Source organism: Xenopus laevis, chromosome 1L (genome assembly GCF_017654675.1).
Source record: "Xenopus laevis strain J_2021 chromosome 1L, Xenopus_laevis_v10.1, whole genome shotgun sequence".
In the NCBI taxonomy this organism is placed as follows: Eukaryota; Metazoa; Chordata; class Amphibia; order Anura; family Pipidae; genus Xenopus; species Xenopus laevis.
In genome coordinates, this window is record NC_054371.1 from 158,199,681 (window position 1) to 158,271,065 (window position 71,385).

A 71,385-nucleotide genomic window follows, 5' to 3' on the forward strand; every position below is an offset into this window, starting at 1 on the left:
GTGTTCAGCTTTTCTTCAGGGGACCAAAAGTTGGAATATTGGCTTCTTGACTCCAAAATTGGTTTATGAACCTTTTTATTAGTTTTTTTATTTTTATTGTAAGAGGAAACTGTATTCCGGTATAATCATGGTGACCCACCCTAAATAGAATTTATTTCTGTGATTTATGTCTATTAATTGCAGTACATAACCGTGGAAGCAAATAAATGTAAAAGGGCAGGTAAGTGGATTTGCTAATCCTTATGTTTTCCCAGTTCTGACTTGTGTTATAGCATCATTATATCACAGTATCATTTTTTTTTTCTTGGAAAAATGCATTCCAACATAGAGAAATGATATATTGTGTGTAAAGTGGTGCCAGGAGGAGCCTCCTAAACACTTGGCTTTGTTTTTCAGGACACCTGACGCAGTTCTTGGGACATTCCTGTGTGTTTGTCTCCTGGCCAAGAAAACACCTGGCCATGTTTTTGTGCACCAGCTCATACATAGTATCACTTTCACCTTTTAATGCAGTTTCTCATTTTATTCCCCACATGGGAGATCCCTTATTCAGCTTACTGTCTTGCTTCTAAATAGAAGTTTGACTCCTCTCCACCCCCCTACAACATGTTTACCAGGCAGCTATTTTTCCAGTAACCAGTTTGACCAGCTTCAGCCGGTCTTTGGAGAATCTTCACATACAACATGGGAGGATCTCCTCCAGGAGGGGGTCCTTTGTCCTATATATAGTCCCTATTTCCTTTAGCTGCCTATACCCTCCCACCGCTTCCCCAGACTGAACCCTTTTGGTATTGTCTCCAGATGCATCGCTGTCAGATGTAGGTTAGGCTGGGGGTGTGTGGGGGGTGTGCAGGGGTGTGTATGACACCCTCCTGTCTGATTGGCTACTGAACATGCTCCTGATCCTATAAGACTTGTGGATTTAACAGCAGAAAAGCAGGAACAGAAGAGGCAATTGGAAATTATCCTATACCTGTCGTACATCAGGCATTGAATCCAGATAAAAAAAAGGTGAGTGTGCCCTGTACAGAACTGGCTTTTTATTTTTAAAACTCTAACATATTATGTATGCTTTCTAAGGGAGGTTAATATAATAAAAGGGGCAATGTTTGCTACTGGTCTAGTAGCTTTTCCACTGCTATGATAAAAATGAGCGCGTGGCATCCATGCCCAATGTGCACACAGCAAATTAATGAATTGATAAAAAAGGGACCAAAGATCAGCATTTAAGCATGGGGTTTGAGATGTCATCTGAAGCATAATCCACATAGATTTTCTATTTGTAATATGATGAGTGATGTCAGTTATATATATAAGCAAAGTGCTTATACTAGGTAAATAAAGTATTCTCAGCATGTCCTTTCATTCATTGCACTACAGCTCCCAGCATTCTTGGCTCGAGTCATTTTACAACGTAATAATCTTCAATTTTTTTGAACAAAGTTATTTTTTTCTAAATGAAATGATATGCAAGCATCTGTTTATGTTTTTAATTATTATAAACCAGTCTTTTAGAAATTAGCATGAGCATATACAAATTCCACATAAGACAGCTAATCAGTTTAAGTAATAAACAAAATCACCATAAACTGTAAGGCCTTCCTTCTCACCCCATGTAACCTTCTCTGGCTCATGCTTTTCCATGTACAAAAATGCCCTCTGGCCATGTTTTAGGATCTGTAGCCCTGAAGTGACATGTATCTGACAAGCAAGAGCTGCCGGAAGGGAATTATATTGGTAGAGAAGGGAATGGTTACAATGTGGGAATTTTTTTTTTTACTATGTTTAGCAAATTAGTAATATTCATTGGTTACAATAAGTTGTTCCACTGGTATAATTTAGTAGCTCTGCTGTTAGTAAATTAGCCCCTATGTTTTTTGAACAGACATGTTACCAAACTTGTTTGTGTAATGGGACATTCAGGGCAGGATAATAGATTTTCAAATGATAAAAAAGATGATTCCATTTGCATGTATATGAGGTCATTAGCCAACATTTTTTATTTTTTTATTTTCTATAGTTTTTGAATTATTTGCCTTCTTCTTCTGACTCTTTCCAGCTTTCAAATGGGGGTCACTGACCCCTCCTACAAACCAGATGCTCTGCAGGGCTACAATTGTACTGTTATTACTACTTTCTATTACTCGTCTTCATGTTTCAGCTCTCTTCTATTCATATTCCAGTCTCTTAATTAAATCAATGCATGGTTGAGTAGGGACCCTAGCAACCAGATTGCTGAAATTGCAAACTGGAGAGCTGCTGAACAAAAAAGCTAAATAACTCAAAAACCACAAATAATAAGAAATAAAAGCCAATAGCAAATAGTTTTAGAATATCACTCTCTACATAATTTATAAGGTGCAAAACAAAAAACAAACAATGAAGCGAGTCTGCATAGGATTCTTTAGCTCTATAAAAAGTTATTTCATTTTTAGACGCTTGTTCATATTCTCACATTTCCCTTTGTGTTCCATAGGTGAAGATGCCAGAACGCAAGTGCCTGCATCTCGACACACCTCTCAGAGATAGTGTCCCTTTGTCCAAAATGGCCGGAATGGCAGTTTACTTGAAGCTTGATAATGCACAGCCAACAGGGTCCTTCAAAATTCGGGGCATTGGTCATCTGTGCAAGACGGTGAGTGGCCATAAAAAACAAAATCATGACATTAGATTATAAAAATACTGGGACATTTTTTCATGCCAGCAATCAGATCATAAGCAAATAAATGAACACTTGACAAAGGTCAATTTGGCTCGAAACATGTAGTGTCAAATAAAAGGCATTTTTTGCAGCAGATTACTGCGTCTACCTAGTCTGTTCCACTAATATAATTGATAAGCAAATGAATTACATAGGGGGCCTGTGCAGAGTCACTGGCTACAGACCACATCCTTGGCTGACCATATTTACTTCACAGCCCAATCAATATCTTAGTGCCAATCAGATATCAGTTGGGCAGGTAATTGTTTTTGGGTCCACACATGATGAAACAGGCTACTAACTCAAGAATGAGAGGTAGCTGGAGCTTCCTGAATTGTAATCATCATATGATAGAATAATGATAAACAATAATCATGTTGAATTAAGCAGTTTCTTACATTATAGAAGGACTGCATAGGGCATGGTCATAGTCCTCTTCCCCGCAGGCTTCCTGGTTCTTAATGCTAATGTCATACCAGCCAGTTTCTCCACCAGTAGAAGAACATCAGCAGAGAAACTGCCAATGCTGACAAAAGAATTGTGTGTGTCGATTGGACAGGTTTGATTTTCCCATCAGATCGCAGACTGCATCAGCTAGTTGATGGAGTCCTTCCTGCTGTTTTAAAGCGTTAGTTTGGCCCTAGGGCCATTGATCAGATTAGCCCAATATTTCTCCACCTTAGGTGGACACATTGAGGGAAAGATCAGCACATTTGGCGAGGTCTTATAGCCAGCGCTAGGGATCATAACACCGGTCAGAAAGTATCTACATCCTATGCAGTCCTTACCTGATGTGAGTCCCATTCTTTCCAACTGAGATCTGAATAAACACAGATCAAATAATGGGCTAGATTCAATATATCTCCTAATTTATTTGTAATTTCCGGTTTTCATAAACCAGGAAATACATTTTTCTTTCCAAACTGACCGATTGATAAGGAATCATAATTTTGTCTCTTGACATTATAGTTTACATCAGAATACAATGGACAAAGATCGGCACATTCTAATCATGTTTATGTTTCTCCTGCAGTGGGCAGAACGGGGCTGTAAACATTTTGTCTGCTCATCAGGTGAGTTTAGAATGAATGTCTAATTCACCTATCACTTCTGACCTCTGTTGCAGTTTCACATATTGATAACATGGTTAATAATTCCACAGAGAGCTGCTTTCCTTTAGGGTAAGGGCACACGCTAAGATTCGGGGAGATTTAGTCACCCAGTGACAAATCGCCTCTTCTTCAGGAGACGAATCTCCCCGAAAAGCCGATGGCACTCGGATCTCTTTGTTTTCCAAAGTCACCCGAAGTTGCTTTCCTTGTACACAGAGTATGTTCAGTGACTTTCTTCAAATTTAATCCCTTTAAAAAAGGCAATCAGTCTACATCCAGCTGAATTTGAACTTCAGGTACCCTAAAATAGCATTTAACCAGCTGTCAGCTATGAGAGAAAATCTTGCATCAGCCTATGGCCTAACACAGCCACTATACTGAAAACTATAAAATGGTGCTAACAAAAATGCCTATATAGACTATAAGCCATTATATATAATTATAATATAAAGTAGTCTTAGGTTTCCTGATTAAAACTGATTAAAATTAAGATGAGTCACGGGGCAATACAAGAAGGCTTTGCCCTTAGGGCAATAGCCACTACTTGTAGTTGCACTTAGAAATCATATGTAGAAATCAGAATTGGCCAAACCTATGGCTCTCCAGCTGTTGCAGGCTTAACAGTCTGCCACCTTTTCATTACATTTAGGTTAATTACATTTGGTTCATCTGAAACATGTGCACTTATTAGATCAATTTTCATCATGCCAGTAGTAAATAACTAATCACCCCTGTACCCTGAAGCTCACGCTTATTAGCCTTCAAGATGGGCCATCTTTTCAGTACTTTGGGCAGCCCCACAATTTGGTAACCACTGCATTAAAGAGACACTATACTGAACAGTTATAGGTTTGTAAATTGAGAGAAACAAAACTTGGCTACTATTGCTGAGTGTTTTTAATTGTATCTTTAACAAAGGTAGCTGTATAGCAGCACCCACTCCCATGTGCAGCTCTACTGAATATTTTTAGAAAGATTATGTGAAAATAACTGGCTACTTTGTTGATTGATGTGCTTATTTGCAGTTTTAACAGCATATACACAGTATGGGGGGTATTTATCAAGGGTCGAATTTCGAGGGGTTAAAACCATCGAAATTCGACCATCGAATTGAAATCCCTCGACTTTGAATATCGAAGTCGAGGGATTTTTAGCGTATTCGAACGATTGAATAGAAATCGAACGATTAGAACGATTTTTAGCGATCGATCGAAGGATTTCTATTCGACCAAAAAAAACTTAGAAAAGTACTCTGGAAGGTCCCCATAAGCTAACATTGCACTTCGGTAGCTTTAATTTGGCGAAGTATGAAGTCGAAGTTTTTTTTAAAGAGACAGTACTTCGATTATCGAATGGTCGATTAGTCGAACGATTTTTACTTCGAATAGTTTGAATCGAAGTCGAATGGTCGAATATAGCCTATTCGATTGTCGAAGAACCCAAAAATTTACTTCGAAATTCAAACTTTTTGGAATTCCAACCATTCACTCGAGCTTAGTAAATCTGCCCCCAAGTGTGTAAATATTTATATTCCTGACCTTCTCCTTGTATAAAGCAGTGTAATTGAATGCCAGTAGCATCTGAGAACAACCCTACCCTTCACTAAGTTCTTCTGCCTTATTTGTATTATCTTTTCAAAATAGTTGATGCCACTTTTATCTTTCCAGGAGGAAATGCCGGTCTGGCAGCTGCTTACAGTGCCCGGATGCTCTCCATACCCGCTACCATTGTCGTGCCCATCACTACACCCACCTTTACAATCCAAAGAATGAAAGATGAAGGGGCCACAGTCTGTGTTGTGGGAGAGGTTAGTACAGAATACACAGGTTTCACTTGTACAAAAGTTTTTATAATGAAGTGAAGTTCAGCTGCAGGCAGTACATCTGCTATATGACTGCAACTGTTTGCATTTCTAGATGCTGGGTGCTAAATGTGGTTATAATAGGCATGCATAGCACCCAGTTTGCAGCACCCAATATTGGGTTCAGTAAACACATGCAAATAGCAGTCAATTACCATGGTCTTGTAGATTAAAAACACTTGGGAGTGCCCTGCCTTTGACTACTGGTTTGCCATTTTACTTGTTTTCATTTGTATCTACATGGCCCTTTTGGGCCCTCTGGAGTTATAGGTCTTGGGTTGCTGTCCTTACAAGTGCAACTGATTGTAGTTTAACACAATAAAATTCAAATAAACAACACTTGCAGAAGTTAAACGATAGTTTAATCTAAGCATCATCCATGACCCCAAGATTACCTGTGGCATGCTTAAATTGCTTCCCAACCCACAGACTGCACAACACTGCTACAGAGGATTAAAATGGCAATGCTGGGAGATTAAAAAGCCTGTTTGCTCTCTTTTGGAAACTGAGACAGATTTTAAACAAAGTGCCTTTTGCAGTGACCCTTATGAATTCCTAAAACTCGGTTATCAAATGAATGAGCAAGTCAGAATGTTTAAAATCTTACAACAGGTTTAAATGATTGCATGCTACTGTATTTCAGAGAGACTCTTCACTAACTATTTGTTATGGATGAGTACACTTAACTTTGTTTGCCATCGTGGAAATTGCCGAGTAATCTGAAATATCTACCATTTGCAAGTACTAATGGCAGGTTTCCCCTGCTATTTTTTTTTCAATAAAAGCTACTTTTTTCTTCACCAAATTATTCCAGCAGTTCCTATAAGGATGGATAGTAATACATGGTTTTATATATATATATATTTTTTTTTTGTTATGATCGGCCAACATGGTAGGCATGAAAAGGCAGGTAGAGGTCAAGTCTCCTTTCTCTTTAAACCATGTGTAATGTCTCCGTAGATGCTGGATGAGGCCATTGAACATGGCAAAGAGCTGGTGCGGAATAACCCAGGATGGGTGTACATCCCCCCATTTGATGACCCACTGATATGGTAAGTAGAAATGCTAAGAGTATTAGCTTTTCCACTTGATGGACTTTTGGTTGCCTTTACATCATAGTGACATCTAGTGTCTGTAACTGGCAAATGCCATTGTGCAATATGCCACACGTTTTATACTGTAGATGTTCCCCTGATTTTTAAGATGATTTGATAACATTACCATGTCAAAAAAAACTGAAGGAGTTCTGACATATGTAACCACTAGGTACCAGTTAACTTCCGTGTAGTGGGGTGCTATAATGAGAATAGAGAGTTTGATTTTCAAATATTAGCAATAACAAGTATTGGTTAACTGAAGCATACCAACATGTTTGCTGGTGCTCCAGTAAAGATACGTACAATATCAGTAATAACAATACAGCTCATACCTCACCGACAATGAATAAGTCACAGTTCGGAACTACTCAGTCTCAGTTAGTACTACACAATTATTCTTATTGTTAAGAGTAGATAAATATTGCTATTTACTTTGTTTTAGTTAACATAACTCTCGCTTTCTGCAGGGAGGGTCACACCTCATTGGTAAGAGAAATTAAAGCCAGTCTCCCTTCCAAACCTGGTGCCATTGCCTTGTCCGTAGGAGGTGGAGGCATGCTTTGTGGCGTGGTCCAGGGGCTCAGAGAAGAAGGATGGGATGATGTTCCTATCATTGCTATGGAAACCAAAGGAGCTCACAGTCTTAATGCTGCCCTTCAAGCTGGGAAATTGGTCACCTTACCTGAAATCACCAGGTAAGGATGTTTCCTTCCATCTGTTCTTTCTTTGCCTGGACGCCTTCAGAACCTGTAAAATATGCTAGAAAGTGATACTTCTTTTGGTTATTGTCACTTATTACCCAATACACCTCGTTGTTTCAGTTAAAGAAGTACCAGCATGACCAGTAAGCTTGTGCCTCACTCTTTGTTTCCACAGTGTAGCTAAAACACTAGGAGCCAAAACTGTAGGAGCTCAGACCCTAAAAGTGGCTCAGGAGCATCCAGTGTTTTCAGAGGTCATTTCTGACCAAGAGGCTGTGGTGGCTATTGAGAAGTTTGCAGGTAAGAGTCAAAGTGAAATATCAGTTTGTCTGTTAAATAAGTGAGAAGTTCTTCTATGTTCATAACAGAAGATAAGTGTACAAACTACAGTAGAAAACACAGGAGTACTTACAGCTACGGCAATACAACAAGCATAAGGGCCATCCAGTTAGATGTTATTTCACTAAACTGGCCAACCATTGCTCCATGAATGGGACCCTCTGCTGACCATTCTGTGATCTGACCTAACTGATTCTGTTGGGTCTGTGTGCAGGGAAATAGACGTGTATCTAGAAATAAGTACAGGTGTGGTCAAACTGCTGCGATCATTTGTATCATCGAGGGACAGTAATACCAGGAAATGAAAGTGTTCTAAATTAATTTATACTTATATTGATGTCTAATACATCTGTACTATTTTCAGAATGCATGATATATTTTATTACACAATATATATATATATATATATATATATATATATATATATATATATATGTATATATGTATATGTGTAGATTTTTTGGGCAGTGCTTGTGGGAGGGGGGCAGTTCATCAACTAAATTGCTCATGGCCCAATAGACTTTTCTGTGTGTGTGAATAACATAACATAATTTTCATAGTCATCAATTAAACTCCGGTATCATTTTGTCCCCAAAACTAGATGATGAGAAGATGTTAGTGGAGCCTGCTTGTGGTGCTGCTCTAGCTGCTGTTTATAGCAATGTGGCGGAAAGACTGAAAAAAGAAGGAAAATTGAGCCCAGATCTCTCTTCTCTGGTCATTATTGTTTGTGGAGGAAACAACATTACCCTAGCACAGCTCTTCCAGCTAAAGAAACAACTGGGCATGCTCTCTGATAGCTCTGCCTAGATCCACAACATCTTACTTAATGGACTGCTACTACATTCTTCATAGGGATATCTCGTATGCACAAGGATTCCTAGGTCATTTGTCTCCTCTTGTAGTAGGCAGGGGAAGATCAATGACAGTCCACTCCTACTTCGTTTCGGTAATATAAAAACATTTCCATATGTTGTGTGCCTGGAAGCCTTGGATTTCAGACTAACAGAATGCTGTCGGTCACATGGCTGGACCAGTGGTCCACCTTATTTCTAGAAGGCAAATTGCGCTGAAATGTCAGGAACTGTAAATATACACATTTATTTATATCAGCAGATGTAATCCATGGAAAACTGTGGTGAGGAAGTTTATATGTTTATGTAGATGTTTATGTAGTGAAACGATATATAAAGCATTGTTATACATAGCAAAACTTACTAGGGACTAATCTGCATCCATGTCCAAACCAATGGGTACCTAATGGCCTTCTGGCCACAAAGGGGTTTGCACAATATGTGAACCTCCTATTTCCGATATGTACACCAAATGTACAAAAATAATTCCTTTGCATTGGGCACAAAACCATTTCCACTATCTTGATACAACCAAAACACATCAGTAATATTTCTGTTTAGCGATGGTTATTTAGTTGAAGGTAAACTATTATGAGCCTTCATCTAATAGGAATAAAACGGTTTTTGAATATTTTTCACTATCACCCTCTCAACAGTCTGTTCCTCTACATGCAGCTATGGGTTGGAGTTGGTTATTTTCCATTAGCACAAATACATTGTCTTGGGAAGAGCCTAACTATCATCAAAATCTGACTCCTGCATGAGGAAAGACTGACTGCAGAGAAGGAAATCGTGACGACTAACTTGTTTATTTCAGGAGCAACAGTGAATATTTAATTGTTTTTTTTTTTTTTTTTTTTTTTTTTTTAAGTGCCTCACTTCCATGAGATAAAGCTCATATAAAATTACACTTTTTGTTATAGTTCCCATTTACTATAATTTAACTCACTGGCATGAGCAGGGAACTCATTTAAAAACAAAGACCAAGAAATCAGCTGCAGGTTTAAGATACAGCAATCTGATAATTTCTTCAATTTTTACAATGTCTTGTTGTGTTTTTTTTTTGTATAAAAAAAGTGTGTTGTAATGATTTAAAATACAACTGGGTTTTAATACATCTATTTAAGTAGAAAATTCAGAATACTGGTGATTTTTTTTTTTTAAACTAAGGTATGTGATGCTGCTCTTTAGTTCTCAATGAAAATTCTTGGCACCGCTGTCTTTCAGTATTATAGCCTGCAATGTCAAGAGAAGGTGGTATGGCTCTTACAGAGCACAGGTTAAATTGTATGGCTTAACACAGACTATAGCTGGCCACACACAAACCAAATTTCTGTTAAAGGTCAATTGGTAGGATACGAGGCAATATGGTTACACACATGCGTGCCTTGCACTGATAGAAGCCACTGACCTTTGATCGCAATGCAGCCCACATACTGTTCCAAAATTATAGTAGTACCTTTCAATCAATCAACACGGTCTTGACCATTTAGGGGTCAGCAGGGACAACTTCAGAGGACTCATGGCTGAGAGGGCCCCCTCAAAGATGGAAAAGCACAATTTGTAGGTCGCAAAAGGGAAGGGAGTGAGTGTCCTTTGACCAGGGTGGATCAGGGGTGTGAATGTGCATAATGGGGCTTTTTTTTTTCATGGTCCTCACATGGCAGGTTATGTGAGGACAGGAAGTAGCAAGCTATTTATAAAACTCCCTCTCACCACATCTTTTTTATCCTGTTCCTGTTAAGGATGAGGAAGCTTGCGTGTACTGAGGAGGCTTATTGGTGATGTCCCTGCGGATGGTATTTTTTTGCGCATTTCCACTAGCAATGGCAACTTCTCCCTTTAGTAAATCTGCCCTATTGAGTTCTGGCGCCATAGGTCAAGCAATTATAGTTTGGAAATGTTCATGTTTACAGTGAAAACTGCCAGATATGCAGGGTCCACGCTATTACATTTAAGCCGGTAGAGAGGCAATTGCGATCCATTTGCTGCCCTACCTTACAGCCTGGAAACTGCGCAGGCAGCAAACCTGAGAATATTTGTGTAGATATTATGCCACTAATAGTACGTTTCAATCTGAGCTCACCCCTAGTTCTTAAATATGTCAAAAGTGCAGTACCACATGACAATTCCTCAGAGGGCACCATGTTTCAATGTATCTGTAACTTTGCCTCAGCTATACCTCCTTATGTTTCACTCTCACCAGCAGCTTTACAACGCAATAAAAGAGTTAATGTGCTTTTCAAATAGAGTTTTTGATCCTCTCTGTCCAGTAGGACACAGGCTATGTTCCTGAGAGGGGGGCCATTAAAGAATAAAACCATGAAAAGTCGCCAGAAAAATAACAAGTAAAAGCTGGTGAGGTTGTACAGAAAAGCCAATGGGACTGTTCTCTGAAAACTTTATTTATTTTCCCAGTTTATTAAAAAATTCAAGATTTTCAGCCTCATTGAAAACGCATGAGACAATGAGATTCTCGCTGGCATGTGACTCTTTTTGCCGCAAACATTTTGTCACAGTTTTCTCTTGCACGAATTTTGCCTGTGTTTTTTTTCCTCATCTGCATTTTTTTTCCATGAATTCAGATTTTGATAAATCTGCCCCTTATTCTATTATATATAAAAGCAAGACAGGGATTCTCAAGTTCGCAGGAAAAAAATTTAAAAAGAGCTACAAATACCTGTATCTAGAAATGGATTTCTACATGCAGGCAAAAATATGCCAGCAGTAAAGTAAACTACATTACACAATATTATACAGTACAGTTTTCAAGAGAAGGTTAACGTTTTGTATTCTGTTTTACCCTCATTCGGTCAAATTAGTGTACAATCTTTAAAGGGACAGATGAACAAGCGATCGCTTTTGAGCGGTGGGCGCAGGCAAGAAGGACAGTAGTTGATGTGCCGTATCACACTGTTACAATCAAATTTTATTAATACAATCACATATATAGCAACATTTCGTAAAAACTGGTGCATAATAAAATAATTAACTTTTCATTGAAAAAAATTATTGCTCTGTAATCAGCTTTACAAAGAACACAATTGCATATGAAGAGCGCTTGCTGCAGATGTGGATTCTTACATCTCTTTGGTTAAGTGCTGTTTGTTCATTTTGTACAAATATTCTCACTGCATTCATCACAAGAGGCTTCAGTAGTACAAAATGTGATAAAGATCAGAGCACTTAACAAGTAAACCTGCAAGGCTCCACTATCTAGTACCTACTTCAGGGTTTTTCAGCCTCTGTTCTTCAGCGGGTTTAAAGAACAACTCCCATCATCCCAAGCAAAAAGGTTGACGATTCTGAGTGAGTTTGTTCTTAAGAGCTGAAAGGCCCAGAAATATGCATTTAAATGCCAAGTGCAGCAAAAATGAAGTGTGTGCCATTTCAAGTCTTTCATTATAAGCAAGAAAAGTCAGACTAATATGAACACAGATAAAAGACAGACAGAAAACCACAGAAGCTGCATAATAGCAGAAAACCTTCAAACCAAAGAGCAAATCCCTTTATTCCAGAGATATGATGTGCTACAGAAATGGCTCTAAACGAGTCCTTCAGTGCACTCCTTCCTTCTACTGACTTTATCAAGTAGGCACAACAACCCCTAAACTCAAAAGCCACTCTAGGCATTACCTATGGGACACAAACGAGTCACTTATGGTCTGCCGAATTACCACACAAAAGCCTGCAAACTTCAGTATTAAGAAGGAGCCCAATTGTCTAAACTACAGTAAAGTACAGCGTCATACCTACATGTACTGCAATGCTTGAATTCATAGCACAATATTAAGTTTATAGCTTGCTTGTCTTTACCAAATAACAATTCCTTTGCTAAAAGAAAGGGTAGAATGCATGTTTCTGTCCTGTCCCTAAAGCATCATGATGGCTAACAAGGAGTTATGATGCCTTGCTCCACAAAGCTAACATTCTGTAGACTCACAAAAGCATCAAAAATAAGCCATTTCCCTGTCCACAGCTCAGCAAACGATTTGTATTTCTAAATGTTGCAGGGGAGAGCAGATCCATTATAAATAAACCATTTTTCAGTCTGAAATGTTGCATCTCTGGCAACCAAGCAAACTGTTATGTCTTGATCATGCTTTGGATGAATATCCTGTGAAAAGCCAGCAGTTTCGGCTTATAAGTAGCGGTAAGGAAGAAGAAATTAGCGGTGGCTGGGTACTTTGCTTCAGTTCCAGCTGATCGTTATTGGAGAGAACTTCCAGAGGTCTGGATGCCCCATGTGCATAAGGCCGCTGAAAGGTGAAGTGCTCCACTTAAAGGGTGGAACCTGATTCCATGTAGGCCCATTCACTGCCATCATCTGATACTTCTTGGCCATTTCATATGACGTGAGCTGTAAAATATGCAAATTATTGAATCCAGTGCAACTGAACAGAAAAGTCCTAGGGAAAAATATCTATTTATCTAGATTTTTACTTAGAGTACATTATGTGTAATGTCTACTTTCAGCACATCTGGCACTGAGCTAGCATTTCTTACCTGTAATATGTAAAACCCTCCCACACTTTTTATTTACAGTAGGAGATCTGGGCATGTGTGAAACTACCAAACTGTACATTTACCCCTTGTTTCAGATTTTACAAACCTTCATATCCGTGCCCCCATGCTGCCGCTGGCTCATAGCTCCAAATGGGTAAGTGCCATTGGCTGTATTAAGATCAGAACGGGCAGAGATAGCATTCTCTCCATTTTGTGGAGGGTCACAACTACTACACCGTGACAGGGGATCATGAAGAAAATCATTGTACCTGAAAAGAATAAAACCGCTATAATATTCTGGCATATGACAAATACATACTTTAATAGTACTTAACTGAAAGGACACGCAAATTATGAAACAGAGTCAGAGATAATCCTCCTTGCATTACTTCATGTGGAGAGCTGCCATATTGTTTGTATTAGTAGGGAAAAACTTTTCAATTCCCCACACCCATAGTTGTAAAAAAAAAATATAACAGAGATTTAAGTTCCTATTATTGCTTTCTGAGTATTTTCTAGCTAACAGACATTCACTGTGGCGCTTTCCAGTCATACAAGAATAAACGGTGATACCAGGCTGTGGATGCGGGCATAATCGATAACCAATTGAAAGATTTTCTCATTAAAACTAACCCAGTAACTTATGTATTTTACACCCTTCCAAAAATCCGCAAAAAAATGAAAAAAAAAACCTTGACGTCTGATAGTCACAGGTACAGATTCTGTACTTAGCCCACTAGCTATATATGTGGACAAAATGTTACAACCCCTGGTGCACAATACCACCTCTTATGTAAAAGACACCAATCATTTACTTAAAATTTTGGAATTACCAACATATGATGTATTTTTGGTTAGTCTTGATGTCTCCAGTCTATATACCTCCATCAAGCACAGTTCAGGACTTACAGCTGTAAAATATTTTTTAGACAATACCGATTACACCATAGCCCAAAGAACATTTATTATTGATCTTTTGGAAATTATCCTACATCAAAATTATTTTTTTCTTTGGGGACTCTTAACTACTTACAACAGCAAAGGACCGCAATGGGGAGTAATGTGGCACCGAGTTATGCCAATCTCTTTATGGCATACCTGGAAAAATAAAAGGTATATGTACACTCCCTTTATAATACCCACTGCCGACTATACGCAAGTTATATAGATGACCTACTTATGGTATGGGAAGGTACCTCTGAAACATTGACATCTTTCATAGACTTTCTAAATAATATGGAGTCCTCGATTAAATTCACATATACATATGATACAAATTGTATCAGTTTCCTGGATGTCAATATCACCAGAAATGGATCAAAATTGGAAACTGATCTCTTTAGAAAAATGACTGACAAGTATAGTCTTACATTTTGACAGCGTACACCTGTACTCCCTCAAATGTTCCCTTCCATACAAACAATTCTCGAGAGTTAAAAGAATCGTATCCAGTACACAGAAATATTAAGAAAATATTAAGAAAGGATTGAAGAAATGACAGATCGTTTTAAAGAGAGGGTACCCTGATGATGTTCTGAACAAGGGTCTGTCTCTGATTGGAAATGACAGATGGTTTTAAAGAGAGGGTACCCTGATGATGTTCTGAACAAGGGTCTGTCTCTGATTGAAAATAAGAGCAGGAGGGAGTTACTGTATCCCTCCTGTCAGGGAGCCGGGAGCCCCCTCTGGGGAGAAGTCCGGATCTAGGAGGAAGCCCCTCACGAGGAATCAGGGTCGTGGTATCCAGGGGTAAGGCAAGAGAATAATCAAAGTCCAGGCACAGGTCAAAAGACAGGCAGAATACAAACAAAGTCCAAGGCCAGGCAGGGGGTCAATGGCAGGCAGAGAATCAGCGAAGTCCAGGTCCAGGCAAGGGGTCACAACAAGGAATCAGGCAGATAAGCAGAGGAAACAGCAAGGGAACCCAGGAATACTCAGGGAACAGAATCCTATTTTCGGGCGCCATCTTGGCGCCTCAGGCGTCCTTTTACATTCGAATTTGGCGCCCTTGCGCCAGCGTCAGCGCGCCCGCGACCGTCGCGCCGACGTCACGGTGCCGGCGTCGGAACCCACGTGGGTTGCCTGGGCGCCGCCATTTTGGATTCTTCGCCGCCGGGAGCGGACGCGACTCCTCGCGCTCCCGGCGGTCTTGACAGTACCCCCCCCCTCACGGGGGGCCTCAGGACCACCGGGACTTGGTTTCTGGGGAAACTTGGAGTGGAAGTCTCTTACCAAACGAGGAGCATGCACATCACGGTGTCCCTCCCAAGAGCATTCTTCGGGGCCAAAGCCCTTCCAATGGATGAGGTACTGAAGGAACCCTCTGGAGATTCTGGAATCAAGGATTCTCTCCACCTCGAATTCTTGTTGACCCTCCACAGAGACGGCAGGAGGAGGAGATTGGACATCAGAGAAGCGGTTAGAGATGGTGGGCTTCACCAGGGAAACGTGGAACACGTTGGGGATTCTCATCTCTGGTGGGAGTTGAAGTCTGATGGCTACGGGGTTAATTATCTCCAAGATGGGGAACGGACCCAGGAACTTCAGACCCAACTTGGGAGATGGCACCTTCAAGCGAATATTCCTGGAAGAGAGCCAGACACTATCACCCACCTTGTAGGGAGGAGAGGGCCTTCTACGGCGATCCGCGAAAGTCTTGTGGACTAGAGCACTCTTCTCCAGATTAGACTTGGTTGCAGCCCAAATAGCAAGCATATGGGCTGCCAGATCATCTGCAGCCGGGACGTCCGACAACACGAAGTCCTGAGGAAAGGCTTGAGGGTGCTGTCCATACACCACCATAAACGGAGACCTTCCTGTGGAGGAATGACATGCATTATTATGAGCAAACTCCGCCCACGGGAGGAGGTCAGACCAATCGTCCTGGCAAAGAGACACGTGGCTCCTCAGGAACTGTTCTAAGGCTTGGTTCACACGTTCAGCTGCCCCATTCGTCTGCGGGTGTAGGCAGACGAAAATTGAAGTGTTATTCCCAAATCTTTACATAGGAACGCCAGAACTTGGCGGTAAACTGGGTGCCTCTGTCGGAGACGATCTCCACCGGGAAACCATGCAGGCGGAAGATGTACTTAATAAAGAGTTGGGATAATTCCACCGCAGAGGGTAACTTCTTCAAAGGAATGATATGGGCCATTTTGCTGAAGCGGTCAATAACAACCCAGATCACAGTATTCCCACCGGAGGGAGGAAGTTCGACAATAAAGTCCATAGAGAGGTGCGTCCATGGACGAGAGGGAACCGGCAAAGGCTGTAACAACCCGCTGGGGCGGGAATGGCTAGGCTTAGAAGTGGCGCAGACATTACAAGCAGCCACAAAGTCCTTTACATCCTTGCTGATATCAGGCCACCAGACTAGGCGCCTCAAGAGTTCAAGGGTTTTGGCCGGACCAGGATGTCCAGCTTGCCTGGAGCAGTGGGTTTGTTGTAGGATGGCCAGGCGAAGTTCTGGAGGGACGAAGGCCATGCTAATCGGAGTATCTTGAGGAGCCAAGGACTGCCCAGCCAGAATCTGGTCGGCAAATTGGGGATACAGAGAGGCAATGATCTTGACTGGTGGAATGATTGGTTCTTGCCTCTCAGGGTCACGGTCCACCGGAGTGAAGCTACGAGACAAGGCGTCGGCCTTCAGATTCTTGGAAACCTGGGCGATAGGTCAAAACAAAGTTAAATCGGGAAAAGAAAAGGGCCCACCTGGCTTGCCTGGGATTTAGCCTCTTGAGGGACTGTATAAACTCCAGATTCTTGTGATCTGTGAAAATCTGGACAGGAATTTCAGAGCCCTCCAGGAGGTGACGCCATTCTTCAAGGGCAAGCTTGACTGCCAAGAGTTCCCGATTCCCGACATCATAGTTCTGCTCTGCGGATGAGAACTTCTTGGAGAAAAACGCACAGGGGTGCAATTTCCCATCAGTGGAGTGTCTCTGAGACAGGATAGCTCCGGCTCCGACTTCAGAAGCATCAACTTCGATGCAGAAGGGTAATGCAGGATTGGGATGTCGAGAACAGGAGCGGAAGTGAAGGCCTCTTTCAAGGACTGAAAAGCTTCTATGGCAGATGGAGGCCACAGGCCGGGTTTACCCCCTTTCCGGATGAGGGCCAGAATAGGTGCAATGCGGGAAGAGAACCCCCGGATGAACTGTCGATAATAATTAGCAAATCCGATGAATCTCTGGATTGCCTTGGTACTCAAAGGGAGAGGCCACTCCTGGATGGCCGACACTTTCACGGGGTCCATCTCAAATCCCTCTGGAGAGATAATGTATCCTAGGAAGGGGATCTTGGATACCTCGAAGACACACTTCTCCAACTTGGCGAAGAGAGAGTTCTTCCTCAGACGAGAGAGTACCTCCTTCACCTGGGAGCGATGACTTTCAAGGTCCTTGGAAAAGATCAGGATGTCGTCCAAGTATACGACTACGAACCTTCCTAGGAGATCTCGGAACACATCATTAACAAACTCCTGGAAGACGGCAGGGGCATTGCATAGGCCGAAGGGCATAACGAGATATTCATAGTGCCCATCCCGAGTGTTGAATGCCGTCTTCCATTCGTCACCCTCCCGGATGCGAATGAGGTTGTAGGCCCCCCGGAGATCCAACTTGGAGAAAATCTTTGCCCCTTTCAGCTGGTCAAAGAGCTCAGCAATCAGGGGCAGGGGGTACCTGTTCTTCACGGTGATCTTATTCAGACCCCGATAGTCTATACAAGGCCGAAGGCCTCCGTCCTTCTTCTCCACAAAGAAGAACCCAGCCCCTGCAGGAGAGGTAGAAGGGCGGATAAACCCCCGCTGGAGATTTTCTTGGATGTACTCCTTCATAGCGGTAGTCTCTGCAGGAGAGAGAGGGTAGGTGCGCCCACTGGGGGGCATAGCTCCTGGCAGGAGTTCAACCGGACAGTCGTAGGAGCGATGTGGGGGAAGGAACTCTGCAGACTTTTTACAAAACACATCGGAAAATCCCTTGTAAGTGGAGGGCAAAGTCTTTAATTCCGCAGAGGAGACATTCACCTTCTCGAGGGGTTTTGGCGGAAGGCAATGTTGCAGGCAAAATAAACTCCAACGAGAGATCTGCCCAGTGGACCAGTCTATGGTGGGGTTATGCAGACGTAACCACGGAAGACCCAATATTACTGGAGTAGAAGGACAGGGGATGATGAAGAATGAAAGTTTTTCTTGATGCAGCGCCCCAACTTGTACAGATAGTTCCGCCGTGAACTTTGTGACGAATTCAAACTCCAGGGGTTTGTCATCTATGGCGGTAATTCGCAGGGGTGAAGACAATGGAAGCAGGGGAATCTTCATGCGTTCGGCAAAAAAGGCATCCATGAAATTGCCATCCGCTCCGGAGTCGAGGAAGGCCCTTTCGAAGATAGACTTACTTGCCAGGTGAATCTGCAAAGGAAGGAGAAGTCTGCGTGAATCTTCTTGATACTTCTCCTGAGGACCTCGAGTGATGCCCCCTACATGAGAAACCTGAGACATACCTCGGGGTACAAAACTCTTGGCTTTGGCAGGACAGGCGTTGGCAAAAATGGGAATGCCCACCACAGTATAAACAGAGACCTGCCATACGTCTTCGGAGTCTTTCCTGCTCGGAGAGGCGAGTCTTTCCTACTTGCATAGGTTCCTCCAAGGGAGACGTCGACACATGAGTCACAGGAACAGCGGGTGTTTTCAGAATCGGCCTTTGAAAGCGAGGGGCCAACATGGGAGAAAATCGTCTGCTGCGCTCTCTCTCCACCTGGTGCTCTCTGAGACGAGTGTCCACCTTAATGGATAGAGCGATCAGCCCTTCCAGGGTGTCAGGAGTCTCTCTGGAGACGAGATCATCTTTGATGCGGATGGATAGGCCTTGGTAGTATACAGCCTTGTAAGCGTCATCACACCAGGAAGTCTCCGCCATCAGTGTTCGGAAGTCTATAGCGTACTCATTGACACTGCGGCTTCCCTGCCGGAGCTGCAAGAGACGGGCAGGGGCGTTCGTAACCCGACCTGGAGCATCAAAGACTGTGCGAAAAGCTTGGAGAAAGTCTTTAACATCATAAGTCACCGGGGAATTCTTCTCCCAAAGAGACGTTGCCCACTCCAGTGGCTTGCCTTCCAATCGAGACATCACATAACCCACCTTGGAACGCTCACTTGGAAACTGTGTGGGTTGGAACTCAAATTGAATTTGGCATTGTGTGGCAAATCCCCTGCAGGCTTGTGGGTCCCCACTGAAGCGAGGGGGAGGTGGAATGCGAGGCTCACCTGTCGGGTAGCTTGCGTTCGTAGAGGCTGCCGCCATGGTGGGATCTCCAGTAAGTGGAGCAGCGGAGGGCGTAGAAGGCACTTGAGCTAGCAGGACATCGAGTGCTTGCCCAATGCGAACCTGCTGGTTTTCGTAGTCCTCCATGCGGGGATGCCAGTCCGCGGAGCGCTCGTCCGACATGAGGTGTGGCTTCCTCAGAAGGATCCATGGCCCGAAAATAATGTCAGGGAGCCGGGAGCCCCCTCTGGGGAGAAGTCCGGATCTAGGAGGAAGCCCCTCACGAGGAATCAGGGTCGTGGTATCCAGGGGTAAGGCAAGAGAATAATCAAAGTCCAGGCACAGGTCAAAAGACAGGCAGAATACAAACAAAGTCCAAGGCCAGGCAGGGGGTCAATGGCAGGCAGAGAATCAGCGAAGTCCAGGTCCAGGCAAGGGGTCACAACAAGGAATCAGGCAGATAAGCAGAGGAAACAGCAAGGGAACCCAGGAATACTCAGGGAACAGAATCCTATTTTCGGGCGCCATCTTGGCGCCTCAGGCGTCCTTTTATATTCGAATTTGGCGCCCTTGCGCCAGCGTCAGCGCGCCCGCGACCGTCGCGCCGCGCTGACGTCACGGCGCCGGCGTCGGAACCCACGTGGGTTGCCTGGGCGCCGCCATTTTGGATTCTTCGCCGCCGGGAGCGGACGCGACTCCTCGCGCTCCCGGCGGTCTTGACACCTCCGATAAAAACAAAAACGATAATAGGATGGTTTTTGTTTCAGGTTTTTCCACTGCCAGCAACCATGTTTCCAGAATTATACATAAACACTAGCACTTACTTACATCATGTTTGTCCAATATACCAGCCTTTCAACAACCACCCCTATTGGCATATAAAAGGGCTAGAAACCTCAAAGATCGATTAGTAAAAGCCGATATTGGTCCTTTGAAACAGCAGTCAACACATTTTCTTTGTAATCTGAAATTTGGGACTTTCCCCTGCCTCAATTGCACACAATGCAACTCAGTAACCAATGTGTTCTATCATCCACACTCGGGTAAGAAATACACTATAAAGAATTATTACAGATTTGATTGCTCATATGTGGTCTATTTATTGAAATGCCCGTGTGGACTTATTTACATTGGAGAAACCACCCAGAAGGTTAGGGACCGCATTTCCAAATATAAATCTACAATACGTAAACAACTTACTACTCTTCCTGTCCCAGCAGGGAAGCTAGACATACAATAAGCCAACTACGCTTTCAGGTCATTGGCTCGGTAGAAGTCCCTAGACAGGGGGGTGACAGGACCGTGATGCTTAAAAAATTGGAGATGCAGTGGAAACACAGACTGGATACTATTTGGCCTTGAGGGCTTAACAGGGACTATACACCAGCAGCATTTATTTAATAATAAATAAGGTATGTAGTCCCGTCTAGAATAGTGTATAAGACAAATGCAAGATTTAATATTTGGTGTATATATATATATATATATATATATATATATATATATATATATATATATATATATATATATATATATATATATATATATATATATATATATATATATATATATATATATATATATATTCATGTTTTTAATTAATTATAGGATCATGATCTACATGGAACACCCTGAGTGTACCAATTGGAACATACAATAAAGTGTCTCATGTAAAGTGCTGAGTACTGTATGTCACATGAGATGTCTCAGGCATTTTTAGATCAATTCCTAATAAAAGCCTTAATCTTCATGTTTCAATTTTGGCATCACTTTTATCTAGGGATGCAGAGAATTCAGGATTCGGTTCTGGATTCGGGCCAGGATTCAGCCTTTTTCAGCAGGATTGGGCCGAATCATTGTGCCTGGCCGAACTGAATCCTAATTTGCATATGTAAATTAGGGGCGGGTAGGGAAATCACATGACTATTCTATACTGTACATTAATACAGTAGTCAGATAGGACATATAGTGTGGAGAGTTGAAAGTAGTTTCTTTAAAGAGATTCTGTCATGCCTTGAGTAAAACATCCTGCCCTACGCCAAGGCAAAACAGATCCATCTGTAAGCATTAGAGCTGCATTGAATATCTATTGTAAAACTGTGCAGTTTTTCAAACTCCTGCCTTCTTGCAGAGATAATGAACATTGCCAATTCACCAGATGAGAACACTTTGCTCATGTGTAGCGTGCTTCTACTTGAATAAGAAAAAAAATGGTTTATGATGTTGTATCTCACAGGCCTGATATCTACAGCAATTGCTTGGGACCCTGCGTCAGACACTTCACAAAGAATTAGATCCCTGGTTTAGGATAAAGTCATGAGAGTGATGTAACCTTGCACACAGTATTTGCAAAAATATCTCTACCTCATTAGATTCACCATCGATTCCAAGTCCTTGACCTTAGAATGGTCTCTCTGGAAAATCAGGGCCCGTGGAGTTTTGTCATAGGTAAACCAGTCCCCAAACTTCTCCACTAGGGCTGGCAAACCACTGGCATTAAACACCTCCGGAAAATATCTGGAAAAAAAAAAAACCCAGTAAAGTCCAGCTTTGAAATGCCACAGAGAATCCACAGTCAATAGAGTATTTTAAAATACTTCAAACTAATAATATTCTGCTTACAAAGTACTGATTAAAAATGGAGTTCAAAACCTACGGCACATTGTAGCTGGCCCAGTAACCAGTTTTGTAGAGTACATCTGATTTATCAGCAACAACCACCATACCACTGAAAAGAAAATCAGAAAAATAATATTAGAAGCCAAGCTACAACTGCCTGATACGGTTTTATTAAAACAAATTCAAATCCCCACTAAGAAAAAGAAAAAAAAATCTCTAACAAGTAAAATGCTAGATAGTTCAAGGAAATAATAATGCTAGCAGAGTTTAAAACACTGTGTGGGCACTTGCTCCTTTTCTCAAAGGGAAGATAGAAGTCATGTAAACAATAAAAAAAACAGGGTGGATCAGTGAATGTTTGTCGTGATCTTTGTAACTCTGCTGTAAAGATACAGTAGCTAAGACTACAAATGTATTCAACAAAACTGATTTTTGATTACTACCAATTGTGTTGGCATCCAAACAGAATGTGTGAGCATTCTAATGTCCTTACCTGCAATTTATTTTTCCTACAGCCTATCAAACATCTACCAGCAAAAATCAAAAGACCAGATTGTTGAAGGTAAACGGTTGGTAAAAGGCATAGTGTGGTTTACAATTCAAAATAAAGTAGATACAATAGAAAGTGTATATCCGCACTCTGAGTAAAAAAGTATAAATCTGGAAATTTTATCTTATTACACAACTTCATGATAACTTTAGTAAGAGTGGACTTTCTCCCAGCAGAAAATTCAGCATGATTACTACTTTGCCAAGTGCACTTAGCATATCTAACAAAGGAGTAGCCCAGCTCTTGAACAAATTCAACTGTGGCTGTTAAGTAACTTTAAAATTCAGAAGAAAGGTCACTGAAATTAGAACCAAGGGAGGAGAGCAGAGACTGGAAGTTGTCTGGGGGGGGGGAATGTGTCTGCTGCCATACGTGACTTAAATTGTGTTATCACTGGCTTATCATTCTTTTCAACGTTGTCACATGGGAACACAGAGTCGGCATTCATGGTCTTTTACAAAGGTCCTGTTAAACATGCAGAAAGTCTTGCCTTCACCAGTTTAACCCCCAAAATATTCATGGACACCATTTTGATACTCACAAGCAAATAAGCTTACACATGTGCAGATCCCTTAGATAGAATAGTTGAACGGAGATACCGCAATAAACTCCTTTGCCCACAAGTGACAAAATAGATGGCTAGTACCACAAATCCCATATGATGGATGCACTTAAAAATCCACCAGAAAGGAGGGGCGCATGCGCGCACGCATCCAAGATGGCCGCTTAAGGAGTTAGCTCCGCACCACTCTGTCAGCTTTCCCCGTTATTAGCCTACCTGAGCTTTTCCAGAACTACCCCGGGGACATCTGTGAGCAGCTAACACCTAGCTGGACATGAGCAGGCGTAGAAATCCGCAGCAAAAGGACTCCATGGACCGGTATACGGTGAAGGCCGCCTCTACCCGCATGGCCGTCGAGCCTGAGGCCGCTATGACGCATGTCTCGCAGAGGACTCTTTCACAGCGGGACAGCGTGTCTCAGCAAACACCGGTCACAGCGGAGGTGCTGGGCGCCCAGTTGGCACAACTGCATGAGAGACTCAAAGTCACGATCCGAGACTCTATAGCAGACGCCACGAAGGAGCTTTGGGACCGGATTCGGAATATAGATGACCGAACAGAGCATCTAGAGTATGCCATGGAGGACGTTACGCAACACATCTCCTATTTGGAGGACGACAATAAGTCTCTGCGGCAAGAAATTCAACACCTCCAATACCAGCAGGAGGATGCTGAGAATCGCGACCGGAGGCAAAACCTCCGGATCCGAGGGATCCCGGAAGATGTTGGGCCGTCGAAACTAAGTGAGTACCTCCTGGCCCTCTTTCAATTCCTGGTCCCCGACCTCCCGTTCGAGGATTGGCGTCTAGATCGGGCACACCGGGCCCTCACTAGCAGGCCCCAGCAGTCCCGAGATGTCATTCTACGGCTACACTACTATACCTCCAAGGAAAAAGTTATTATGGCAACCCGAAACAGCCGAGACCTTTTATTCAAAACCGATACGCTGCAAATTTACAGCGATCTATCGCCAACCACACTAGCCAAAAGTCGGGCCCTCAAACCAATCACTACGGTACTGCGGGATAATCATATACCATACAGATGGGGGTTCCCGTTTCGGCTAGTGGCGACGCATAATGGCTCTCAATTTGTCATCCGTGATCCTGCAGAGGGCCCAGGCCTGCTGCGGAGGTTGGGGTTGAAAAGGAGCACCGCATCGCAACAACAGGCCGCAAGTCCCCGCTCGCCTACCCCGGACCGACAGCACCGTTCCCCAAGACGTCCTGCTTCTCCTAGGCTACTCCCTGGGTCCCCAGACCCGTCCTCTCCATCGCACCAGGTGGAGCCCCTGCTGAAAGAACCCACAGAGTCGTAACTATGCCTTTATTCACTTCCCGTTTTACTACCAGCCCGGTGTTCGGGTAATTCAGTGAGAGAGTGTTGCGGCTCTCACCCAGGCCGGTTTGTTGGCCCATGACCCCCCCACAGAAGGGCCAGTGTTCCCTTCACTTGGAGCAACGCAACATGGTTGATATAGCTCCACCATTCCTTTCCCCTATTGGGGTTCTACTTCTGTTGACTTTTTTCTTGTTTGATTTTTTATTTTTCTCAAGTCAAGTTCTATGCATTGTTTTTGATCCGAGCTCGGGGGCCTTATGTGTGTTATCAAAGAGGGGATGTACCTTCTACAAGCGCTTTCCTCTCCAGGGCAATGGCCAAGATTGTTACTTTAAATGTGAAGGGGTTAAATAGTACTCTGAAAAGATATCTGCTTTTTCGGGAGGCTCGCAAACTTAAAGCTGATGTGTTAATGATCCAGGAGACTCATTTCCGCTTCTCGGACTCCCCAAGGTTACATTCTGTCCACTATCCAACGGCTTATTTAGCCTCAGCCCCAGTTCGAAAGGCGGGGGTGGCTATCCTCATTCACAAAAATTTCCCACTGCAAGTTACGAAAGCTCACGTGGATCCGAAGGGGAGATATGTAATACTGGAGGGTTCGCTTAACAACCGATCCGTTGTCTTGTCCTGCGTTTATGCCCCCAATAGGAAGCAGATATCTTTTCTGAATGCTACTTTTAAGAAACTATCTTTGTTACCTAATACACTGTTGATTGCTGGGGGCGACTATAACCTGGTTTTCTCTCCGAGAGCTGATCGTTCGGGGAGACCTGTGGGGGATGAGAGGGAGAGGTGTTCCAAGCAATTTAGGCAATTTATTCGTTCCCATTGCCTATACGATGCATGGCGTATTTGCCATCCCACCGAAAAGACCTTCACCTTTGCCTCACACCCCCACGGTTCCCAACAGCGCTTGGACTACTTTTTGCTTAACCATGAAGCCCTGATTTCTTTGCAAAGTTCTACCATTCATCCAATTACCTGGTCTGACCATGCCCCTGTCGAAATGACCCTAGATATTTTACCACTCCCACGGAAACCATTTCAATGGCGTCTTAATGAAACACTGCTAGCCCACTCTTCGGTTAAAACTCAATTGTCCACAGGCCTTGTGGAATATTTTCAGAGGAATAAGGACTCGGTCCCATCCCCGTTCACAGTGTGGGAAGCCCATAAGGCATGGGTAAGGGGGGAATTGATTGCTATAGCATCTAACCTCAAAAAATCCGCGACTTTTCGTAGGTTACAAATAGTGCAGCAGCTTAAACTTGAGGAGAGCAGATATGGCCACTCACCTTCTATCTCTACGCTAGCGCGCATAACATCACTCAGAGCTCAACTCAAAGACATAGATGTCACACAGGCGGAAAAAGCCATCTCCTACACACGACAGCGCTTTTATGAGTATGGCAACAAAGCCCACACTCTGTTGGCCCGTAAGCTTCGGGACCAGAGGGCCCAAAAGGCCATACTAGCGATCCGCACTAAGCAAGGTACCCTAGTTCATACTAGGGATCAAATTCTTAAGACATTCCATAGCTACTACACTTCCCTGTACAATCTGCCGCCCTTGCCATTCAGAACAGCTCGGGACTTGGGGAAGCATATTCAGGACTTGCTGTCTCCCTCCACATTACCCACCCTCACCACGGAAGAAAATGATCACTTAAATGAACCCATTACCATGGAAGAGTTAGCGGAGACACTTAAATTGGCCCCAACGAAAAAGTCCCCTGGACCGGACGGTTTGACCTACCTCTATTACAAAACTTTTCAGGAATCTCTGGGTCCCCACTTGCTACAGGTTCTTAATGGAATCCTGACTGGCTCCAAACCACCACCATCTATGCTCTATTCCCACATTTCCCTTATCCTTAAGGAAGGTAAGGACCCCCAGTCCTGTAAAAGTTATCGTCCTATAGCATTGCTGAATGCGGATATAAAAATTTTTAGCAAAATTCTTGCGAACCGTTTAACGTCACTAATGCCCTCGCTCATCAACCAGGACCAGGTAGGGTTCATCATGGGCCGGCAGGCTGGAGATAATACTAGAAAGACTATTGACCTCATAGACTTAGCTAATTCGACCAAGACCCCTCTTCTGGTCCTGGGGCTAGACGCTGAGAAGGCTTTCGACCGCCTCAACTGGGCATTTATGAACAAAGTTCTAGACAAGATGGGATTTGGGGGTCCTTTCCGAAACGCTGTGTCTGCCTTGTATTCTTGCCCTTCGGCTGCGGTTAGGATAGAGGGCTACCTGTCTTCTTCCATTACGATCACCAATGGGACCAGACAGGGGTGCCCCCTCTCACCCCTGATATATGCATTGTCGATAGAGCCCCTAGCTGTCGCTATTCGGAACTCCCCTAATGTTATGGGTCTCACTCGTAGGGGTACAACCCACAAAATTTCGCTGTTTGCCGATGATGTACTCCTAACTCTTACTCGACCACTGACATCTCTCCCTAATTTACACGCTATCTTAGACACGTACAGTAGACTTTCCAACCATAAAATCAACCAGGACAAGTCGGAGGCCTTCCCCATAAATATCCCCCACCCGCAGCTCAAGGTCCTGAAGTTAAATTTCAACTACAATTGGAAAACTGATTATATCAAATATCTGGGGATCCGCTTGACCCCTAGCTATGCTGCCCTATACAAGGAAAATTACACCCCACTTTTTGCTAAGATCTGCGTAGATCTTGAAAAATGGACCTCCCACTCGCTATCCTGGCTTGGCAGGATTGCCACAGTAAAAATGGTGACCCTTCCCAGACTGCATTATCATTTCGAGACCCTACCTGTCCGAGTCCCATTTACGATTTTGAGACAGATCCAGGCTAAACTAGTTAAATTCATATGGGCGGCTAAATCCCACAGAATCTCTAAGAGGGTACTTACATCCCCGAGGGAGTGGGGGGGCCTGGGGGCTCCAGATATTACTAGGTACTATCTGGCTGCACACCTGAGACAGGCAGTGGCATGGTCGGCCAGGACACACTGTGGGAAATGGGTGTCTTTGGAAAATGATACTGTTTCTCCTTTTGCCATCTCCTCCTTTTTATGGGATCCGAAAAAATTGTTGAAACTTAAAGACTGTGTACTGAACTCGGTGAAATTGACTGTGTCACTGTGGAACTATGCTAAGGTGCAGTTCAGTATATCCCCAGAACCATACAGGCTAAGCCCCCTCTGGGGCAGCCCTTACTTTCCTCCTGGCCTCAAAGACTCTTTCGCACAGCCCTGGAGACAAGCCGGCCTACTGCAGCTTAAAGATCTTTATCATCCACTTACTCGTAAACTGTATTCATTTCAGGAGCTTCAAGCCAAGTACGAGCTCAATAACTCGTTGTTCTATCAGTTTATTCAAATCAAGCATTTTGCCCTGGCAGTGGTGGGCTCTCAGGCCCCTTCAGTACTCAGCCCTATGGAAACGATTATGGCACCTAGGGGATCCAGAAGGGGGCTTATATCTGACATCTATGGCGAACTTAACACCTACACTGAGCCCTCTTTCATGAAACATAGATATATGTTGGCCTGGGAACAGGCGCTAGGGGAAGAGATACCCCTCCCGCAATGGTCTCGGATTTGGGAGAACCTCAAAAGGGCTTCGATATGTGTGACCCACAAAGAAACAAATTATAAGATTTTAATGCAATGGTATTTGACGCCGGCCAAGCTCCACTCATTGTACCCGTCAGTGTCCTCAGAGTGCTGGAGGCAATGTGGTGATGTGGGTACTCTCTACCATGTTTTTTGGACGTGTCCTCTCCTGGCACATTATTGGCAGGAGGTGCGGGACATGTTGGCCTCACTGTTTGGGACTGCTGTACAGCGACACCCACTCCCTTTTCTGCTCGGGTCTCCACTCCCAGGGCTTAAGAAGCATAACCAAAGGCTAGCCACTTTGATTTTGACGGCTTCTAGACGGGTCATAGATCGCAACTGGAAGAAGCCACAGCCCCCCTCAGTGACTGAGCTAAACACAGCTATCCAGGACATACGAAGAATGGAATACATGTCTGCCTTACACACTTCTCGTTTACCGAGTTACGAGAAAGTTTGGTCTCCTTGGGTCGCTTTACACCCCCCGACACCATGCTAACTTACTCCCAGACTGGGATCCTCATATTTCCTTGATTTCCCCCGAGCTCGGACAGTTTTGACGCTTTAGTGTTGTTTCCCTTTTTTCCTTTTTTTTTTTTTTCCCCTTTCTTTTCTTTTTCCCTCCCTACCCTTCCCCTTCTTCTGTCTGCTTTTTTTGTTCCCTTTTTTCTTTCTGTTTACATTTATGGAACGCTGATATTGTAAGCAATAAATCGGAAGGGCTTTCCCTTCATTGGGTATAGGTAAACCTGGGAAGCGTATGACTTCTCTTTTCTATTGTGGATGCCATGCTCTTCCCCTTCTTTCATTTTTTTGTACAATGCGTAATATGTGCTGATCTGAGGTTTGTGATGACATTGTGCAGATTTTGTAAAGTCGTGAATGTAAACTTTATGTTAAATAAAGAGTTAAAAAAAAAAAAAATCCACCAGAAAGTTTCATATCTGGCCTATCCTAAAGACATTTCATCATCATAGAATTTGCCTAATTTTGTAATCTTATTCATTGTTAAATGCCCTTAAAAGGACCACTATCACATAGTAGGTATTCTGCATTCCTGCTAAATATTTTTGTACTGATTATCCTTTAAATACTCTTGGAATGTCAGTCTTTTATTCACATCAACCAGTGTGCTTGCACATTCTACTTGTAAGAGTTTCTCAGCAGCATTGCCAAAGACATGCCTGACATAAGTAAGCAAATGTGTATTTCTGACTGCTTAGGGTTAGTTCACACGAGGAGATTCTGGGAGATTTTGTTGCCTGGCGACTAATCGCCTCTTCTTCTGGGCGACAATCTCCCCGAACTGCCTCCGCGTGTCTTCCCATCTGCTATAAAGAAAAGTCGCCTGCTCTAAAGCACACAAGGCCCTTCGTTTTCCAAAGTCGTCCGAAGTTGCCGCACGAGGAAACTTTGGGCGATTTCGGAAAACAAAGTGCCGATTGTGCTTTATTTTAGAGGGTGGGAAGACACGCAGAGGCAGTTCAGGGAGATTGTCGTCCAGAAGAAGAGGCGATTAGTCGCCAGGCGACAAAATCTCCTCAAATCTCCTCGTGTGAACTAACCCTTATCTAGTAAACATGTTTACACAGTGCTCACGTGTCTCACTCACAGGAAGCACTACAATAATCACTATGATAAGTGCTGAAGACTTACGGAATTTGCTCAAGGATTGTCAGGAGGCCACTAGGAATATCTGTCTTTCCAACGCTGAATTTATTGTAATCCACTATCATCCACTGGTTATTGTAACTGAAAAATAGAGTGGGAGGGGAATCACAAAAAAAGACTAAATACTGCATCATTACAATATCCAAGTAAAAATTTTAGGCCCGCGACTATTTAAAAGTAAGGTCTATAAATCATGATTAAAACATTTCTGTCCAACTTTCTTCTTGTTCACATTTCCCCACTCAAAATTTGGGGGCAAACTATAATATAATGATGTCAAAATTCACTTGGAAGTAAACTGTTGAATCCTTCCATGGGCCAGGATTTCTAAAAGTTTATAACATTTTGATCATTTGAACATTTTGAAGCATCACCCATGAATGGAAGACCTTTTATATTAAACTGGAGATGGTTTTAGAAGTTATCCGTTTAAAAAAAAAAAAAAAAAAAAAATAGGTGATCCAACCTATATACTATAGAGTAGATAATTACTGCCTGACAGTGTGTATTAGAGTTATCATTTTCTGGTGACTACTTACGTTCCACTATTGAACTTTTTAAAAATGGAGGCCCATTCCTGACCTCCTGTCGCCAGTCTGTTAGCAACAATATTACGAAGCCACTCTAGTACGGAGTCCTGTGGCTTGATATACTTCCAGAGAGCATCATTACTGTTTCCAATAGTAGTTTCCAGGGTCACCTGCACAAGCAGAAACACAAACAAAACACTTCACAATTTTAATTCCTGGATAACTGCAAAAATAAGCACATAACACCTTCTTCTTCTAATTTAGAAAATGTGAGAGAACAAAACTTACCAAGCCGCTGCTCAGCAGGTAGAAATCGTCTCCAGAGAAAATGGTACCAGGATAAGAAGAAAAAGTCTGAACCCAGCCAGGCACAGTTGGACCCCCTGTGAAGAAATACAGCAATGGTTAGGGGTCTCATAAAGAAAACATTACATCTGCAGTGCTTGGATACTCCCTTACTGAACTTCATCTTCTTTTAATGGAGTTCCTCTCCATGCCACTACAGAATGGCATACATGCACAGATAAAATCATATGAAATTAGGTTCATAGATCGTGCATGCCAACCTGTTGATTCCAAAACTTATCAGTGTTTTATGGGTTTCTAGTAGTGATGTGTGGGTCAGGTTTTAACCGACCCGCAACCAACCCCAACCCGCCCGTGACTTCTGGGTTCCTTTTATAGACCTGCGCTGACCTGCCCCGCAGATGATGTCACAAAAAGGGGCGGGCGATAAGGCGCACGTCTATAAAAAAAGGAAGCCAGAAGTCGGAAGCCGGCAGACAGACAGTGCAAGGTGGTGGGCGGGGAGAGCAGGAAGAAGAGCTCAACCCAGAACCGGCTCAACCGGAAGTGCGAGGTCGGCCCAAACCCGCCCGACCAACAGGTATAGGGCCAGCCCGCACATCACTAGTTTCTAGCTATGGCTAGCATATGGTTAATCGGCAGATAAGGAAGTGAAGCCACAGCTCTTCATCACATCTTGCTTTTCCCATCGTTGTGACTGAATGACTGTGTGTGTTTATGTCATGGAGACCATAGACTGAAGAACTGTTGAATATGCCAACCAATATGGCCAATATTTTGTCAACAAGTCTTTGCATCACAAAATAGACAGCGGAATAAAAAAAAAAAAAAAAAAAAAAACACGATGGGTAATACATTGCTAAGTGTGATAGGTACTTTTCATTGGGAGAAGAAGCTGTCTATGCTGCAGTATTGTTGGCAACAGCAAGCAGTTTAGATATTATAGTACATGTGGAAGATATGACATTAAAGGACATTTTAATTGCAACAGTAGGTCTGTAAATTTTTGCAATGCAATGTACTAAATGTCAGGTTCAATATGTGGGACATACTATTCGGCGATTAAAGGATCGGGTTAGAGAGCACATATTTTCCACTGAGAATACTAATAGAGAAACCCCAGTGGGAAAACATTTTTTACATTGTTGTAATAGTAATACTAAGTATTTATGTGTGCAAGTAATAGAGAAGGTTTGTCCCTCAATTAGACAGGATGATTTGCTAACGGCTATCAATCACCGTGAAGCCTTCTGGATTTTTCAATTGGGGAATAGGAGTCCCGAAGCACTAACCAAACGATGGGATATAAACTGTTTTGTTCAAACAAAAAACAGTTTTGCAGCTTTGGTCTTTCCCTTAAATCTTTATAAAGCTGCCTTGCCTTTCCCTTTGATCCTCCTAGGGGGAATGCTTGGTCTAAGTGTTTTCTGCAATTTTGTTTTGATTGGACAGAAATTGTCATGTGATTTTATCTAGGGATGCACCAAATCCACTATTTTAGATTGAGCTGAACCCCCGAATCCTTCGCAAAAGATTTGGCCCGAATGCCGAACCAAATCCGAATTTGCTTAAGCAAATAAGGGGTGGGAAAGGGAAAATATTTTTTACTTCCTTGTTTTGTGACAAAAAGTCAAGAGATTTCCCTCCTCACCCCTAATTTGCATATGCAAAATAGGATTCCGATTTGGTTAGGCCACGGCAGAAGGATTCGGTCGAATCAATCCTGCTGAAAAAGGCCGAATCCTGCCTGAATTCCGAACCGAATCCTGGATTCGGTCCATCCCTAATTTTATCAGTGTATTTAAATTATTTTGTAATAAACATCATTTAGCCTATGATTAAGGACTGGTGTAGTCCAAAAACGAGTCAGGCAGCGATGCATGCATTTGTTCTTATGTTCCAATAGTCAAACAATAAAGGATATGTTTTTAATGGAGGTGCGGTCTACATTCTTTATAAAGAAGAACATGCTTCTAGAAGTCCACATGTATTCTAGCATTCCTTGAAGAGCAACTTGTCAACTAAATTTCCTATGTCTCCAATCTATAGACCATCCCTGAGCCTCCCACTAGATGCCAAAAAAGGCTTTTGAAAAATCTGATTAGAAATACATATCCAGGACATTAGCAGCTATCAAACTTACTAGAATATTTTTGCAGGGCAATCAAAAAACTGTACACAGACTTTTTCATGTGCATTTTCCCCCGTGAGCTCCGCTTAGCTGACTCTGCAACAAGGGGTAATTACCGGCTTAGGGGCATTTGTGTTAACACCTGTGCGGGGGGAGCAGGGAAAGGGTACTATGAAGGGTAGGGGTTTATCAGCAAGGGGGTTTAGTTCTCCTTTAAGGACAGATCTTATGATGGAGAGCTTGGCACCCATGGACAGAATACGTGTCACCCCAGGCTCAGACACATCAGCCACCCCATAAGCGGATACTCCAGATAGAGATGCTTTAACCCTACTCCATCACCTTCCCATTTTCAGACATGAAACAGCACCATTTTTTATTTTAATGTTATTTCTTTTGAAAGTGTAATTTTATATTGAAAGCGTAACACTTACTGGTACTTTTTTAAATATTTGTTATAAAATATTTTTAAAAAATACAATAAAACAAACATGTTAAAAACTTGCAGTGATGTTGGAACCTGCACTTCTTAAACATCTGGAGCACCAAAAAGTTAAAACATAAATAAAGTTACTGGATGCAAACATAAAAGCATACATTTTCTGAGAAAAGCTTTCATCTTACCATCGTAAATATGTGTAACGTAATAAAATATGCTAGTACTGTGTTTCAATAATCAACATTTACACTCCCAAGTATTGTTATGTGTTAAACAATAGGTGTGCTGGCCTGGGGACTTTAGAACAGAGAGAAGAGGCAAATTATAGGTTTTCAAGCAAAATTGTTATCATAAGTGCCTGTCCAAACACAACTGCCTACCATTCTCCGTTGTTCGAAATGGAAAGGTATATTTCTTTATAATTCTCAGCATAGACTGGTAGGTGTTCCAAGTGTCATGAGACACAAACAAGTCTTTGTTTCCAGGCAGAAGTTTAACAAGAGCTGAACAAGAGCCTGAACCAAGCACTCTCTTAGGCTCACTCTTGTTTAATGCAGGTTCCAAATCTTCTAGATCTCCACCAATCTGGAAGAAGCTATGAACAAAAGAGAAGTATGATATAATACAAGTAAACAAGACATTTAAAAACACAGGAAGATGAATACTATGGGAAGAAAACAGATACATATGAGTGAGAAGAGAGACAGATCTGTTTTAAAATGATGATGCTATAAAAAAAAAAACCTGCACAAACAAAAGTTAGAACTTACAGAAATCCGAAAGGGTTCAGATGGATCCTGCCCTGAGGGAAGGAAATGCGGCCGTTGTAACTGTCCTCCAAACCTTTCAGCTGAAGCAGTGCAAGGCGGATCTGCAGGAAGACAAACATTTCAATCACCTTCAATCATTTCACAAATTTATTCTGAAAAGCTGAAGATGTTGTTTGAAAACAGAATACTGTAAAAGAAATGCAATTATCGGACTGCTCTTATTACACTTCAGTGAGCTTGGTACGGAGCATCATAGCTAGAAACTAGATCACTGTGCCCAACTTTCTTCCTCAATAACCATTCCTTACTCTGTGGACCTATTTCATTAAAGTCAAAGTTAGCATGCTAAAAAACACCCCAGCCACTTAAACATCTGCTGTGCTTTTCTGAAGATCATCAGGCTGCAGATCTACTCTGGGACAAAAATGTATGTGCATTGCCCTGAGCCATGGTATATTGCCGGTGTTTTGGTAGCCATGACCACTGAACTCAAGGCTAAATATGCCAAAATATGCAATGTATGGCAAAACAGCTAATTTAGACACTTTAACTGAAACCACCAAATTTATTCTTATTCTAAGGCTAATACTTTTTGAACTGCCCTCTGTATAACAATGTAGAACTGTTAATCTTTTTACCAACTGGAAGATGGTTTTTGAACAGAACTGGAATAAAAAAAATGCATTTATCAGACAGATCATAAGACACCAAAACAAGACTTGTTACTGAAGATCAACCCAGTATTATTGTTGCTAAAAAGGTAAGGATGCCCCAGTTGGAACAATAACAATTTGCCTTTAAGCATAGCCTCTTCAAGAAGTAATCCTAACCCCTGTTAAAGGGGTGGTTCACCTTTAAGTTAACCTCTAGTATGTTATAGAATGACGAATGCTAAGCAACCTTTCAATCGGTCTTCATTATTTATAGTTTTTGAAATTATTTACCTTCTTCTGACTCTTTCAAGCTTTCAAATGGGGGTCACTGACCCCATCTAAAACAAATGCTCTGTAAGGCTACAATTTTATTGGTATTGCTACTTTTTATTACTCATCTTTCTATTCAGGACCTCTCCTATTCATATACCAGTCTCTTATTCAAATAAATGCATGGTTGCAAGGGCAATTTGGACCCTAGCAATCAGATGAATCAGATGATGCTGAAATTGCAATCTGGAGAGCTGCTGAATAAAAATCTAAATAAACTTAAAAACCACAAATAATAAAAAACAATTGAAAATGGTCTCAGATTATCACGCTCGACACCATACTAAAATCTAACTCAAACGTTAACCACCCCACACAACATTCCACACCGTTCACATGGGAGAATCCTTTAATTTACCTTATGTGACCTGGTCCTTTGGGGTTATGACTGCATAAATATAACCAAGTCCCTCAACTTATTCAACTCCCTCTGTAAAATTAATACAAATATCATATAGATATATAACCTGTATATAAATATTAAACTTTAAAAATTAGCAGCACCCTTACCTGGTGCCAGTATTCCTGGTCCTGTCCTTTTTCCATCTCATCCTGCATCCAGGCAAGGTTGGCTTCCAAATAACTACGCAGTTTCTCACAGAATGGGGCTTGGTATTTGTATGGACCGCAGTAACCCATCATTGTGTTCATCCAATGCATAAATATTAACTGCAGGGGAAAAATATAGATACAGTTTTAGGATGATTAATTTTATTGATGCTGTATCTCCCATTACACAAAGTTACATTACATTAGTGACCACTCCTTGGCCCCTCTAATATTAATGCAAATCAGTAACCTAATGTAATTTCTGCTTTTAGAATAAGCTGCAAGAAAATATTTAGAGGCCTATTTACAAGGGGTCTTAGAATACCAAAATATAAGTGCTATTATCAATATGTGTCATCCATGATTTATCACTGTCCATCACCATTTCTGAAATCAGAAGGCAATTTTTTGAGTATTTTTTTCTATGAGTGTTTCGTATAAGGTAGGCATAAAAGGGAGATATTGATGTATTAAATATTTTCAATGCCATATGAATAGCAAAATGTCTAACTATGGTACAGTGCCACCAGGTTTGCATAGAGTCTCCCCTTTGTTGACAACCTCAGAAGCACAAAGGTGAAGCAAATGGAATGACTACGTGCTTCTGGGGAGGAGTAATGTACCACCTGGAGAGCGCTTTATAGGCCATTTCTTTGATGCCTGCATTAAAAGATAGTTTTTGAACAGAAGTCCAACCTTTTATCATACATATCTAACTAAAATATTTTATTTTTTTTTCAAAACACACAGTTTGATAAATATGCCCCTTAGGGCATAGAAACACGTGTTTTTACAGCGCAATTTTTAAAAATACTGACTGCAGCGTAAATATGCTAACGCTTGTGTGCCATTGCCTAAGCTTAAAAACGCACTGCCAAAATTGCATACTAGGTTTAGCGTATTTACATGTCGGTCGTCTTTGTAAAAAAAAACTCGCCGTAAAAACGCATGTGTGTCCATGCCCTAAGAGATGATGGACTTACAGCTACCTCTAGGTGAGACACAGGGCACAGCTCCTACCAACCCATCTTATTAAACTCCCAGTGGCTTAATAAGTGGAAGAACACTTTAAAAAAAAAAAAAAAAAAAAAATAATGCTATACTATATAAATCATTGTGCAAAATTATAATAATTGTATTCAACAAATTCATATGGACAGCCTTCTAAATGAGGCTCATGCGCTACACTTTAATATATGCTTGCATGTTTCAAGCATGATTAAGTCTTTTTCAATAAATGAGACTGAAACTGTGATGCATGAATGACTCCATTCCCCAAAGAGAAGTGCACTTAGTAGAGAACGATACTCTTCAAAACTGTATTCTGTGCGTAAAAATTCCAGATTGAAGAGGATGTTTACTTACATTATTTAAACCAAAAAAACAAAACAAAACACTTGACATGTGGAGACCTCTGACCTCTGCACTGAATACCTTACTGGAAGGGTATACAGGTTTATACACACTGTAAAAATGATAATGATGAAGGTTCCTTTCCTTATAGAACAGAGAATGTGCTACTGTGAGGTTGCAGGTTTTAATAGCAATGTGACAGTATTGTATTTACAAGCTACTTGGCACTCATTTTAAACTTTTAAAACTAAAGCTGGCCATACACCAACAAATATAACCTGCCAACTGATTTGGTAGCTTATTGACCTATCTATGGAGGCTCCCTACATCCTGCTTGATTAATATCCATCGCCCCAAGCCCAAAGTCATGCTCGGTCAGCACTGGGAATAGTGGGGTCATATTTATATAAACACTTATTGTGCATTATATACATAGAATATACAATGTAAATATAAATATAGAGTTAATGGCACCAGAACAATACAGAGGCAGAATGATATAATATAGGACTCTATCAGAAGATGCAGGTCTGTTGGTACTTACCTTCTGACTAACAGCAGCTTCAGCCACTCCCGCAGCATAAGCCTGGATGCTGTCATTAAAGGAGTCATTGGTCTGCACTTCGAGAACAGCCCACCTAAACGAGACACATAGACAAAAGGTTACCTTGAAGACTTTGTTAACAACAACAAAAACCAAGTCTTTTTTTTGGCTTTTGTGAACCTATATTGATCCCATTCCTCACCACTTCCAAGTGTTCTTTTGTTTTTTAAAAGTGTTGCCCACTAAGTTTAGGTATTCTGCTAGAATTCACTGATAAGCCACGACTTTGCAATAGGGATCTTTTTGCAGCAGAAGCCAATCAGAAAGGAGTATACATGGGGCCTAGGTATGGTGTGATGCTTAGGTACCATGTGTACACTTTCTGAAAAAATTCTGCTGCAAAAAGAAGACAGCAATGCACGATAATGGAGTGCTCTACCTGCAGGATTGATAAAGGGACCAGAGGGGCCTGAAACATTGCCATTTTGTGAATGCTTACAGGCTAAATAAATCACCTATTTCAATAAGCAACATATTTTGGTGTGCTTCTGGATTTTATCTATGCAACAAGAGGACAGCGTAGAAAAAAACACTGGAGCCTCGTGTGGCTGGTGGCACAAGAGGCAATCACTAGTACAAGGCAGCAAAAGAAATATATGGATCCTTATTGCAAAACTGCAGCTTTTAATGGATGCATATCTCTTCTTTTAGCAGCAGTCTACACCTTCACTTGTCTATATTCTGTATGATTTATCCCCCAGTGCTTGAATTGGGGTAAAAAAAAAAAAAAAGTGGAAGGATGTGTGTGCTCCGCCCACAATTATAACACCCACCTAATCTTATAATAAGCCTCTCCCACTTTAAAGCAAAGCCATTTTGCAAATTCCATGTTCAACAGCAATCAACAGGTCACATTAGTACCAACCTGGAAAACGTTTCATGATAATGATTGACGTTATTTTTACATATACATATTATCCCTGGATGTTACAAATGTGACATGTTGATTGATGGTGGACTGTGTTTTCTAACGGATTTGCTAGTTCAGCAACACCACTGCTATTTGCACTTCAAATAACAAATACAGAGTCGTTATGCTAGTAGCCACTCTAGAAAATGAATAATTTTTATTAACCCCAGAAATTCTAGTAACCCCAGTAGAAAATGGACAAGTCATGATGCCAATGATCACCTTAGAAAATGGATAATCAGCATTAACCCTAGATACGCCAGTAAGATTATTGTTGAAAACAGGGCAGAAGCAATGCAGACTGGAATGCAGGAAAATAGTAGCAGTGTGTATAGTATCCACTTTAGGACATCTTCTGTACATGTAAACGTAAAATCAGTCCTACCCTGTCCCTCCCTCCCCCTTGTCAGGGCCACCATCAGAAATCACAGTCATGTACAACAACATTATCTGGGGGCTCCCACGTTGGCACAAAACCAGCAGGCACTTTTACAGCGAGGGCCAGTACTAGCACCCCTAGGACATTATATAAAGTGAGAAGCACTCCATACTGGCAACCAAAGTACATTATACACAAAGATAGGCAATGGATGCTAGAACCCCAAGGACAGTATATACAGCGAGAGGCAGTGGGCACAGTCACCTAAGTAGGAGGGAGCATTGCACCACAGTAAAAACAAGTCAGATCCAAGCAGCTGTCACTGTGGGGCTGCTCCATCTACAAGTCAGTCAACACAACAGTGAAGAAGTGAGGTACCATTCCATCAGCATATGCAAACCACTGCTGCATCAGCAACATTCTGATTAGGTACACAAGAGACCTAGACCAAAGGGCCACAATCATATTTTTATTATCCTTTGTTTATATAGCAACAACATATTCAGCAGTGTTTTACAAAGGTTATACATCATTCACATCAGTATCGTATAAAAATGTGCAACATCCTACTAACCCCTGTTTGTTTCCAACAAGGTCTCAGCTTTTCTTTTCCTTTCCATTGATCTCCCTTTGTTTTTTCTCTCCTTGTTTCTATGCGTATGCGCTACTTACATACTTTTTCATCACATGATCCCAGATGTGCTTTTCATGCATGCACTTTTATATTTAATTTGTCCATATGTTGTCAATGGTGTTAAATAGAACTTCCCACATTTTCTCTTTATCTCCTATTCTCAGTAGCGTTCTCTGTTCTCTTGCTTTATTTTCTAGGAAGCTTGCTTTGGCTAAAGGCACACATGCTGTTGTTAGCAGCGTTTGTCAGCCTGCATATTTTTGCAGACTGAGAGAAGCAGATCTGCTCGGTGCCCCTGCTCCATTGATTTGAATCCAGTCAGCCTGTGTGCGGTCACACACAGCGAAACTGAAGTGAAGGTCAATATTTGGGTTGACCACACACACAGGCTGATCAAATTAAAATCAATGGAGATGGGGCACTGAGCAGATCTGCTTCTCTCAGCCTGCAGAAATATGCAGGCTAACAACAGCCGCTGACAACAGCCTGTGTGCCCATAGCCTTATAGCTATCTTTTTTTTTTATTGAACAGAACATATAGCAGTATGAATGCAATCAGCTTCATATTTAAAGTCATATTTAAGGTTATCTACCATGTATCCTGTTCATGGATGGCTGTCCCCATGGCTACACAGCTGCTTGTTTATACTATAATTGCGTTTCTAAAGCAAACACACCAGTTGTACCAGTGGAGGGCAACAGTCCATTCCTTTAATATAGTTTAATTTTTTTGGTGCTACTGTTCCTTTATGTGCTTTGAATGGGAAAGGTTAAAATACTTAAAAAGAGGAAGCTAATAAGACACAGGCCATCTCTACAACAGTAAGGGGCCCATATACTTAGTTCGAGTGAAGGAATAGAATAAAAAAAAAAAAAAAAAACTTCAAATTTCGAATTTTTAGGTCAAAGAAAAATCATTTGATCGATCGATTAAATCCTTGGAACCGAACGATTCGAAGGATTTAATCGTGTGATCGAACGATTTTTCGTTTGTTCGAACTATTTGCGGTAAATCCTTTTTTCAATTTTTTAATTAACCCTCGATATTCGACCATAAGTAAATTTCTTCCCTAAATCTCTTCAAACTTCCCCTGCAACGTAATCCGCAGCTTTTTTCCTTGCTTTTTCAACCTCCCTCTTTTTTGTGCTGCTCCAAAGCAGATGAGAGAATATATGACAAAGTTGATAGCAGATGAGGGATGCCAGTTACCATACCTCCCAACTGTCCCTTTTTCAGATGGACAGTCCCTCTTTTGACAGCTCAACCTGCAGTCCCTCATTTGTACTGGAAAGTCCCTATTTTCTCTGCACTGAACAGCCAGAAAAAGAAACAAAGTTTCTAACAGCTAACAGGTGCAAATAAGATACTTTGTAACAATTGTGAGACAAAAAAGTTTAGATAAGGAGAATTATTTTCAAACTTTCATAACCTGCCAAATTTTGTAAGTTGAACATGGTAATTAGGGGGTGTGACCACAGAAAGGGCGTGGTCAAAAATTTGCTGTTCTACGTACGAAAACATTTTTTGTTCCTCTTTTTACTTCCAAAATGTTGGGAGGTATGCAGTCCATTACCCCTCACCGAAATGATTCATTTTCTCTCATTGAACATGCAGCCACCGCTGCCATACTGCACACTGCTGCTTTGTACAGACACAATGGGCCACAATAACAATGACAAAACGCTGTACTGTTTATACATGTTGTGGAGAAGAGAACAGCGATTAGCCATGGCAAGAAGCAGGCCCGGACTGGCAATCAGTGGGTTCTGGCAAATGCCAGAGGGGCTGCTGTAAGATGCCATAGACAGTCACTATTAAGTGGGCTGATGGTGCTGTTTGGGCCTCTGAGTATTCGGAATGCCAGGCCCTATTTTGAATCTCAGTCCAGTCGTGGAAAGAAGGCATATTATATACAAAATACAGCCAACAGCAGAGCCAGTGCCAATACAACACGCGGGCAGAACACACAACTACTGTGTAAGTGCTCTGTGCCCTGTGTACCCTCTGACTCTGAGATGCGCTTCAGCAGCGGCCTGTAAAATAATACTGCTTATATAACAGGGCTCGGACACTGGAAGCATTTTGCCCTGCACATACGGCTGAACTACAAATCCCACAATCCATTTGGGCCGTGTTCTAAATCAGGCAGTTCACCCAGAAACCACAGACATTGCCCAAAGTGTCCCCAGCAACACTTCCTCCACGCACCTCCCTTACCCGTTTTCCTGGATACTGTCCGTAAGCTCAGCCCAAGCCGCGGCGCCGGCCACCTTCTTTTCCGCTACAGTGGTGATGTTCCCGGTGGCCGGGTCGAAGAGAACAGACACGACAGCCTGCTGCTGCGCCGCTCCAACACAGAACAGCGAGAATATAAACAGCTGCCAAGGAGCCATACTTCTCTTCTGGAGATTGCCAGGCTGTACACACAGGGCAAATGAACGCGCACTGGTCACGTGACCGCCGCAGTCGGCTGACTAGCACCGGGGGTTGAGCCTAAATTTTAACTCCTTTGCTGCTGGGTATATAATACTGCTATGTAATAAGTGTTGCCGCAAAAAGAACAGCAGGGTGTAGAATGCTGTTGTATGCGACAAACTTGCTGTCCCTTTAATGGGCGGGGCGTACGTGTTTCATGTAGTAAGCGTCAGCTGATTTAGAAGACAGTTTAGTAGGAAGATAAGACTGTAGAGCGTTCGGTTTCCGGCTTCTCTTCTGTAACTCGGGTAAGTGAGGGGCTCATAGTATATTGCTCCGTACAGTGTTATTATCGCTTAGCTCCTCTCACTGGGATGTCGGGGGTCACAGAGGCAGGATGTGAACATTCACTGACACCGTAACAGCCTGAAACAGGGACAAGTCAATACAGATGTGTACTACTAGTATAACACCAGTGACGGCAACTGGAAACTTGTGCTTCTCCGATTCACAACTACGCCCTCGCCTCAGTCCCCACTCCCGAATGTCCTCGTTGTGTTTCTATTGCGCAATGGACTATTCAGTTGCTATAAGGCAGGATATGGGGGGGAACCATGTGTCTCATGGGCTGCTGATATTTTGGGAAGTGGAGTAAGTTTACTCCTTATAGAATCCTTATAGAATGCCCCACAGATGTTGATGCTTTGCCAGACCTGGCTTCTGTTGCACACTCATTCAAGGGTCAGAGCCACAGAACAGAAAGGCATTAACAAATGTCCTTTACAAATAACTTTAAAGGGATTCTGTCATGATTTTTATGATGTTGTTTTTTATTTCTAAATGATACTGTTTACATTGCAAATGATTCACTCTACCATGTAACATTTCACTCCTAACCCAACAAGTGTATTTGTTTTAGTTGTAATATTGGCGTGTAAGCTCCATCTCGGGTCATTTTGCCTGGTCATGTGCTTTCAGAAAGAGCCAGCTTTTTAGAATGGAACTGCTTTCTGGCAGGCTGTTGTTTCTCCTACTCAATGTAACTGAATGTGTCGCAGCGGGATCTGGATTTTACTACTGAGTTCTATTCTTGGATCTACCAGGCAGCTGTAATCTTGTGTTAGGGAGCTGCTATATGGTAACCTTCCCTTTGGTCTGTTGTTAGGCTGCTGGGGGGGTGTGAAATCACTCCAACTTGCAGTAGAGCAGTAAAGAGTGACTGAAGTTTATCAGCGCACAAGTCACATGACTGGGGGCAGCTGGGAAGCTGACAATATATCTAGCCCCATGTCAGATTTTAAAATGAAATATAAAAAAAATCTGTTTGCTCTTTTGAGAAACGGATTTCAGTGCAGAATTCTGCTGGAGCAGCACTGATGCTTTTAAAAAAACAAACTTGTTTTCCCCTGACCGTATCCCTTTAACACCAATTTAAACCTTGAATAGATAAGGAAAGGTTCTTAAAAAGTATGCCTGGGTGACAGGCCCCTGGGATAATATATACTGTACATTTTCTGCAGCACCCCAACATGTCTTGATTGTAAAAAATGACCGCAGTCCTGAAATCTTCCTCAAATGTCATTGATGTACTATATATATTAATTTTTTTGTTTTTGTGTATATATATATATATATCTATATATATATATATATATAGATATATATATAGATATATATACTGTAAATTCATTGTAGCCATTCCCACCCTTTACTTGTCTTGATTGTAAAAAAATGACCACAGTCCTGACATCTCCTTTACAAGTGGGGGAGTCGGCCCCAGCCTTCTGACCCACTTCCCTTCACCCTGTTTGAGGAGCTCGCGGAATGCTTCATGCTTCATGCCCCGGTCTTGCACATGTCCTGTCCCTCTTACATTTTCTTCAGTTTCAGTCAATTAAGGAAGTGACACAAAGATGATGGCTTGCAATGATTGTGAGATCAGGGGTACTTTTATGTCTCAGCACTGCTTTTCTCACTTTCTATTGAAAATTGAGTGTTTCAGTACACAACTGTGAGGACTCTGTCTTGTATTAAACATTGCTTGTGATTTTTATTCTCATTTAAAGGAACAGTAACACCAAAAATGTAAAGTGTTTCGATGGAATGACAATATAATGCACTGGTGCCCTGCTAAAACTGGTGGGTTTGCTTCAAAACAACTATAATTTATATAAACAAGCTGTGTAGGGGGCAGCCATTCTAGCACAGGATAAACAGTAGATAACAAGTAAGTTCTGAAGAATCTCATTGTTTGCTAAAGAGCTTATCTGTTATCTGCTATCTGCTGTGTATCCTGTGCCATTTCTCCTTTTTTTAACTTTGAATGACTGCCCCCATGGCTACACAGCAGCTTCTTTATATAAACTATAATATATTTTTTGAAGCAAACACAACAGATTTACTAGTGTAGCACAACAGTACATTAGTACATTACAACAGTACATTAGCTGCATACATCCATATTGGGGAGCAAATCAATACTATTGGGGTTATTTAATGTTTCAGGTTTATTTTAACAGAATTAAGGTATGGTGGTTCAAAGCATTCCAGATAGTAGATATTCTACCTGTACAGGTATAGGACCTATTATTCAGAATGCTTGGGACCTGGGGTTTTCCACATACAAGAATCTTTCTGTAATTTGAGTCTCCATACATTGTCTACTTAAAATTAATCTAAACATTAACGTAACCCAGTAGATTTGTTTTTCCTCTAATAAGGATTAAACACATCTTAGTTGGGATAAATATGTTCTGTTTTATCATTTTAATCAATCAATTTTAAAAATCTGAATTATTTGATTAAAACTGAATCTGTAGGGGACAGGCCTGAAACATCATGGAAACATTGGTATCTACACAAGTAGAAATAACTAAACCCCTCTCCAAAATTTACAAGCAGCTAATTGGAGCAATGCCTCAAACTATAAGAATCTTTTCCCAAGTATCGGAAAAAGAACTGAAAATCACCATAACACAAAACTTGTGAAATAATATAATTAAGGTGATACATAAAACTTCCAGGGCTGCCAGAGCAAAAGAGGCAATGTGCAAATTAGTTAGACAATGGCATTACACACCTACAAAACTGAAGGATGTTTCCTAGGCGTTCACACCCACACCCACATTTGGTTAACATGTCCTGATTTACAACATTTTTGGAGGGAAGTATTAGAGGTTATAAATAAAGTAACCCAGAACGACTTTAAAGTGGAGGACTGAACTATACACTACTACTAAGGGGCCCATTCATTAAGTTTGAGTGAAGGAACAGAAGAAAAAAAACTTCGAAGTGTTTTTTTGGCTACTTCGACCATCGAATGGGCTACTTCAACCTTCGACTACGACTTCGAATCGAACGATTCAAACTAAAAATCGTTCGACTATTCGACCATTCGATAGTCGAAGTACTGTCTCTTTAAGAAAAAACTTTGACCCCCTAGTTCGCCACCTAAAAGCTACCGAACTCAAGGTTAGCCTATGGGGAAGGTCCCCATAGGCTTGGCTAAGTTTTTTTTGGTCGAAGGATAATCCTTCGATTTTTGGATTAAAATTCTTCGAATCGTTCGATTCGAAGGATTTAATCGTTCGATCAAAGTATTTGCGCAAAATCCTTCGATATTCGAAGTTAAAGGATTTTCATTCCCCAGTCGAATATCGAGGGTTAATTAACCCTTGATATTCGACCCTTGATGAATTTGCCCCTAAGTGTCAAAGTAGATACACAAGAAACTATACATAAACTATTGATACCAAGGCCTTGGAAAACACCTGATGCTCCAAGCTTTAGAGAATGATGGGCCAATATAGAAGAAATAAGACAATTAGCTATGACCTGTTGTCTAACTTGCTTAACTATTAAATTGAATGTAAATGTTGGTAAATTGATATGTGGACTATCCCCCTCCCCGTTTCTTTCCCTCTTCTTATCTTATATACCCCTTCCAGGTTTATAACATAATAAATAAAGAATTATCAACAACAAAAAAATCAACCTATTATCAATATATTTAAGACAGAGACATTTTGTGCATACTGCTACTGAAAAATGCCTTACCCTTTAAACAAAACAGGGATTGTTTGTCCATATATTGCAATATATTTAAGCTGGCCAACTACGTCAAAGTCATCCCATATCTGGCCAGTCCTATGCTCAATTTTCCTCTGATTCATTAAGAATTCTATTGCTTCATTATACATTTTACAAAGGGACGACTACGTTTTACCTGCAACTTACTAGCTGCTTTCAAAGTAAATGTATGTATGTACATACATACATACATACATACATACACATAGTTTGTTTGTAAGAAGGTAAAATATATTTTATTCTAAATGGAAATAGTTAGGCAATCTGTAGTTCAGCCAGCAGATGGAACTAACGGTTGGTCTGTAGGGAGATCTCCTCCTACAGGAGTCTTTATATGGAAGGGCAGGAGCCAGAAGCATTTTTAGCAGTTTGATATTTACCCCAAGGCTTCTGCCCCCCCCCCCAGTAGGGCCTGATTATTGCAGCAGGTTGATCTCACCTCTCATGTGGCACTAGCCTAAAAGCTTTTCAAATGTAACACTACTGCATTTTTATGTGTTTGATGCACATTCAATATAAACAGACATTCAGACACTAAGGGGGTTATTCTTTAAAATCCAAATTTTTAATGGAAAAATAAATTAAAATTTTTCTAGATTTATTATAAAAAGTTGGAATCTGAAAATCCGGCATCTCAGACCTATCGAGGTTGCATATACGTCAATGGGAGAAGTCCCTAGCCTATTTGGAATTTTCTGCACTCTGGAATTAGCCCGAATATCCGACTATTTCAGGTTTTCGGGCAAAATCTGGAAAATTCAGAAAAAATCGTACAATTAGAATTTCCACTCGATTTTTTTCATGTTTGTCCCCGATTGAATCGTGCTTTTTTAATAATTAATATGCTCCCGTTGTGGATTCTAGTTTTGTCTGACTTTTTTTATTAAAATACTCCGAAAATATTTTTTTGATTTTGATAAATATGCTCCTAACTGAGATAAGAAATAAGAATAGAAGAAATTCTAAAATGCACAACCACAAAGATCTCTTTTTATTTGACACGTCACTGGTGTGGTTCAGGGAGGGAGCCACTCTGTTCCATGTGACTTTAGCCTAGTCACTTAATAATAACCTTGTATGCTGTTCCAATCATCCATGAGCTTTTTTTAATGTTTCAGTATTTTTAATCTTAAGTAGTTTTTTATCTCCATACCATTTTTTTTTTTTTGGTCAACAGGAACACTGAAATATGGAATATGGATGGTGTATAGCAATGAAGTATCCCAGAAGCAGTCCAGTTCCATAATTTTTTGATATGCATGTAAGTTATTACTGGGGAAATTTCCATATCTGCTATAAATCAGAAAAAAAGTGGCTAATTGCAAATGCTATTTAGCAAACAAACATTTGGCACCTCTTTTAAGAAATAAACTTCTGAAATGTTAAATAACATTGTAGAAATTTGCATATGACACATGGGTGTGATATAGAGTGTCATTTAAAGACTTTAATGCTTCCTGGTGATGCTACTTCCCCTTGTTTTAAAAGACCCAAGCAGCACAGAAGAACACACACAGAGGCAGTATGGAAGAAGGATTCCAATAAGCAGTGAACTGTGCAAGATGTGTTCGGGTGTGAAGCTCTTATACCTACTAACACCAGCAGACATTCAGAATGCCTTTGAATATTGAACAGTGACCTCATCAAAAAGTCAAGAGTCCGCTAAATTATGGAGCCTCTGACCTTTGAGACCTACAATGGTAATACTGCGTGGAATAATGCTGATGTGAGTATGAACACTAATCTTATTTTGTTAGTTACACAAATAGTACTTGGTCAGTTAATTTTTTCTTTTGTTATATTAACTAAAGGAAAAAAGAATACCTTTCTATAATCCTATTCCAGTGAATTGATTGATTCTAAAACATGTGGATAATTCCCCTACTCCATGGAAAACATGCAAAGTAGCTTTTTATAGAAAATACAGCACTGGGAATTCATAACTGTAACTATAAAAGTGCCCATTTCCTGATCACACAGCAAGAACTGTTGTTGGTTATTGGTAAAGCAAATGACAAAATCAGTAAAGGAAGTGAACAGTATAATATAAATTGTTTGCAGTTGCCTGCTGTAAAGCAACTGTTATGACATGTTGGTCATAGGTATGCGAAATGTCTATGGTAACAGACCAGTGGTCGATTTATCATTTTCTTGCATAGTCTACTCTCATGTTTGTTTTTGTGACTAAATAGATGGTTGTTAATACACAGCCTATTCAATAATAGGAAAAGCAATGTTAAATAGTACATATCTTTCTGAAAAATGAATCACCTAAGACTTTAGAGCCATGGAAGCATGGTAACCTAACACCTGTACTGGTCTGGGCACACTGGTATTTCTAGTTTTGCAGCAGATTGAGCACCCATACCAACAACAGATCTATAACTTATCTTTCCCTGCAAGAAAAATGTAAATTTCTAGTAATTATTGTGGATAAAGCTCATCGGACACCTGGCCGCATTTTAGGAAGATCTGTCCCACTGTATCTCAGTCTCGCTCACAACAAGCTTTTTTTTTTCCGCAGTGCCAGGATGTAGGAAAGTTGAATGCTTCCCTTCGCTGCAACTTTACAAGAACAACACCAGACTGCATTGACAGTGATGGATATATTAATTATCTTGATGGAGCTTTCTGCAGCTTCCCTCCAAACGTATTCCCTCTTGCCATCTTTCTGTATGTGAGTATACTTTTGAGGAAGTCTGGTACAATGAAACCCACCATACATGGGGTACTTGCTCGGTGATATCATTGCCTGGTCTGCAGATTAATTAGACTACATTTATATAGGCCTCACTAATGTTTACATTTCACGTATAAAGTCACTGTTATCAGAGGTCCAAGGGCACATGAGATATGATGGCTGTCTCATAATAACAGAAATATTATTCATTTATGACTAATTAATCACAATCTGGATAACACTTACACTCAGTAAGGTTCTAAGTACAATGCCCTACGTCTAGCTAATTTAATGACAGAATGGATTTTTTGTTGTTTTTTTTTTTTAATTAAATCTCCTCTTTCTCTCCTCGCAGACGCTTTGGTTGCTCTACCTTTTCATTATACTCGCAGTAACTGCAGAAAAATTGTAAGTACCATGTTCAGAAATAGAGCTATTTCTGTTTGGTGAGGTTCATGGGTTCATGATCACCCAGCAAAATGCATGTGCACATCTGACTGCTTTTATTGATAAAATGCTATTTATTTATTCTCTGTACGAATATAGCAAATATAGCACATGTCCCTTCTTGTAGTAATGCAAAGTCCAATAACTGCAGCACACTGTCAATTGTAGTGTTATATCAGCGATGTGATTTTATTCCTTCCTCAAGCCTTCTTGTAGTAAGGGCATGACCCTTTGCCTTTAATCAGAACATAAAAAAATAAACCATTGAAATTGTCTCTAAATGCCTTTATCTAATTTTATGTTAAATATTCTAAAATTTCCTAGAATGTATTATAATAGGTTGATTTTATAAATGTCATGTATAGCATTCTGGCTGTTTACTGTACTTATTTTTTTCTTACAGTTTCTGTCCCAATCTGTCAGCAATATCCCGCATTCTTAGACTTTCTCACAATGTCGCTGTATCCTTTTCAAGAATTCTGCTGGTTTTGGTTGTGTGGAGGGAGTTGCAGAAAAGACACAGCTTGAAGAAATAGTGATTTTTTTTTTAGTTTACAGTGGTGCTGTAACCCATCCAACCAATCACTGGTGGCATTTACTGGTGCTATGGGAAACTGCCCCTGTGGAAAGGTAGTGCATTTTTTACGTATGGGGTTAGTGTCAAAGTCAAGTATTTCACATTGTATTTCACATTATACAGTACATCTCTAGGTATAGGAAGATTGTGCCTATAAATTAGTTTATTTTATTTGGATAGAAATTGCCATAAAACCCTTACTAGTATTCCCTAGTATTCCCTAGTATAGAGGGAAAAGTTGAGGTGTAAAAGGTCAAATTTAAATCAGGGATAGGTATACATCCTGTTATCTAGAATGCTTGGGACCTGTGGTTATCTGGATAAGGGGCCTTTCAGTAATTTGGATCTCCATACTTTAAGTCTGCTAAAAAAAATAATTTAAACATTAATTAAACCCAGTAGGAATATTTTATTAATTATATCTTAGTTGGGATGCAGTACAAGTTTTATTATTACAGAGAAAAAGGAAATAATTTTTAAAAACTTGAGTAATTTGATAAAAATGGAGTCTACGGGAGCCATCCCGTAATCAGAGCTTTCTGGATAATGGGTTTCAAGATAACTGATCCCGTATTTGACAGAGCCTAGCAACTGCTGTTTATTTTACAAATGTGGTAAACTGTTCTTTACTTATGTCCGTCTTCCTGTGAACCAGAATATAAGCATCTAATTGTCCTTGACATTCTTCCTACATGGCGTTACTTTCTTGGCATTTGGGAATGGCGCCCCAGATGTATTTAGTGCTGTAGCTGCTTTTTCTGACTCAAGGACAGCAGGGCTTGCAATTGGAGCACTTTTTGGTATGTCGGGAAAGTTCTAAGAGTATGCTATTTCAACTGTTTGTACACAAGGAGTGAGCGTGGCTTAGAATCAGGCCTGGATTTGTGGAAAGACCACCAATACCCGGGCTTGGGGTAGCAGGATTTTAAGGTGCAAGAAGCCCAACCACACCTGCATTGGTTTGGAAGCTCTGGGGCTGATCATGAGATACAATAGTTTTTTTAATTTCTCATGCGCCAATCCCCAGTGCCCCTGACCTGATGATAAAAATTTGTGCATGTGCACAAATGAATGGGAGGGGACAGGGTTGATGAACGGCAGCGGGCCTTGGGGGTGCCTGTTATGTAAATCCGGTCCTGCTTAGAACATTACAGAAATGTAAAATGTGTGGTGGGCTGTGTTGCATATAAATTAAGGCTGTGGCACCTGTCGTGTTTCGGCCACCACAGTTCTCTCAGGGAGAACTGAATTGGTCAATATGCATTTAATTGCCTGTCACTGCTTATATTCGTAATAATGGGAAATGCTCTGCCTATGACTGACTCTGGAGATGAGGCACTGCTAGGTGTACCTACCTGTGTGCTGATTTTCACTGGGGAGCAGCATAAATACTATCCTATACAATAGGACCTGTGCTGAATATAGCTTTTGTCTGTTTAAATCACAGAAAAATCAATGATTTTTGTTATTGCTCGAGCTAAACAGGGAAAACAGAAACTGTAGCTACTTCATGTTTGGTCCTTGTGAAGAAGATAATCATCAGTAAACAGACCTCTCCCTCCACTCCTTTGTTTTAGTGATTGATTTAGTTTACAAATAAGCAGGAGACCATTATGTAGACCCCATGTCTGAATCCTTAGGACAGAGCATATAAATTGAAAATGTTCTGCCTTCTTCAGTACCTAAGCATTCCAAATGATTTTATAAATCAATTGCATCGCCTCTTTATTCGTATCACCAGTCTTTCCCATAGTAATCATTTGAAACCTACACATTTTGTGTTACTAAACTTTATTCATGTCAGAAATCAATAGGGAGATGTGTACCATGCTTTATGTGGAAAAAGGCATGAATTCTTTTTAATGGTAAAATGGAGTAAAAAAGGAGTCCCAGAATCAGCTCATGAAAAATCTTTAGCTGTCCCAACTAATGTGCAGTTGTTTGCACAGCAAATTATCATCATTATTCCCCCAAAAGTTTGTGATGGGTTTTTGTTTGTTATTCTCCCCTTTACAGAATGCCCCTAGTATGGCTGTCTTTCTGGTGCCCCTCGCCTTTGGCTCTAAGAGCTTGTGCTTAATATGTAATCTCGAGTGAATGAGATGGATGATGTGTTATCTTTCTAGTATAAAGAAATATAAATATATTGACACCTTATATTCTGTACTGTTAAGATTATTTACATTTTAAATTGATAGGTGCAGGGGTATTTGTCACTACTGTAGTAGCAGGCGGGATCACTATAGTGAAGCCATTCACAGCTGCATCTCGTCCCTTCCTGAGAGACATTGTGTTTTACATAGCTGCCATCTTCCTCACCTTCGTCGTTCTGTACCAAGGTTCTGTGAGCCTCATTGTAGCTCTTGGTGAGTATAAAGCCACTTTTATTATGTATCTCCTTTACTGATTTTTTTTTGTCACAGGAAGCAACAGGACAAATAACTGCTGGTATTGGATCGTTTAGGCTAATGTATACAAAGTTTCTAATTAAGCGTTGCTGTGGGTGAGGTACCTACAGTGTAATGCATCGATTATAATCACTTACCTGAGATCCCGGGCTGGTGCTCCTTTTTTCTCAAAACTGCACCAGTCCAGTATGCTACTAGGAGCACCACATTGCCATCTTCTTCTCCCAGTTATCCCTCATGGCAGCTCATGTGAAGTAGAGTGAAAAGCCAAACTTTAACGGTAAAAGGTGGCTTTTCACTATACTGGGCATGTGCATATGGCCCAGCCTGCCCGGGTTTAGGGAATGGAAGGCAAAAGTGGAGGAAGACTACAGTGAAGAAGTTTCTATAGAAATATCCCAGGCAGGTACAGTTTTTTGTTAATAAGAGCTCTGAGCTGGGGGTATGCGGTAAGCAATTTTAAATATAAAGCCATTTTCTTTGGTGGCCGTGGCCCTTTAAAGGTGGCTCCTTTTACTAGGGTGCACCCGTTTCTAATTTTTATTTAACTATTCCTGTTTTTCCTGTACCATTTTGTTAACTTCACTCCCTTTCCCAAGTATATTGCTGAAAATATCTGCTTTCTATAGTAGTCGTGATAGCCCAGCCATTTGCTGCACCCCTTTGTTTACTCCCTGCCTACACAATGAGTTAGCCTATTTCTATTGTAGATGGCCTCTGCTTTGCAATTTGGACACTGCTTAATTGTTTATAGTTTTTCCTTCTAGTGTATTTGCTGTTGTATCTGGTTTATGTCTTCGTGGTGGTTCTCTCTACTTGGATCTACCGGAGGATGCGCCAACAGCAGTTATCTGTTCCAGTAACGGAAGAACCAGGTGTGGTTTTCAAGGAACATATTCCATGTCATGTCAATATATCTCTCACTGCAATGGGCAGTACCTTATAGACACTAATCAATGAACAATGAAAGCTAAATTTTGCTGTGTGTTACTGCCTATGTGCATTTTTGCCCAGGTTTATATGTAAGGCTCCAGACTAATGATATTGTCAGTCAGTAAACCATTCTATGACTGAATGACTGCTTGTTACTTATTCTTTATTGTGTTCTTTTTATGCTACCAGACCTTTTAGGCGAGTCAGAGGACAATTGCGTTCCCACCCCACATGGATCAGAATATGGTAGGTTGTTTTGAATTGTACAGTGCTCAAAGCAAAACTGGCTTAAAAATCAGACAACAATTTACCCTGTACATGGTTATTTTTACAGGAAGCCATCCAGACACTATGCTTTCTGTATAATCTGATTCCGACACTTACCCCACTTCATCCTTTTGTTCTGCAACTGGGAAATTTCTATTTCTTTTAAAATGACCTAATTTATACCACTAGATACCAAATACACATTATTCTTCTAGTGTTATTTGAGACTTTATAGTCCTGATATGTATATTGTGTGCAAATGCCTGAATTATTGTTTGGGTCTAATAACAGTTACTGATAGTTATATGTTTTCTTTATTTCCCCAGGAGATGAGTATCAGCCCCTTTTACCCATGCAACAGAGCACCTGGCACATTCTGTCCAGTGAACTGAATCCAATTGATGTCAGGAAATGGAAGCAGAAATCTTGGAAGTGGAGAACTTTTAAACTGATAAAGGTTAGAAATAGAAGAGATGATTTATTACATATGCTTGGGGTCAGACTGGTCTTCCATTAGCCCTTTCCTATTTCCACCCTAGGTCTATTTGATGTCTATTATATTTTCTACAATCTACATATAATTGTTGTGAAAGTGGTCTCTCAATTCTCTCGTGGGCCCTATGAGGTCCAGTCTGATACAGAATATGCTTCTGTCTTTTGAAATGTAGTTGCCAGCCATGTTTTTCTCCTTTCCTTCTCCTTTCACTCCACATTAAATTAGCTGAGAGAGTGTTTAGCTTCATGACTGTTGCTTTGCTATTTATTCCAATAACAGGATTTGTTGTTAAAATAAATGTCATTTGAATTAGAATCAAAAACCTTCAGTCATAAAAGTTTAAAAGACGTTTTTCTAATAGTAGACATGCAATACGCTATCACTAGAACAACTTGCAGAAAAGCAGGCATGGCATCACAATGTGTATCCTGCTAAAATTATAAATGAGAATTTAGACAACCTTTATTTTTTGTGATACTTTTTTTTTTGTGATACTATACAATCCTTTGCCTAAACATCAAGTGAAGTGCACACACTATTTGCTTTTGCAGGTACCTGTAGAAGTCCTCCTCCTTCTTACTGTTCCAGTAGTGGATCCAGATAAGGAGGAGCGAAACTGGCAAAGGCCTCTGAACTGTCTACACCTTATCACCACCCCACTGCTTTGTGTGTTCACTCTGAATGCAGGATCATGTGAGTTCTCTCATCATCTATTTAACATACTTTTTTGAGATTGCCATGCTCATACATATACATGCATGGGACCTGTCATCCAGAATGCTCGGGACCTGAGTTATTCTGGATAATGGATCCTTGCATAATTTGAATTTTCATACCGTAAGTCTAGTAGAAAATCATTTAAACATTAAATTAAAACCAATAGGCTGGTTTTGCTTCCAATAAGGATTAATTATATCTTAGTTTGGATCAAGTACACTGTACTGTTTTTTTATTACAGAGAAAAGGGAAATTTGTATTATTATTTGGATAAAATGGAGTCTATGTCAAATGGCCTTTCAGTAATTCGGAGCTTTCTGAATAATGGGTTTCTGGATAACGGATCCCATACCTGTATTTTTGATAGAAACAAGATTGTGTACTGTTTTTGGCACATGTCTATGTAAGAAACAATTGGAACAGGCATTCTTGTACCCTAGATATTGGTCTATTGCTGATCAATCAGGTTTCAGTTGGTTTGACTCAAACAAAACAAAATATATTTTTCTTGTAGTCAATTATGCACCTAGTCAACAGATCTTTCTTGCATACAATTTCACATTCAAGATGTATGCTAAAATCACTTAACATTACTTAACATTGGTCTTTTAAAATCCATTCAGCCCAATATTTGCATTTAATTGATATATTTCTTTGCACTTCAAACACCTGGAAAGTAGATTACAGAACAATAATTTTCTTTAAATAATGGGGCTGTGTGTGTGGGGGGGGGGTAAACTTGTTAGGTTTACAATATAAAAAAGATTGCCTTTTGTTGTTTCAGATGGACTGTACATAATTAATGGTGTGATGCCAGTTTGGGCTGTTTTGCTGATTATTGGAACTTTCTTAGCTGCGATTGTTTTCCTAACAACCACAAATGAAGAGCCTCCAAAATATCATTGTGTAAGACTTTAAAGCACTCCATTGAGTTGGTGATACCCAAGTTATTGCAGTTTCTTTCTGAACAATGTCTCCTCAATATATTTTCTTAACAGCTCTTCTCCTTTCTGGGATTTGTTGCTAGTGCACTTTGGATCAGTGCTGCAGCCACAGAAGTAGTTAACTTGTTACGCACATTTGGAATCATCTTTCGCCTCAGTAACACAGTTCTTGGGCTGACGCTGCTTGCCTGGGGGAACAGCATAGGAGGTGAGGAAAAATGATATAGATGGACATTACCTGATTCTGCTAGAGTCCTACAGCACTAAGTTACTGCACTGCAGAGCATGGCATAGATCAACAATAGATTTAACTAATCATTCTGCTAGCCATGCTTACAATAGTCCTCTACTGCTCTATGCAATATTTATTAACCCTATTTTTTTTCTTTGACACAGATTTTGTCTCTGACATCACACTAGCCCGACAAGGATACCCCCGCATGGCTTTCTCTGCCTGCTTTGGAGGCATTATCTTCAGTATCCTTTTATATGCTTGTCGCTATGACCAGAAAAAAACATATATATAATGAAGAATAACCAACATGGAAGCTGTCCGCCAGTTTGTCTCATAAAAAGAGCAAGCCTCTATGGTAGCAATTAAAATTCACCAGGCTGGCTTACGAGTGTGTACATCGATAAATAATAAAGTATGAAATCCTCCAAAGAATTCTAGAACTGGCTACATGTCTAGAATATGAAACTCCTAGCCCTAGAACTGACCTAAAAACGCATCAGCCATGGTTATTAATTTGCCTTTCCAGGTTTTTTGTTTATACCTTGACTTGTTGCCAGATGTGCTGATTGGAGTGGGGCTGGGGTGCCTAATGCAAATGGGGCCAAGCAAAACAATTTTTCAGGTTTGTTTCTTTGGGTATGCCCCAGGCTAAATCTTAGACAGTATTGTAGGATGAAATACTGGTTTCTAAATTCACAGCTGTTTCAGTATACTTGTTCTATTGTGCTGCACAGATTACTATGCTGTTCAGTGGTGGTGTGGCATGGCAACTGTTAAGTTTCCATCCTTGCTGATAAATTATAGCAATTCATGTTTTGTTTACTAGTTCTTCATTTTATCCTGAATTATACTTTCTCCTTGCCTTCTTTTCCAGGCATCTCTGTTGTTCCTTTGCCCATTTCATCCATCCCTGCTATTTTCTCCTATCCATATTACATAATTAATGATGAGTGAAATTTTTCGGCAAGTTTCGCTGTGAAAATTACACCCATAGACTAATGGGTGAAAAAATTTGTTGCGCGTCAAAAATTTGCAATTTGCAAATGTTGCATCAAAAAAAAAACATGCAATTTTTTGGTGAAGTGAAACATGTCAGATTTGGCCATCACTATATATACATTATAAAGTGATATCTTCCTCTCTTGGTTTAAAAATACAGGTATATATTAAGATTAATTATGGGTTACAGATTTATTAATCTGTCATACATGCTATTTGTGATATACTAATTTTGTTTTGTCTCCTCCTACAGCTTGAGCATCAGGGTCTTCTGGTGTGGATCCTGGCAGGGGGACTTGGCATCAGCTTGGTATTTTCTCTTGTATCTGTGCCTGCTCAGAGTTTCCACCTACGACGTGGTTACGGCTTGACTTTGCTCTTCATCTATGGCCTCTTCCTCATTGTAGCTTTGTTAACTGAATTTGGTGTCATCAGATTGGAAATGTTTTGATGCTGCACTCAAATCCTACCAGGCCTCTTCTCATTAATCCATTCATTTCTCTTTGCTTGTAAACAAAAGTCACAACAGACCTTTTAAAGGATCAGTAATGTCAAATCTTTTTTTAAAAAAATGTATTTGTATAGAACGAAAAAAAACCACGAAGACATATGCAACTAAAATCACAAAGTCTTTATTGAAAAATAACGTACCGAAACTCCGCTTGTGCTCCTCTTCACAAAAGGCATCAAGGCGACGATCCATCGTGTGGTGCTCGATTTCTCCTCCTTGCCTTCTATAGGAGATAGCCAGGGAGAAGAAATCAAGCACCGCACGAAGGATCGTCGCCCTGTCAGCTTTTCTGAAGAGGAGTTTCGGTAAGTTTTTTTTAATAAAGACTTTGTGATTTGAAAGTTACATATGTCTTGGTGTTCTTTTTTCCTTCTATACAAACACTTTTTCTTTTCTTTTTTTTTTAAATAAAATTGACGTTACTGTTCCTTTAACTGCGAATACTGAGAACTGCCTCTTGAGCAGCTCTTGAAGCTAGAGGTTGTGTTACTGACTCAGGGTTACAGATATTCTTAAGTATATTTTATACCTCAGATTTTTAAAAAGTTTAAATGGACAATCAATCTAAATTATATTCTGTATTATATTGATAATCAAAAAAAAATTATGTTTAAAGTTTTTAAACAATTGTTTTCAAAAGCTGTATTGTAGAGAACTACTTTGGTAAACTATTATATTTTTTTAAGTTAAAGCCTTTTAATGTGTAGTATATGGATGGTATATGTGTCTGATGTACTGAAAAAGAAGAAAAGGGAAACTCGTTCTGTGATCAAGTTGCACTTTTAAAACAACAATAGATGTTTATTTAGTATATCATAATAAAGAGTTTTATATTTTCATTAAGATGTATTACCTAGGGATACACCGAATCCAGGATTCTGCCTTTTTCAGCAGGATTTGGATTCGGCTGAATCCATACCGAATCCTTATTTGCATATGCAAATTAGGGGCAGGGAGGGAAATTGAGTGACTTTTTGGCACAAAACAAGGAAGTAAAAAATGTTTCCCCTTCCCTTATAAGCATGTCGGGGGTTCGGCCAAATCCAAAATAGTGGATTCTGTGCATCTCTAGTATTAACTCAGAGCATCTGAAACCAGGAATGTGAATCTGTTTGGATACTAGTTTTAGTTTGGTACCCCCCCCAATGATTCTTATAACTGGCGTACTACCCTGGGATGGTGTTGCCCTTGATGGACTGGGTACTTCCGTGTGCCTAACTCTATCTTAGTCAATTTCTGTTCTGCACATGAGTACAGATTCACTAGGGGGCAGATTTATTAAGCTCTAAGTTAACATTTGAATTTTCGAATTTTTTTATGGCCAATTTTTTTAGGGAATTGTTAAAATTCGATTCTAGTTTTTAAAAAATTAGATTTTCAAGATTTATCATACACTGGCCCTTTAAGAACTCAAATTCAACTATTCGCCACCTAAAACCTGCCGTATTGCTGTTTTAGCCTATGGAAGTTGTCCTGGGATCAATTTGGAGTTGTTTGCAGCCTTCCTAACATTTGAGTTTTTTGCGCAGAAAAAACTTTAATCGTGTTTGAAAAACTCGAATCAAGTTAGTTTTGAATTCGATTTGAGTTTTTGTGTCCATTGTATTTACCCGAAAAATTTGAATCTTTAATATATTTTGATTTGGTCGATTTTCGAGTTTATGGGAGTTTAAAAAAAATAAATAAAAAACTCATGAACTTGAAATTCGACCCTTGACAAATCTGCCTATAGATGTAGGGGCATATTTATCAAGGGTCGAATTTCGAATTGGAAAAACCTCGAAATTCGAATTCAAAAAGACCAACCGAATAGGTCCGTTTTCGATCGAATAGGTCTGTATTTGAATCCTACGAATCAAAGGAATATCGCATTCGATAGAATTAGATTGTGTTTTTCCCAGAAAAAAATTTGATTTATCAAAGTCCACCAGTTGACTACAAATGGGTTGTAGGAGGTCCCCCATAGGCTAAAACAGCAATTCAGCAGGTTTTAGATGGCAAATAGTCGAAGTCGAATTTTTAAAGAGACCGTACATGATAAATTTCGATATTCAAATTTTTAAATTTTTTTCAAATTCAAATCGAATTTGAACTATTCCCTAGTCAAAGTACACAAAAAATAACTTGAAATTCGAATTACTTTCATTCGAAAATTCACCTCGACCTTTGATAAATCTGCCCCATAGTGTTTGCCTGGGAAAGAGGAAATATGTTGTGCTGCGGCACTCAGAATAAAGTATAGACTGGGTTAGTAAATTAGTGATTAGAATCTCTAGGGGCAATACCTACCCCCCCCCATGATATTTAATTTACCCCTCCATTAAATGGCATGACCGTGTTCTATTTAAAACTTTACTCCATCCCACAGGCCTTGATTTTTATCACAATTACTAATGTGCTGCCCAACCCCAAACATCATGAGCCCCATGGCTGTCATTACTGTAGAATTTCAGGCTATACCAGTATTCCCTACCATATGGTGTCCAGAGACTTCAGCCCAGATAAGAGACTTCAGCCCAGATAAGAGAACATGGTTTCAGGCCCTTATGCTTTTTGATGTGTGCATTGCTGTGAGATGAAGGTTTGAGCACATCAGCACAGGAGCTAACCAATGTCGTTTTATTCTGCCCGCTTGTTCACATCTGTGATTTAGCACAGTTGCTTTTCACTACAATTTTATGATCTGTTCAAAGGAATTAGATACTCGAGATTACACCTCGCTTATTTATCCCCTTAGTGAAAATGAGGTCTGAAAATTTTAGATAGGATTAAATTAATTTAAAAAAAAGAGAAAAGGAACCCCTCTTCCACCAAAGCTAAAAATCCCACAGTGTTACTCCAAAATGACACTGCATAAGGTACCACCCTTAGTTTAGTTAATTAACACTCCAAGTTTCACCTTAGTACTGGAGTTTACCAGATTTTATATTAAAGTGCTAGTGAAGTTAATAAATAATTAACTAAGTGAGACACAATTATTAGTACCTTAAAAAACTATATACATTAAAGTTCTGGTATAATAGTTTAATGAGCAATTGATTATAATGTTAACTCAATTGTTGATTTTGATAAGGGCCATTAAGCTATGCCAAACAGGGCATTTTGTTTTGGCAGGGAAAACTTGTGTTCTTTTCTATTTGCACTACAAATACTAGAAATGGCAAAAAGCTGGTTTGATCATGCTGTAGATGTTATGCACACAAACTCTTGTTGCTATGAATAGTAGGCAGCTAGTTGCTACTCCATATGAAGGGCTGCCACTTGGGCAAGCCTGTTCCGGATGTGAATTGCACCTCCCAGCAATGAAGTATGCTGAGGAAATTTGAGTTTGCAATGTCTTTTAAACTTTAGTTGCTTCTGTACAGCAGGGCATAATCGCCCACTATGTGGAAGCTGTTACTAGAGCACGGCTCTACTTGAAGGCAGAAATTCTCTTGTAAATGGCAGTTTTGAAACTTGATGTATACTGATCAGTGTTTAATGTATTAAACTTTTTACAAATATTTAAATACATTGTTTCTGTATTGTATTTCTTTTTACTTCTATGTTGGTAAAGCAAACCAGACACATGGGATTTTTTTACACCAACATCAATGGTCACCTTTTAATCAGGGGAGCAAGTAAAATGCATAGCTTAGCACATATATTTATGTATATATTTATTTCTTGTATATGGAAGTACAACAACTTTAGGGAAAGCAGTCCACAACTTTTCATATTTTAAGATGGAAACTCCTAAGTGGATGTCCTCCTGAGTGGAATGTTCTAGATGGGGCCAAACCAGTTCTGTGTAAAGGGGAAGCTCAAAACCTTGCTTGGCCTTACTGCTGCTAACTGGCATCGGTTACTACAGTTATGTTTTAAATAACTTGCCCACCACAGCTGTCACATTTATAGGCCTATTATTGCCAGGCTGATATTGTAATCACTTTTAAATAATGGAATTACATATTTTCCTTCAATCTATTGGTACCATCAATGCTGTATTTTGATCCGATGGTACCCTAGGCACCAGTCAGCCAACTGTGCATGATGTCACCCACACCAATGACCAAGACACCCCCAGGACCACCACCAAGGGAAGGGGAAAACATTTTTTACTTCCTTGTTTTGTGACAAAAAGTCACGCGATTTCCCTCCCCGCATATGCAAATTAGGATTCAGATGCGGATAGGCCGGGCAAAAGGATCTGAATCCTGCTGAAAAAGGCAGAATCCTGGCCGAATCCCGAACCGAATCCTGGATTTGGTGCATCCCTAAAAAAAACATTGAATACCTCGAATTGATTGAGTTTTCAATCGTAAACTTCGATAAAAATCATGAAGGCTAAAAACATCTTCAAATGGTTCAAGGGACCTCTGCCATTGACTTCTATATGACTTCAACAGGTTTTAGCTGGAGTATTTTTGGATTCAGGCTTTTTGCAGCTTCGAGCATAATAAATCTTGAAAAATATGAGGTTTTTTTTTTTTATTCCTGAAAATTTTTTCTGGAAAACAGAACTCGACCTTTATTAAATAACCCCCTAAAAGTTTTTTTCTGTTTATAATAAGAGCTGAGATGCGTTACCTACATGAGAGGGGTCTATAGAATTCTCCCACAATTAATTAACTTTTTACAGGTTACCTGTGGGCTAATAATTGGGACCACCTATGTAGTGGGTAAGTTAGTAGTATGGGGCCCAATGATTAATGAAGGTGTCCCTACTCATGGCTTCTGTACTGGCTTTTTGTACATTTGACAAAATTTATTTTAAAGGCAGAGACATGTAGCACAGCTGGATTTAGGATTTTTCTACCAGCTGAGAAACCATAACGCATCCCATGAATCTAACGCTGGAGCGGGTTGTTTATATTGGGTATGACTTTTAGAAAATCTATGTGAGATATAATAAAACAAGTAACAGCCTGACAAACAAAACATCCAAAGATCCTCAAAGAACCTGTACTATTTTAGTACTTTTACTATTTTAGTATGTTTTCTGTTTCTATTTTCTATAAGCCAGCCCACGCAACACCCTGACATCCACATGACCGTCATGTTGCCCAGTAACTGCCACTTCACAGTCAAACAAACTTATGAGACTGTAGCTCACAGGACAGCGGGGGAGGGGAATGTTCAAAACAAAACAAGTTGGGAAACATACTGCAGCTTCAGAGCCGTTTTGTTTCAAGAACTTGGTTTAGTGACCTATACAAATAGGAGTGTTTAAGGCTGAACCAAATTTGAGGAATGTGAACAATCTGAAGGTCATAATAAACCTATAATTCCATGGTCCTCTCTATTAATTTCACACAAAAAAACTCAAAAATGCAGCAATAGTCTAATTAATTGTGCTGTGTGCTTTAGTCTCATTTTTTTTTCAACAGTTACATACATTATGGTAATGCTACAGGAGATCGGACACAGGATCACTATGTAAGGGCACCTGTCATTCCCCCAGCGGAGGTATGGACTAATAGATCCCACACTCTGCTTGGGGGATACAATAGATTTTGTTTTTAAACATGCTCCTCCTCCAGCACTAGGCTCCAGCACTGTGAGGGCGGCCATGTTGTAGCACTGAGAATAGTGAAATCACATGTGCATAATGTCTGATTTTTGCGTGTAAAGTTAATAAAAGTGATAGTTCACCAGAAATCCCTCCTCCTTCTACCCACCAAGTACTCTGTAGTGGGCAAATTATTTGAAGTCTTGTTAAGGGATCACATTCAAAATGTCCTAGTGAATGGCATTATGAGCAGCAATCAGCATGGCTTTATGTAGGATAGTTCATGTCAGACAAATTTGATTGCTTCTCATGATGAGGTAAGTAAGATGCAGGACAGTGGGGGGCAGTAGATGTGATCTATTTGGATTTTTCCAAAGCGTTTGATACTGTGCCCCACAAACAACTGCTTTCTAAACTAAGGTCTGTTGGTCTTAATGAAGTAATTTGCACATGGTTAGGAAACTGGCTACAGGATCGGGTACAGAGGGTGGTTGTTAATGGTACATTCTCTACTTGGAGTAAGGTTCTTAGTGGGGTCCCTCAGGGCTCGGTATTGGGTCCACTTTTATTTAACTTGTTCATTAATGACTTAGGGGAGGGTATTGTAAGTAATGTATCAGTGTTTGCAGATGACACAAAACTATCCAGTACAGAATGTATTTTAGGACATCCTGCAGCGAAATACATCTCCTTCATGCGATGTCCTATGCCTTCGGAATGGCGCTTTTACTCTCAGTCATCGTCCAAATCTGCAATCACACCTCTATCCTCTACCCTCCCTTCTCAGCCGTCAGTCATACGAACTCTGCCCTCAACCCTCCGCCCTCAGTCTTTCGCCCTCAGCCCTCAATCCTCCGCCCTCAGTCCTCTGCCTTCCGCCCTTAGTCCTCTTCCTTCTGCCCTCTTCCCTCCGCCCTCGCTGCTCAGCACTCCCCCCTCAGATCTCTCTTTTCACCCGACAGTCATATCCATAACTTTCTAAAGTGGTGAGCGAGGGCAGAAGGAAGAGGACTGAGGGCGGAAGGCAGGGGAATGAGGGTGGAAGGCAGATGACTGAAGGAGGAGGATGGAGGGCTGAGAGCAAAAGACTGAGGGCGGAAGGCTGAGGGCAGAAGGCTAAGGGCGGAGTTCATATGACTGACGGCTGAGAAGGGAGAGTAGAGGACGGAGGTGTTATTGCAGATTTGGATGATGACTGACGGTAAAAGCAACCAATGCGCCATTCCGAAGGCATAGGACATTGCATGAAGGAGATGTATTTCACTGCAGGATGTCCTAGAATGTGTTCCATAATCCAGCCCAATTAATTCCATCCAGGATGTGGCATCCTTGCAACAGGATCTTGACAAACTGGCAATCTGGGCAGCTAAGTGGCAAATGAGATTCAATGTTGATAAATGTAATGTCACCTGGGATGTAAGAATATCCAAGCCACTTATACCCTTAATGGGACTGCACTAGACAAATCCATTAGGGAAAAGGACCTTGGAGTCCTTGTAGATGATAAACTTGGCTGTAGCAAGCAATGCCAGTCAGCAGCATCAAGGGCAAATAAGGTCTTGAGCTGTATTAAAAGGGGCATAGAGTCAAGGGAGGAGGGGGTCATTCTTCCACTGTATAGAGCACTTGTAAGCAGGGCCGCCATCAGGGGGGGACAGGGGGGACAAGCGTACCGGGCCCGGGCATGAAGGGGGGCCCGGCAGCGCTGCATTTTTTTGAAGATCCGGGCCCCCCTTACGAGCGCCCGAGCCGTACGTCTTGCCTCTTCAGTGCCGAATGCGGAAGTGCCGAAAAGCCGAAGCCGATGCGACGAAAAGACCCGAAGTCACGGAAAAAGCCGAAGTCCCGAAGTCACGAAGCGCCGAAAAGACCCGAAGTCACGAAAACAGCCGAAGCCGAAGTCCTGAAGCAGCGCAAAGACCCGAAGTCACGAAAACAGCCGAAGCCGAAGTCCTGAAGCGGTGAAAAGACCCGAAGTCACGAAAGGAGGCGAAGTTGAAGTACTGAAGCCATGAGTTCAATTCTACTGAACACCAGTTTGTGTTTTTTTTTTTTTTAATCCCCTGGCCACCAATGTATTATTTTAATATTCTATAGGCCCCTGCCACCAATCTTTTTTTTAAAACTTTTGTTTTTGGGGCCCCAATTTTTTTTTTAACTCGTAAGGTTCCCCTTGCCACCATTGTTTTTTTTTGGGTTTTTTTTTTAAAAAAAAAATTAATTTTCTTTTTGGTGGCCCCAAATTTTTTTAACTTGTAAGGGGGCCCCTGCCACCAGTTTTTTTTTTTTTTTCAAAAAAAAATTATTTTTTTTTTAAATTTTTTTGGGGCCCCAATTTGTTTTTAACTTGTAAGGGGGCCCCTGCCACCATTTTTTTTTTTTCAAAAAAAATTTTTTTTCTCCAAATTTTTTTTTTGGGGCCCCAATTTGTTTTTAACTTATAAGGGGGCCCCTGCCGCCAATGTTTTTTTTTTTTTTCAAAAAAAAATTTATTTTTTTTCAAATTTTTTTTTGGGGCCCCAATTTGTTTTTAACTTATAAGGGGGCCCCTGCCGCCAATGTTTTTTTTTTTTTTCAAAAAAAAATTAATTTTTTTTCAAATTTTTTTTTGGGGCCCCAATTTGTTTTTAACTTAGAAGGGGGCCCCTGCCACCAATGTTTGTTTATTTTTTAGTTTTTTTTACATTTTTTTTTTGTTGGGGCCCCAAGTTTTTTTTAACAGGGGGCCCCTGCCACCAATGTTTTTAAAAAAAAAAAATTTAAATTTTTTTTTTTTGGGGCCCCAATTTTTTTTATAAGGGGGCCCTGACCATCAATAGCTTTTTACAACTTGTGTGGGGGGGGTTACTTTTTTAGCGCTGATGTCTGTGTGGTCTTTTAACTGCGATGTGGGCGGGATATGGGGCGGAGCTTGGTCGTCAGTGTGGGCGGGGCCCAGGGGGCCCCAAAAATTTTGTTGTACGGGGCCCCGTGATTTCTAATGGCGGCCCTGCTTGTAAGGCCCCATCTAGAATATGCCGTACAGTTTTGGTCTCCATCACTCAAACAGGACATTATTGTATTAGAGAGGGTACAGAGAAGGGCAACTAAGCTGGTAAAAGGTATGGAAAATCTTAGCTATGAGGTAAAACTGGCCAAATTGGGGATGTTCACGCTGGAGAAGAGGCGCTTAAGGGATGATATGATGACTATGTATAAATATATAAGGGGATCATATAATAATCTCTCTAATGCTTTATTTGCCAGTGACACAAGGTCACCCATTCCGATTAGAAGAAAAGAGGTTCCGCCTAAATATTGGGAAGGGTTTTTTTTACAGTAAGAGCTGTGAAGATGTGGAATTATCTCCCAGAACCAGTGGTACAGGGAAGGGAATACAGGGTTATGGAAGATAGCTCATAGTACAAGTTTTTCCCCCTCTGAGGCAAATTGGAGAGGCTTCAGATGGGTTTTTTTTTTGCCTTCCTCAACTGGCAGTTAGGCAGGTTAAAAAAAAAGTTAAAAGGTTGAACTTGATGGATGTGTGTCTTCTTTCAACCTAACTTACTATGTTACTATGTTACTCGTTGCATCTATGAAAGACAATTGGATTTTGTGTATCTCTAATGAACTTGTATTCTGTAAACAGCAAAATATAATTACTTGAGATAGTGCTATGACCAAACAAGAGCTTTTGTAATGACCACAGGAACCAGGCATCTGATAAGAATTTTCTCAACTTGGGAAAGGTTTATGTTTAAGGGATCCCAAAGATTTCTTATGCGTCATACTCCTAAATGGCAATTCTCACTCTGTATATATATTTTTGAGGAGTTTGTGGTTACTAATGTTTCTGCTTGCATGACAGTTTGTAGAACATGTGTTTTGCAATGCTGTGCATGTGATTGTTGGCTGTGGGAAGTTCCCATGTCACTTCCTAAAAAACACCATGATTAATCAAAACAGTATACACAGATTTTGGACCTAAAAATTACATCCAAATAGATAACCTCAAATTATTTACCCAGAGGTCTGTATATTTCGAATCACTGATAACACAATACACAAAACATATTATACAGAACTTTATTCTAGGCTTAAATTCCACTATCTTGACTTAGCCACCCACTAAAAGTCATCAAACCTACTTATGAAGCAGGGGATGTACTAAAATCTCAACGGATTTGGGAAAGTTGGATTGATGTTTACCCTATATCTCATAACTAAGGATAATGCTGTGCTGATCATACTTGTACTCGTGGTAAGACTGTATTAATTTATGGGTGTGATTCTGAGCTGAGACATTCAGATTTTGGTATGATATATCATATTTGATCGAAAACACCTAACATTTTCCAGTATGCGGGGTTTTCATTTGTAGGGGTTGAACTTGATGGACTTTGTCTTTTTTCAACCCAATTTAACTATGTAACTATGTAGCAGAAGCAGGGGTGCGCCTGCCATGAGGCAAGATGAGAACCAGTGGCGTAACTAGAGTGCGCTGGGTCCCCCTGCAAAAAGTCTTCAGAGGGGCCTAGCGCACTCTGATCCCGCTTCTGCCCCACCCATGTCCTGCCTCTGCCCACTAACATCCTGCCTCCACCGGGCAATGTCCTGCCCCATCCTGATAAGCTAAAATAAGCTTAGGGGTCGTCTCAAATTATCAAGCAGAAAATGAGGTTGGCCTGAAATATAAGATGATGCTACAAGGCTGATTATTACATTTGTAATTTGCTAGTTGCATTGATTTCTGTGCTGTCATGTAGTAATTATATGTTTTAATTACTAATCAGCCTTATATTGTGAAATTTCTATTCTGTATACACAGCATATTTTGAGTCAGTCCCTAATTTCAGTAAGTGACAGTAGCACGGAGAATGTGCAGTGAATTAGGAGAAAAGAAGATGGGGAGATACTGGGGCATCTTCAGAGGCACATATCTGTACTGCTAGAGGGCTGTGGTTGCCTTAGACTGGCACAAAAGCCCAAAACATAATGTATAACATTTCTAGCCTACTTCTTTAGTAAAGCTTTAGTTCTCCTAAAGGTTCAAATTATTACTGCTATAGCGATGCTAGTTTTTGTGAAAGGAATTCACCAAAATCATATGGCGTTTAGCATTCCAAGGTTGTTTATATGAGACAATTGGTGCCATTTATCATTTTTTCATAACACTGCCACCTATTGAAGAAGAAGCTAACTACCACTTGACACAAGTAGAAGGAACATTACTCTAATGTTAAAAAAACATCTTATACATTCACAGCCTAGTCATATGTTTTATACCACAGGTCTCAGTAATTGCAATTATATCAAAATGCTATGTGCATGGAAGCTCCACGCATTTGCATCAAGCAAGTGTTCTAGGCAGACTCAATAAGTGGAGCTGTCATCAGGGGGGACAGGGGGTAGCGTCCTGCAGCGGCCGCGGGTTACCCGCAAAAACCTGCGGTACCCTGCGGGTTGCGTTTAGAAGTTCCAGGTGCGGGTATACCCATGGGTCGGCAATTCTGCGGGTTTGTGGGTTGTGGGTCGGCCGCGGGTCTTCTCAATATCGATATTCACTCCTTTCTTCTGGTCACGTCTACTTCCGATGACATCACCTGTTTACAATGACAGCACTTCCTGTTTTACTTCTTTTTTTCTAATCACGTCTACTTCCGATGATGTCACTTCCGGTTTACAATGACAGCACTTCCTGATTCTTGATGGTCAGCGGGTTGCGGGTCCGGGTTGCGGATAAGGTACTTGCGGGTAGGGTCGGGTAGCGATTCCATGCGGGTAAGAATGCGGGTTGCAGGTCCGGGTTGCGGATTGCAGGTTGCGGGTATGGGTCAGGTTCGAGTCCCAAAAAATGGACCCGCGCTGGACTCTAACAGGGGGTACAAGTGTACCGGCCTGAAGGGGGGCCCGGCAGTGTTGCACTTTCGAAAGAGCCGGGCCCCCCTTGACAGCGCCAAAGCCATACGCCCATTTCTGAAGTCCGGAACAGCCGAAATGCGGAAGTGCAGAAATGCCGAAGTCCCGAAGCGGTGAAAAGATCCAAAGCCAAGCCTGAAGCCGAACTCCCGAAGTGGCGAAAAGACCCGAAGTCACAAAAACAGCCGAAATTAAAGTCCTGAAGGGGCGAAAAAACCCAAAGTCATGAAAACAACCGAAATTGAAGTCCTGAAGTGGCAAAAAGTCACGAAAAGGAGGTGAAGTTGAAGTCCTGAAGCCATGAGTTCAATTCTGCCGAACACCAATTTGTGTTTTCTTATTTTTTTTAATCCCCTGGCCACCAATGTATTATTTTAATATTCTGTAGGCCCCTGCCACCAATGTTTTTTTTAAAAATATTCTTTGGGGCCCCAATTTTTTTTAACTTGTAAGGGGGCCCTGGCGCCAAAGTTTTTTTAAAAAAAAATTTTCTTTGGGGCCCTAATTTTTTTAACTTGTAAGGGGGCCCCTAGCACCAATGTTTTTTTTTAAAAAAATATTCTTTGGGCCCCAATTTTTTTTCCACTTGTAAGGGGGGCCCTGGCGCCAATGTTTTTTTTTTTAACCTCTAGGGGGGCCCTGGTCACCAATTGTTTTTTTTAACTTGTAGGGGGGCCCTGGCCACCAATTTTTTAAAAAAACTTTTAAGGGGGACCCTGGCACCGCAGTTTTTTTAACTTATAAGGGGGTTGTATGGGGCCCCATGATTTCTAATGGCTGCCCTGAGTGGACCTGTAAAATGCATACTTTTACACCAGTAGCAGTGGCATACCTTGACAGTGCTGTGCATCACCCTCCTCAATAAAAATCTTTGGGGGGGCACACATAGACCACCCTGACAGCAACTCTTAACCCCAATCCCTCCCCAATGGTGCACTAGTTTGTGGAGGACAGCACAAGCTGAAGTAGGAGAGAGACTGGGGAGGGGGAATTTATGTGTGACATGGTCTAGGCAACCCCTTAACCTTAGGGTCTGCTGTATTATAATCACACCATTGGTTAAAATCAAGTGAGGCTCATGATGCATTGCTGAATAAGGAAGGTGTTGATACTGCATTTTAATTGACCGCCATAATTTATTTATGTTTTTTAGACGTATTTACATTGGATTCTATATTTTCCCAGCTGTTGTTGTTCAGTCCCTCGCTGACTCTTTTTACTGTTAGGTTTATAAGCACGAGCAAACAGTTTAAAGGAACAGTAACATCAAAAAATGAAATTTTTATAAAGTAATAAAAATATAATGCAGTGTTGCCCTGCACTCGTAAAACTGGTGTGTTTATTTCAGAAACTGTTTATATAAACTGTTTATATTCAAAATTGCTTTATATAAATACTGTAAGCTGATGTGTAGCAATGGGGGCAGCTATTCAAAGGAGAAAAGGCTCAAGTTACACAGTAGATAGCAGATAAGCTCTGTAGAACATAATGATGTTATCTGTTATCCACTATTTAACCTGTGCCATATAGCCTTTTTTCAATTTCCACCATTGCTACACAGCAGCTTGTTTATATGAACTATAGTAGTATTTCTGAAGCAAACAGATCAGTTTTACCAGTGCAGGGCAACACTACATGATATTTTCATTACTTTAAAAAACTTTCATTTTTTAATGTTACTGGTCCTTTAAATTCCAAACATAGGAGACACTGAAATATTACATAAACCTAAACCCACCTAAAACTTTGTAAACTGGGGGTGACTTCATGAAATGCTGCAGCAATTGTATTATGAAAAAGCTGTGGTTACTGTGGCAACACCGCATTACCTGGGACAAGTCACTTTTCTCCTGGTATCCCAGCATACTTAGGGGCGTATTTATTAGCATCACTGGTGATGTTGCCCATAGCACCGATGATTTTGCCCATTGAACAGTCACCTACAAGTTAGAAAACAGACGCAAACCTCTGATTGGTTGCTATGAGAAATGTGGATAAATATGCCCCTTAGAGTGCCTATTATAAGTAATAAGAGTACTGCACTTTTTATCATCTTTATCATCCATCAGGTGACAGTGCTTTAGGGTGAAAATGAATTGACAAGCTAAAGTAGTACTGTCTTGATAACTCAAGAATCACTCTATTTCCAGTTTAAAACAGAATATTGCCACACTGTCAATGTGTGCATAACCCCATTACCAATGACATTGTCAATAAATACCACTAACGTACAAAAATATTACTTTAATTTTCTGTTTGCATAAACAAATGTACATTTACATATTTGCAGTGGGCTAAAATATTGATAGTTTAAAGGAACAGTTCAGTGTGAAAATAAAAACTGTGTAAATAGATAGGCTGTGCAAAATAAAAGATGTTTCTAAAATACTGTAGTTAGTTAGCCAAAAATGTAATGTATAAAGAGTGGAGTGACTGGATGTGTAACATAATAGCCAGAACACTACTTCCTGCTTTTCAGCTCTCTAACTCTGAGTTAGTCAGTGACTTGAAGGGGGGCCACATGGGAATAAGGTTGCCACCTTTTCCCAAATGTTTTACCGGCCGGTGGGGGGGTGGGAGCAAAAAGGGGGTGGATAGTGACATCAAAAGGGGTGGGGGCCGGGATGCAAAAGGGGCGTGGCTATGGTGCTGAGATTTTCAGACGGGGGACAAAGTCAGCAAAGATAAGTTTACTGGGGATTGGGGGCAGGCCGAGGGGTCTTTTTGAAGGGTATTACAAATTTACCGGCAGGTACATTGCCGGTAAACTTGCAATACCGGCCCCGGCAGGTGTTTTACCGGCTAGGCCGGTAAAATACCGGCCGGGTGGCAAACCTACATGCAGGGCCGCCATCAGGGGGGACAGGGGGGACAAGCGTACCGGGCCCGGGCAT

General features: G+C 40.8%; 3 protein-coding genes across 3 annotated transcripts; 2 read left to right on the forward strand and 1 right to left on the reverse strand.

The window, feature by feature from the left end:
* Positions 1 to 952: 952 nt before the first annotated feature.
* On the forward strand, positions 953 to 9,799 carry sds.L (serine dehydratase L homeolog; the record flags this gene model as incomplete). The annotated part of the gene is given in 10 exon segments (NM_001097712.1): positions 953 to 1,011; positions 2,477 to 2,635; positions 3,735 to 3,774; positions 5,481 to 5,620; positions 6,635 to 6,726; positions 7,239 to 7,466; positions 7,648 to 7,772; positions 8,413 to 9,319; positions 9,320 to 9,497; positions 9,524 to 9,799. Coding segments are annotated over 7 exon segments (987 nt in total).
* A 1,774-nt stretch (positions 9,800 to 11,573) lies between these two features.
* Positions 11,574 to 41,884, reverse strand: plbd2.L (phospholipase B domain containing 2 L homeolog). Its single transcript, XM_018260821.2, has 12 exons — positions 41,602 to 41,884; positions 37,401 to 37,494; positions 35,465 to 35,623; positions 33,972 to 34,072; positions 33,582 to 33,796; positions 30,614 to 30,708; positions 30,335 to 30,495; positions 29,781 to 29,876; positions 22,094 to 22,165; positions 21,802 to 21,954; positions 13,278 to 13,440; positions 11,574 to 13,025 (listed from the first exon to the last, which is right to left on the reverse strand). Exons 1-12 carry the CDS (start codon positions 41,775 to 41,777, stop codon positions 12,858 to 12,860), a joined length of 1,653 nt encoding a protein of 550 aa, XP_018116310.1. The 5' UTR covers positions 41,778 to 41,884; the 3' UTR covers positions 11,574 to 12,857.
* Positions 41,885 to 41,974: 90 nt separating this feature from the next.
* slc8b1.L (solute carrier family 8 (sodium/lithium/calcium exchanger), member B1 L homeolog) lies at positions 41,975 to 57,248 on the forward strand. Its single transcript, XM_018260833.2, has 17 exons — positions 41,975 to 42,107; positions 47,066 to 47,149; positions 47,377 to 47,614; positions 48,413 to 48,565; positions 48,924 to 48,976; positions 49,419 to 49,476; positions 50,287 to 50,392; positions 51,791 to 51,958; positions 52,768 to 52,875; positions 53,123 to 53,179; positions 53,527 to 53,657; positions 54,248 to 54,389; positions 55,198 to 55,319; positions 55,412 to 55,565; positions 55,754 to 55,834; positions 56,150 to 56,214; positions 56,845 to 57,248. The coding sequence occupies exons 3-17, from the start codon at positions 47,558 to 47,560 to the stop codon at positions 57,040 to 57,042; spliced, it is 1,653 nt and encodes a 550-aa protein (XP_018116322.1). The 5' UTR covers positions 41,975 to 42,107; positions 47,066 to 47,149; positions 47,377 to 47,557; the 3' UTR covers positions 57,043 to 57,248.
* Positions 57,249 to 71,385: the final 14,137 nt, after the last annotated feature.

Bases quoted from the DNA above. Each gene is read 5' to 3' on its own strand.
- plbd2.L (XM_018260821.2), bottom strand. From the start codon at position 41,777: ATGGCTCCTTGGCAGCTGTTTATATTCTCGCTGTTCTGTGTTGGAGCG. The intron at 30,496-30,613 runs GTAAGTTTTGTT...CTGCTTGTGCAG, and splicing joins ACCTGCTGAGCAGCGGCTTG to GTGACCCTGGAAACTACTAT. The intron at 29,877-30,334 runs GTAAGTAGTCAC...TCTATTTTTCAG, and splicing joins AAAAAGTTCAATAGTGGAAC to TTACAATAACCAGTGGATGA.
- slc8b1.L (XM_018260833.2), top strand. From the start codon at position 47,558: ATGGAGCCTCTGACCTTTGAGACCTACAATGGTAATACTGCGTGGAAT. The intron at 48,566-48,923 runs GTGAGTATACTT...CTCTCCTCGCAG, and splicing joins CTCTTGCCATCTTTCTGTAT to ACGCTTTGGTTGCTCTACCT. The intron at 53,658-54,247 runs GTTAGAAATAGA...TTGCTTTTGCAG, and splicing joins GAACTTTTAAACTGATAAAG to GTACCTGTAGAAGTCCTCCT.